This window comes from Podarcis liolepis (genome assembly GCF_965112155.1).
Source record: "Podarcis liolepis genome assembly, chromosome: 4".
Taxonomy (NCBI): Eukaryota; Metazoa; Chordata; class Lepidosauria; order Squamata; family Lacertidae; genus Podarcis; species Podarcis liolepis.
In genome coordinates this window covers 77,035,237-77,107,325 of record NC_139558.1, presented here as the reverse complement: position 1 = coordinate 77,107,325, position 72,089 = coordinate 77,035,237, and the positions used below count along the sequence as shown (strand labels likewise).

Below are 72,089 nucleotides of genomic sequence, written 5' to 3'. Positions count from 1 at the left end.
CTGCTTCCAAGGGTATTAAAGGAGCTTGCAGATGTAATCTCATAGCCTCTGTCTAGAATCTTTGATAATTCTTGGAGAACAAGTGAGGTCCCTTCAGATTGGAGGTGGGCAAATGTTGTCCCCACATTCAATAAGGCAACCACATAGCTATTAGTTATGAGTGGATCCTTTAATGTTCTTAACAAAGCACAAGATTTTGCTACAGCTGACTAAATTCTATGTTCACATTTTCCCTTACTTGCTGCTCCTCCCTCAGTGTTTAATTTACTAATATGTGACGTTTTGCCCCAGTGACATCTAGCCAATTTTGTCTGCTTATATAGGTGTGGGGTAGCTATGGCCCTCCAGATGTTAAGGAACTACAATTCCCATCATCCCTGACTACTGTCTAAACTGGCTGAGTGGCTGAGGCTGATGGGCGTTGGAGTCCAGCAACATCTGAAGAGATACAGGCTCCCCATGATTAATAGAAGCTAAAGAACAATAACTAGCTGCTTCCTGTCCTCCAAAACTGTTTCACAAGCTTATCTCAAGAGTCTGAGAATGCAGCTACATTGGCAAAGAAAAAGCACTTTATATGTGTTGTTTATGCATTCTAACACTGTGACACCAGATGACACTGTGGAGTTCTGTTTTTACCAACCCAATTTCTCATACAAAGTATAAAACATGTTTAAGTGAAGCGCTTCTTTGATGTGTCTAGATCCAGCTTGATTTTCAGCATTCTGTATCAAATGCATTTAGTTGGGGAAGTGGGTGCATTTGTGCAAATTCAGCATCTATGGAACAGAAAAATGACAAACTCAAGCACACACAGTTCCAGAAGGAGGCAGCACATGTATATGAAAATGCACAAAGATTATTTCCAGGACAACGATGGACAAGAGTGGTGGTATAGAAACAGCTAGGCAGTAAGGGATGAGCTAGAGATTGCCAAGCTCTTCCCCTGCTCCTTAGACATAGAATCACAGAGGACCAGGGCATAAGATGACAACCCCAATCGTACTGGAGAGCCAAAAGCACCTTCATAATTCCATATATTTGCTTGAGAATGAAATAGTTGAGGCTGCTGTCTCTTTTATTACTGCCACTAACAACCCCTCAGAAAACACCAGGGACCATTTTCACATATCTCAGTTCTGTGGTTTTAAGATAAATTGCTCTGCATTTCAAATGAGAATTTTAAAACCTTCCCTTGTATTTTTCCGCCCCATTCAGTGTGTCACTGAGATTCAGCTCTGTGCTTATATTTGAGTCCTCAAAACAATTGCCCCAGAGGGTCGCCACAAAACATTATTGTTATGTATTGTAATATGTGCTACATTCTTGAAACAGCTCGATCCAACATTCAATGGCTTGAAAATAACTAGTGTTCCATCATCATTGTTGATGGGCTGTCTAATGCTTTTAAGGGAATACATGAGCCCAGTCTGGAGACAAAACACTGGCAGATTGCCTTGCGTCATGAACATGTTCAACATAAATATGCACAACATTCTCGGTTTACTAACTTCTTGGGTTTGGAGTCGCCCAGGGACAATGTGAGATGCCAGCCATTTAAGGTGGTTTCCTGGCAGTTGCCATTTAAAATAAAATTAATAAATCCACTTAAATCTGGGTTTTGAGCTGTTTTTCAGACTGAAGGTTCATCCACATTTTCCACATGACCAATGTTTTGATCTTATCGTGTACCAATCAATTCCCATTGGTCTGAGAGCATTTTCCCCCTTCACCCCCTTCAGCTGTGCTTAGCACCCAGACTGATGAAGAGTTCTGGTGGACTCAGAAGCTTGCTCACTGTTGGGTGGTATTTTGAATGGTTTTAACAAGGGGGCTTTGGAATTTAAGTGGCAGCTAATGCATCCAACCCAAATCCTACTCTGCTTTGTTTATTTGCTGAGTTTCCTGTCTGAGAAACCATTATTTATTTGTCATGAAAAGGACTGGCAGCCAGTGACCTGGGAGATTATGTCATCACCATCCCTGCTGTGAAATAAGTGGCAGTGTGTTGTCTCTGCCTGTTACATCCATATATTAAATCATCTTGAGTGCTCCATGTTGGAGTGGGAAAGCAGGGTGAATTGACAGGCAGTGTGGCCTCTGGAGTACACCATGTGGGCAAGTTGTGACTCCGCTTACGTCTGTCCACACATCTAAATAAACAAGTCCTCAACTGGTGCCTCTCACATGCCCAGCATCTGCTCTCAGGCTTGCTGGCCATTGTCTCCCATTGATCTGGGAGTATGGATGAGATAGAAAAATCTGGAGACCCTCCTCACCCCCCAAATGCATTCAAGACAGCCGTGCCAAAGACAGCATAAGAAAGCACGGAAAGATTTCACATAATAAGATGGTTGGGCAATAAAATGGCAGTCAAAGTTCAGTGTGGATAAGTACAAATTAATGTGCACAGGAAAAATAATCTTGCTTGCACACAATGGGTGGGTTTCTAAATTAGCTGGTACTGCTCAGGAAAGAGAACCTTAAGTCATCATTGCCGAAAACACTGAAAGCAGCTTAATGCATTGCAGCTGTCAAACTCGAAGAAGGTAAACAGAATGCTAGGGACCATTAAGAAAAGGATAGAAAATAGCACAGGAGATATTAGGCTGGCACAATGTCATTCTATAGCACAAGTATGTTCATATCCTAAGTGTTTTGTCTCGTTTTGCTCGCTCCACTTCAAAAAATGTAAATAGCACAGCGGAAGGAGAAAATGAATACAGATTCCGAGCGGGACTAATGGAGAGCTTACTGCTAGAATTGTTGTGGTTCAGGGGAGCAGTAGGGGAAGCAGAACTGACTTGCCTTGCTTGCCAGGTTTCCTCCTTTTACCACCGTCATCAGTTTTGTGGTGGCAGCAGAAGCTGTCCTCCCAGTGGATGCTAACTGATGGACACCATTTTGTTGTTGTTTAGTCATTTAGTTGTGTCTGACTCTTCGTGACCCCATGGACCAGAGCACGCCAGGCACTTCTGTCTTCCACTGCCTCCTGCAGTTTAGTCAAACTCATGCTGGTAGCTTCGAGAACACTATCCAACCATCTCGTCCTCTGTCGCCCCCTTCTTCTTGTGCCCTCCATCTTTCCCAACATCAGGGTCTTTCCCAGGAAGACTTCTATTCTCATGAGGTGGCCAAAGTATTGGAGGACACCATTTAGAACCCCAGAATTCCCTTGGCAAGGATGGCATGTGATGATGTAGTGTCACTCGCTGGGGCATTCTGGGAAACAATTGGTTGTTAGCAGTAGTAGAAACGATCCCTGCTGATGCTGCCACCTGTAAATTCCTTCTTTCACCTCCTTTACCTTCAAAAATTGCTGAAATCACCTCCCTCATTTCCCCCCCCACCCAGGAATGGGACAATGAAAATGGAGTGTCCATTTCACCTTAATATGGAGTCACATACCAATAAGAAAGGAGCAGCTTTAAGAATTCAACCCATGTACCATAAGTAGAATTGAACATAGTACTAAGGTAAATGTTCCATCAGTGCAATGATTTTTCCTTCCCCCTCCTTCCTTTCCCTAAATCTATTTTAGGGGTTTCCCCAAAGTCACTGGAGTAGATTTGGGAAGAGCCTGGGTTATGCACAGTGGGGAGTAAGGGGTAAGCCCCCTCATGCAAGTGGAAATCCTTGACCTAATGGGACTTGTTAGAAAAATACCACCCTGTAGAATTTAGGGTTGGCATCAAGCCTACTAAATAATATTTGGCTGTCAGGGCCAAGTTGTCTGTTGAGGTTTCAGTGGTGCCAATGGCATTCAGTTTTCGAGGGTGAGATGTTTAGTTTTCATGGCTGATCACTTGAAGTCATCTTCCACTGGGAATCTTTTGAGACTTGCCTCACCTTATCTTCCTTATTTTCTCTCCTTCCCTCCTGCTGGGTTTCTTTTTCTCTTCTCTAGGTGGATTTGGATCACAAGAACGGGCAAGGATCTTTCAGATCTTCTTAAAGTCTTAGATGTTCTTAAATGTTTTAGAAGTTTTTTAAAGCATTTTTAGGTGTTCTTAATTGTTTTTAAATGCTATACAGGTGTTTTTTATTTTTATTTTTAATTGTATTGTTTTATTACCATAATTTTTGCTGACCTGTATTCCTTTGGAAGCAAATGTGAAAAAAAAGACTTTTGCTTTTATTTCCCTGCCCCAGGCAAAGCCAATGTTTTGTCTCTTTTCAGTGGCCAGGTAGCATTCACTTAACTTGATTCATGAGGAGGTCGACCTTTTTGGAAATCATACTATGGAAATGAACACTGCTTTTCTAGGAAAATTGGGCCCACAACAAAACAATTCAGCATGAAGTTCATGGTTCCAGCCAGCCAGCCACATTCCCTTCCAGGATACCCCATTCCATGTCCTGTTCCACACTTTCCCCCCATTTCTCCCTCAAATGTTTGCTAGCATTCTTTGCCCACCTAGCCTTTTCAGTTGTCCCTGAGTTTATTTGGGGAGTATTCCCATTACTTGGTTTTTAAATGTAAACTTCTACAAACCTGCAAGTATTTTGAAACCTGCTTCTTGTGTATCAATGGATGTTTCGCTATGTAAATATCTACACTCACTAAATGAGTTCCCTATTTGCAGGAGAAGCCAACATGATGCCCTCCAGATGTTGTGGACTACAGCGTCCACCGCCCCTAATGACTGGTGCTGATGGGAGTTGTCATCCAAAACACACAGAGAGAGCACCGTGCTTGCTATCATTGGGATACTGGACCCTCTCTATATCTGAGCCCACTGGAGCTTAGGGCATGTTACTCTAGGATGCCCCTCTCTGCCAACTAAGAGAGAGCAAGGAATAATCTAGGTAACCTTAACCTACTGAGTCTGAATGGCTTGTTCCAGGAATAGATGTGTGTGACATAGAAGCAATGGTGGTTCTTGTGCTGAAGCATGGCTGTGTCTCATGCAGATGGTGCTGGCAAGGTGTATATCAAAAAGACATTAATGCACAGTCAGCCCATCAAGCTTCCCTGTGCTAAATCAAATGCCAAAGCCATATGGCAATGACAGTCCTTGCTGACACACATCCCGGATGCTACACCTCTGTATTTCTGGTGAATGCCATTCTGGTGCAGCTGAATGCAAAAGAATGCTTATTGACTTGTTCGTTCCCTGGTAGCAATTCCAGTGGGGCATGTTCTGTTAAGCTAGGCAAACATGCTGTTTTTTTCTTCTGCTGCTACAGCAGATTACATGCCCCAGGAAACCGAGGCAATTCCGGATCTCCGGTGGAGGCCTGTTGCAGATCTTAGGAAAATAAAATGAAAAGAGAATGAATTATCTGGAACATAAATTACTCCCACGTGTTCACATGCCACAGGATTTTCTGAACGCACAGGGAACAATACAAGGCTCCTTAAATTTTGAGAGCTGCCGATGTGCATTCTGAATGGAAATTGAAGGCGCACACCCCTCTTGGCAACTGAAAAAGGCTTACATTTGAAACATTTAAGTGTAAAAATGATCTGCCACCAGAGGAGCTCACCCTGTTTGCTTCAGTGTGAGTCACTGAAGTGACTGTGACTTCCTTCTGCCACCTCCAGATATCCCCTGATTTATAGAATGAAACTGAAATATTCCAGAATGTCAACCCTAATCACATGAAAATATTATGGTGAGGTGTTCTGAGTCCCTGGCTCATCTGTCTTGGTGTTCTTTCCTACAACTGGGCATGTTCTCTACTTGAGATCCAAAATGATGTGGACAGCGATTGAATCCATATGGAGTGAGCAAGAGTGATTTCACCACCTTTTCTCACTCTAGTTGCTTCTGGTATCATTTCTTTCATTGTGCATTTAAAAACCCTACAGACAGTTGATTTGTTATCTATCCATCCATTATTATTATGAACATTCATTACTCACATCTGTATTCTTTTGTGTGTTTGTCCCTGTCTCACTTTGGCCCTCCCTCCTGGCACTGCCTTCCATGTAGCAGAGTCAGCACCAGACTTCAGTCAGTCTGGCCCCTGTCCAGCACTGCTGGCAATCCCTCTGTCCCTATTGGGCAGCCGACTCTTCTGTTGCTTCTGCTGTTGTGGTGTACTGCTCCCCTTCTCACCCTGGACAAGTCCACCTGATGGTGGTGGTGATGTTGGAATGGGAGCTGCGTTAACACTGAGCTAGTCTATGGCCGTTATCAGCCACTTTAGATTGCCCCAAATGCAATGCCAGACATCAATGTTGAACACTGCATTTTAGACCATCTTAGATGGTAGCTGGCCAACGTAGATCAAAGCTGAGCACAGGATCTGCTCCTGTCCCAAAGCACCATAACCACCCCCTGAGAATATAGTCAAGAAAGGAGGAGACATGACTAGTGGGGGCAAAAGGGTGCAGCAACAATGGTATGGAGGAGCCCCAGGGTGGGTGGAAAGGGTGGCAGAGGGCCATTTGGGTGCCCCACCATACCAAGTCCTGATACCAACCCTAACCCTTACTGATAGCAGCAAAGCTCATTTCAGCAGCTTTAAGGATTCAAACCAGATGCCATGGGTAGTATTCAATGTGGTGCTAATGCAAACTTTCCATCATTATAAGGCTTTCTCCTTGTGCAACAGAACATTCTCCCCCTCTCCTCCTCCTCCTAAACCTACTTTAGGAGGGGGGGATGATTGCACCACACAGGCACAACCTCCTTAGACCACATCATTCTGTCCTAGCCTGATTCTTTGTAAATCAAAATTGCTGCCTAATTGATCACATCTCACTGTTCTCTTAACCAGAATCAGAAAGAGGGTGTTTCTTTCAGCAGCCAAGCAATCGGGAGACGGGACAGAGAAAGGTGATCTGATTAATCTGTAGGATGAGCGGAAATTAGTTATTTTCATCCTTAATCGCCCATGGGATAGGCCAATTATGAAGCTGTTAGAGACCGATTAGGTATTAGGGAAGTCACCCTTCCTCCTTACCTCACTCCTGTAACCCGGCATGAAATTACTGAAGTCACTCAATTTCACTCTGATTGAAATCCATGAAGGGAGATCTCACCACTGGGCATGGGGAGGCTGCAGATGCTTCATTTTCATTGCCAGCAGAGAACCAGCTTCCAGAAATCGACTTTACTGATTTTGCTGCAAATGGAGTCTTCAACGTTGCAAGCGTACTATCCAAACACCTCACTTACTGACTCATTTCTTCCTCCTCTCGCTCTCCATGTACCTGCCCATCCAAGGCTGTATGTACTCTTTAGGTGTTGCATTGTATTCTAACTCTGCTATTTCTTGCCATATTCTGGTTATTATTGCCAACGTATAAGTGGTCATCCTGAGACATATGTTGCATCTTTCATTTTCCTGATAGGGTTCCATGCAATTAATGAATAGGGTTGCGTGCAATTTAAAGGTGATCAGATCATGGGGCTTCTGATGCTTCCTAGGAGGGATTGAGACAGTTGGCAAATTTCTTTAGCAGTATGTTTCCCCCCCATAAATAGGATCAAATCAAAGGTATTTGATTAAACATGGGACAGGTGTTTTTGTTTGTTTTTTAAACCGAAGTTACTAAAGTAAATGTTAGTAACTGCTTCAATGTCAATAGCAGCATCAGAGAATGTTGCCAGATTCCAGTCTGGCTTGTGTGTCTGTCGCTGGGTCTGCGCCAGGGTGATTTTGTACGCTTTTACAGTTGCCAAGGGCATCAGTGCCAACAGTTAACCCACTAGATAAGCCTCAAGTAGTTCCTAGGCAGAGACAGCAAAAGACATCTTCTCATTATTAGAGCATAAGAAAAACAACCAGATGCTTCTGAGAAGAAACAACCTTACCGGGGGGGGGGGGGGCTGTCCCCTTTTGTCACCTGAGGCAAAACGGGAAGCTGCTGCCCCTGTCACTACCCCACAAAAAAGGCTTGGTTATGTACAGGGATGCACAGCTGGAGCTTCTGGGTTCTGGCAAGATCTCTCAAGAGGTCTATGAGATCTCACTAGAGCATGGAAGCCACAGACACTTCTTTGTGCTTGTCCAGCAGCAGTGTGTTGGGAGGTGGTCCCCACCAGGGGAAAAGTGAGGAAAAGAGGTGGCAGTGGTGAGATCTCATGCGAATCTCCCCTCTCCTCAGGCACATACCTCAGTAGACCTCTTTTGCAGCCTCTTTGGATGTTTTTGCTTGGTTTGAACTCTCATAATTTATTTTGCTTGCTTCCCTGGAGGAAAGATAAAGAGGTGTGTGTGTAGACACTAGCCTGCTGTACATAGGCAACATTTGCATGTGTTGCTCCACCCACTTTTTGCTTCTGGCCCCTCCCACCACTGGTTATGCAACCCCCCAGAAAGGGGCCCAGAACAGAATGTGAACCTCAGTCTGAAACCTCTATAGCAATGGCTCTGTAACAACCTCTCGTGTCTCTTGCACTACCAGCAATGAAATTTTCCTCCTAATTTCTAGGCACCAAAGATACAAGACCTGCTCCTGGAATGCACTCATTACTTAAACGGTGACAAGAAGGAAGTTCAGCTTTCAGTCCTGGATAGTCCTCTGTCCTTTCCTCCTGGTTAAAGTAAAATAGAGTTCCGCTCGGTGGCTTCCTGGTCCCAGCAGAGAATGAGCTCTTCCTTTGCCGCTTGAGCAGCTTCTAATATTTTACCTATCTCTTGCCATTTTATTTTATATATACTTCTTTCATTCATTCATTCAGTCAGTCAGTCAGGAAATAAAATAAAGTGTGATGGAATGAAATGGTGAAGGAAGAGCATGCGAGTCCCCATCCCTCTCCAAATCCAAAGCAGTTGATTTCTCTTCACAATCAAACCTCTCCTGAGTTGGTCCAGATTAACACTTTTGCTGAAGCAGGAACATAGGAAAATACCTTACAATGATGCAGCCCATCGGCCCAGCTAGCTCAGAGCTGTCACTACACCGACTGTAGCTCTCCAGGGTTTCAGACTGTTGTCCCTCCCAGCTTTACCTGGAGATGCTGGGGAGAGAACCTGGGAGCTGTTGCATGTCAAGCAGATGCTCTAGCACTGACTTTCAGCCATTCCTGCTGACCGGGTTGATTTGGAATTCAGCTTCTAGCTCTGCATTCCTGGCTTCGGATGGAATGGGGTGATGTGAGATAGATAAACTTTATTTGCATTAGCCAATGGCCGTAGCAACATAAAACAAGCAATATATACAATTAAAAAACAACAACAATGGATAAAAAGGACCATCAAATGACCAAGACCATCGTTCAAATAGTGGCCCTTAATCTCATTGCACCCTCAATAAACCTAGCAACCTTTGCTGTTGTCTGATCATTCTGATCTGACAACAGGAAGAACAATGTGGCCTCAGATGGGCGGCCTGGGATGGTAAGTAGGAGTGGGGTGATGATCTCATTCCTCAGGTCTTTATAAAGGGGGCAAGACAAGAGAACATGAGCCACTGTTTCCAGATTGGAATGGGGTGGTGGTGGTGGGAACGCAAGGGGTTGGTCTGAAAATTACAGACCAAATCCTACTTGACCTTTCACAGGACACTTTAGTGTGGTTATATATTTTGTTTCTTTCTTTATTAGTTTATGGAATAGCATGGAGCTTTAAAAAAGGGTCATGGCTGCACTTTTGACCTCGGTTTGCAAATTTAAGGGTGCCAAATTGGGTGCTTGAGTCTGCGTACATACTATACATTTAAAGCGCAAACTCAGCAAGATAGCATGAGGCTCTTAATCTCAGGGTTATGGGTTCGAGTCCCATGTTGGGCAAAAGATTCCTGCATTACAGGGGGTTGGAATAGATGACCCTCATGGTCTCTTCCAAATCTAAATTCCATGATTCTGCCAAATCACGGAAGCTGTAAGTTTGTGAAGGTTGCTGGGAAATGTAGCTTTCTGAGGTGTAAATATCGGTTCCCAGGATTCTTCTATGCAGCCTTAAACTGGGATGAAGATTTTTGAAAAGGTGTGCAAACCATTTGAGTATCATGCTTCGCTGCTTCCTTTATCCTTCCTTCCTTCCTTCCTTCCTTCCTTCCTTCCTTCCTTCCTTCCTTCCTTCCTTCCTTCCTTCCTTTGGAAAGCATGGACATTAGAGGATTGCAGTGGCTGGTGGCCATTAGTCTTCCCCGGGAACATTGCTGCACCGAGATGGTTTAAATCAGTTTGTTGGATTCACTCCTCCATCTCTCCCCCACCTCCACAAACATGGAGTGGCAAATTTGAGGGAGATTTTGCTACAGCCCCTCCCTAAGTAACCAGCAGATACTTGACATGATTCCTGAGTATTGGAGTTGATCCTCATGATTACACAGTGGGGAAAAACACTAAGAGCATGTTATTCATTCATTTATGCACCCATCATTCTTTCAACTTATATATTGCTTTTTTATACAAGAATTCCAGAGTGGTTGACATAATAAAACTTTAAAATACAAAAAGAATTCAGCATAACAGATAAAACTAAATCTCTACAGAATATGCAACATACAGAAAACAGCTGAATCCAGCAGGTGCTTTTCTATACCATACAACAAGCCAACAATACTAATAAAGTGCAGAACTTTTGGGGGGCATTGAATTTTAGGGAAACTAAAATGGCAGCCACAACTCCAGCCACCAGAGGCCTACCGGTCACATTCCTGTTGGGACCTTCAGCCCTGGAGCTGACAGATCTCTTTCTGGGTTCAGTGGAGTTCTCTTGCCATCATATCTGCCTTCGCCAAGGAGTGAATATCATTTGAGGTGGGCATAATGAAAGGTGACTGTGTCCACCTCAAATAGGGATCAGCATAATTAGAATGGAGGGTTTGTTTGTTAAAGCACCTTCAAACTAGTGCCCCATCCTTACTATAGTTGCTATGAAATACAGAAGCTCGATTGCTGACTGGGACCAGGTATACATCACCTATGTACCTTACTAACTTTGAAGCCATCTATATTGGCTTTGGGATCAATTCTGAACACAACTCAAAGAGCTGGTGGCAATCTTGAAGCCCTGAACTCCTTGGAACACAGATACCCCTTCAACCACATCGACTTGCATTAGGAATATGCCTCAGCAGTAAGACAGGTGGGGACCAGAGAGAGATGATCTGTTTGTTGGTGAGATCCTAACTTTTGTCAGTATCTGGTGCAGGGGTGCCAACTGAAATAAAATATGGGGGGGGGGGAGTAATGAAGGCCCATCCCACATAATTCATCATCATTTGAATTGCAATGTCCATCAACTTTAGGGGATGTGGACCCCTTAAATATGTTATTGGGGGCCGAAGGAACTTCAGTCCCTAGGAGTTGGCTCCTATGATCTGGTGAAATAATTTTGTTCCGGCTGCACAACAGAACCTATCCTTCCTCTCCTCTCTCTGTGCCCCCCACCCCCTATATCTGTTCTGAGGGGGTTCTCCCAACTCTCCAGAGCCTACTTTTTTGGGGGGGGGGGGTTGAATAGGTGCATGTGAGAAGAGAGGTAGGATAAATTTGACAGCACAGGTGGAAATTATCTCATTGAATACCATCTTCTGGAATTATCTCCCGAAGGAAGTTCATCTATCATTGCAAGACCCCTTTTACCTCTTTCTCCATATTGATGCCTGGGACACTCATGCACAAAACACCTACTTTACAAATAGGGGGAAGCTGTTCGAGTATGAATTAGCATCATTAAGTTTCCATTACTTTGTTTTATTTTATTTTTGGTTTAACTCCAAGCTTGCTGTGCTATGTTATCCGCTGCGTACCTGATGATGCCCTGTTAAATCGGCCCCTGTGCTGAGCGGGTGAGCCAGAGTAGCTTCAAATCACTGCCCTGAGATGTATGGTGCTGGGTTGCAACCTTAACAGGAACGGATGGCTCTTTAGCTGACTGGGTGACATTCAGTGGAGCCAATTGCCTTTAATCAGCCAGGCTGCCTTTCTGCTTGCTTTCCTTTGGCTGCTAAGGAAATTAGGCAGGTTGTGAAGAATCTGTGCACAATTAGTGTGGCAAATTGGAGCTTCCCACGAGGATACACAGCATCACACACACCAGGAACAAGAACGGAGCTCTCCTGTACAAAGGAAGCCCATTTAATGCATTAAATATTTAATTCATCAACTAAAGCTTTAATGAGGTGAAGACATTACACAGAGGAAAATGCCAAAGGGGTTACTGGGGCAGGACAAGCCTCTCTGGGAGATAATATATTGTCTTCCTCTTAGATATATTGTGTTTCTCTTGTATTTTGTATTTTTTTGTACCACAAAAATCAGTGCCTTGGGAAATGGACTCATGATACTTTCCCTATATCTGAATATATGTTACAGCCTCGCCACCTGCTTAAGGTACGTTGATTGAAGGAAACAGGGCTGGAGTAGCAGCTTTGTTGTCTATCTATATAAAGAATCACTCCAAAAATTACTGTGGCGTTTTAAGAGAATGGCACAATCACTGCCACTCAAGGTGGAATCAGGCAACCCTGTGGCAGCTCTTTATTATTTGTTTGTTCATTACATTTATATCCACCTTTCCTACAAGGAGCTCAAGGCAACATACATAGTTCCACTCCTTCCAATTTTATCCTCACAACACCCTGTGATAGGTTAGGCTGAGAGTGAATGGCTGGCCCAAGGTCACCCAGTAAGTTTCATGGCTGAGTGGGGAGTTGAACCCTGGTCTTCCAGGTCCTAGTCCAACACTCTAACCACTACACCACACTGGTTGCCATGTGGAGATGTGACTGCAGCTAGTGACCTGAAGTCTCTCACAATGCAACACAGTCCTACATTCACTCTGATGTTTGAATAAAGCCCTATTCAGATGCCAGCGCATATGGTGATTCTTGGGCTTGCATGCATGCCCCCGCTCACTTCCGACTTTTAGCCCACATGCTTTTAGGCGAATGCCTGAAAAGGGCTTAACACCCTCTGGTGTTCTTGACTGCTTCCTCTTCGAAGAATGTTCCCAGGAAGAAAACATCTGGAGCCTCCTGTCCACATGGACAGCTGAATACAACATGCAAAGAGATCATCTAAATTCTTCCACCCGCTTCAGTTGCTGCTCCATGTGTGCTTGGCAGCCATGAAAGTGCCACACCTTAATCAGCTGGACATCTCTCCTGGGGTTGCTCTCCATGACATAATGTGTGGGCAGAAGGTTCTAGATGTCTTCTACCTGTGAGATCAGCCACCAATAAGAGAGTCTGCAGAGAGGGTCTAATTGTCATAGTGGTTTAACAATCAAACCCTCCTCACAGGGAACACTGGGAATTGTAGCTTTCTGAGAGGGAACAGGGGCTTCCTAACAACTCCCAGCACCTTAACAAACTACAGCTCCCAGAATTCTTTGGGTTAAGCCATGACTGCCCAAATGGCATCACGATGCTTTAAATGTATGGTGTGATTGTGGCCTTACTCAGCATATACCATGCAATAAACTTGCAAGGAAGGGTGTGTGGGATTAGTATGGTTAAATCAGCTGCGGTAACCAATAGGATTGTGCAGCATTATTCCCTTTCTCACTGGGAATCCCATAAGTCTGAAGTACCTCTAGCTTCACAGCCAGGAAAAAAATACAAGGCAGTGGCAATGGCCAATTATTAAAGGACACATTTGCCTCAAGAGCTCTTCCTGGTTCATCGCACAGGGTGAATTGTATTATCTGCCTTTTTTGAACTTTTGAATATGTAAGTAGTCCTTTAAGTCCTTATCAGCATGAGTCTCAGGTTGGGTGTGAGGGAGGAATGCAAAGATATGTGGTGTTGGGAGTTTTGGGTTCCATCTTGTCCCTGCCAGAGGCATTGTAGGCTATGCTGTACTTGTGTTCTGTTGAGTATTAGTATGTGTGAGGGGGGAAAATGAGGGAGTCAGTTCTAAAATGATTCCAGCAGTTGCTTCTGTATTAGAATTGCTTCAGATAATCAAGCACACGCACAGGGTTAGGGGAATCTTGGGATTTGGAGAGGAATAATAAAGGATTAATCAAGAAACTCCTGAATGAATTCAATATTTAAAAAATGACATACGGAGCATGCAGCTTGATGTTTTTATGATTAGGCTGGCGGATAATTGGAAAGAGCAGATTCTGCCCCACGCTTGGCCAGGCCCAGTCTCTTGGAGTTCTCTCTGGTTAAGCACTCCTTCCTCAGGAAGCCGCAAAGCCAAGTGTTTTGTAGCCTGTATCGGAAGCTACTTAAAGAACAGCCTCAAATTCATTTTGAAAACACACATTTACATTTTGAAAACCTTCCATGCCACAGATCTTGGTTTGTATATCGCAGAGCCTGTTAAGAGCGTTCCTTGCCTTTTACTTCTACCCCTGCCTAGCAATTTGAGGCAATCTAGGGACATTCTGCTTGCCCATTCTCTGTCCCATTTCCTTAGCTCTGTTTTACACATTAAGCTAAAGGAAATGTATGTGCTTCAGTTGCTTTCTGCACTAGAGGGACAAAACCATGCGTAAATCTGCCATTACTGCACCTTGATTCCTGTATCCTTTATTACACAGTTGCAATGTATATTGCTGCATCTGTGAAAGCTTCTGCAGCCAATCAGAAGCCCCGTTGGATGTTTGGGTTCCAAAGAATGTTTGCAAACTGGAACACTCACTTCTGGGTTTGCGACGTTTGGGAGCAAGAACGTTTGAAATGCAAGGCGTTTGGGATTCAAGGTACAGCTGTAATGAAATGCCTATGCATAAACTCACTCTCATTCAGGAAGAGCTCTTGGGTTGGTTCAGAACTCCCCTAACCACCCTGTTTGTAGATTTATATGCAAAAATTATATGCCTGTTTTACCAAGAGTAGATGTTCTTGGAGGATGCAGTTCAGCAGTATTATCCCTGTGCCAGTAATCTAATCCTGAACCGCTCAAAGGTTTGGCACCATATCTCATTCTTCAGTTGCATCACCATTAACCTCTGAGCACAGAGACAAGAAATTTGGATTGATCCCTGGGGCAGCTCAGGCATATGGCCAAATATCTATCCAAGTCATGCTTTGAACAAATATACCTCTGATCATTCTAGTTGCCACTTGAGGAAAATGAGTTTTCTAAGTCTTCTTTATTGGCAAAGCAATGTTACTGTTGCTTTGCTGGAAATGGGCAATAGAGTGTTTCTTCACATCTTGTGGACTTATCACATGCCCTGAATTATATGGGGACCTCTTCAGCATCTTGACAATAAGATTATTTGTATTAGATATGAAGAAGAAGAAGAAGAAGAAGAAGAAGAAGAAGAAGAAGAAGAAGAAGAAGAAGAGTAGTAGTAGTAGTAGTAGTAGTAGTAGTAGTAGTTTGGATTTGATACCCTGCTTTATCACTACCTGAAGGAGTCTCAAAGTGGCTAACATTCTCCTTTCCCTTCCTCCCCCACAACAAACACTCTGTGAGGTGAGTGAGGCTGAGAGACTTCAGAGAAGTGTGACTGGCCCAAGGTCACCCAGCAGCTGCATGTGGAGGAGCGGAGACGCGAACCCAGTTCCCCAGATTACAAGTCTATCGCTCTTCACCCCTACACCACACTGGTGAACTGTGCATGCTGCCTAACTGATGTCTGTTGAATCAACTATTAGTTTCCCTGATTTCTTCTGTTTTCCACACTGTTCCCATTGAAAAAACAACAACCCTGCTTATTTGTGAACAGATCTAGAACCTCAGCAAGTCCCCATCTCTTTATTCCCTCCACCCACTTTGCTTTTCTACAGAGATGCACCCAAGGCAGGTCACCTCCACTAGTGCCCATGTCTTACTGCAACCCTTCCCCATGCTAATGCGCTTTACATGTTTTGAACTATCACTTTCATCATCCCTGACCATTAGCTAGGCTGTCTGGGGCTGATAGGAGCTGTAGTTTGAAATATTTGGAGGGTACCAGGTTGAGAACAGCTGCCCTACTATAACTCAGCCTGTAACTAAGCCCTAAGCACATGCAATGGAAACAATACCATATAACTTCCCAAACTGCCCCCACTTCTCTGTCTTTGATTGTTTTCCCCACATTGATTTTTAGATTGTAAGCTCCTTGGCACAAGGGTATGTCCTCTTATACTCTGTAAGGTGCTATATAAACAATAAAAATAGTAAACCAGGCATGACAGCAACTTATTGGTGCTACAGTGGTGGTCTTCTGCTGAACTCCTGACAAGGGACAGAATGGGGCTGAGTTGCAATATGACCCAGTCAAGTCCCCTGGTTTTTTTGAAAGTTGGGACTCTGTGACTGAAAGTAATTGCCCTCGGGGGAGGGGTCAGAAATGGGCTGGATCCAGAATAAGTTAGTAGAACTTGGTTCTTATTGAAATCATAGAATCATATAATCTTAGAGCTGGAAAGGAACCAAGAGTCATCTAGTTTGCTTTTGCCATTGATTTCATTGGGACTCAGATTCAACTAACTTTGGCTGGATTCAATCATATATATTATGGGAAAGCGTGAGGCAGGGAGAGGCATCAGCTCCATGCTCAAAACCACCCATAGTATGTTTTAAGACATTATCTTCATCCTGCTTTATAGGGAACTAGAAGATTTGTCCTCAGTGCAGTTTTGAAATTAGTGGTCAAAAACAGTGCAGTTTTGAAGAGTCCAGTCCACCACCTTGACTCAAAATGGCATCCGATTGTACCCTGACATAGACGAAAACCTGCTCCTTGATCTCAGGAAACATCATGCAAAATTTGGTTACAATGTTGTTAATAGTATCCAAATGCATAACAGGCAGATTTCCAAAATGTTTAGTAGATGGATCAGCAAGATTTGGTTGGTACCACACTTCCATCATGTCTTCCAGTTGCATCCTCATCCTCAGACCCAGACGCTGTTAATACCCATAATTTTGGGAAGTTAAATGTACTTGAATGAGGTTATAGAATTCTCTCTGTATTATTATTATTGTTGTTGTTGTTGTTGTTGTTATTATTATTATTATTATTATTATTATTATTATTATTATTATTATTTCCCCACCCATCTGGCTGGGTTTCCCCAGCCACTCTGGGAGGCTCTCAACAGAATATTAAAAGCACGATAAAACGTCGAACATTAAAAACTTCCCTAAACATGTTTGCCTTCAAATGTTAAGGATGCCTGCTCTGTTGAACTACAAAAGTGTCTTGCTATCCGAACACAATGAGTTCTCAGGAAATCATTTGTTAGGCAAGCATTTGCATGTTGTTTTTCATTGATTCCTATGGGGAAAGTTCTAATGCATTCCCAACCATGGAATCTTGACACCAAAATGATAAGAAAACCCAGGAAAAACCCCTGAAACCTTGCAAAAGAGGAAATGGTCACTTGTTTGTACAATCTCTCCTCACATTTGGATATTTTCATATAACGAGCATTTGGATAATGGGAGCCACACATGTAGCAGACCACTGGGAACTCTTTGCAAAGCACCTTGAGCCTTCTCATAGGCAGATCATAATTTAAGGATAATAAATAAATATGCATTTTAAAATGACTTAAGTTTCAAAGCAGTTTGATTAACAGGAAATGTTATTCATTCCTAACAACAATCTATCACTTAAAAGTGCTTTTCAAAATGAAAATACACTATCCAATACACTATAGATTTAAAACTGTGGATCCAAGCTGACGGCACATTACAGCTAAAAATAAAACCTCAGATTGAATTGTCATTCTGGTTGCTTTGTCATCTTGCCAAGGTAGCTATTTCTGCAAGGCAAATGGTGACCTCCGTATTTAACCTCCCCAAATAAATTCAATAATGTATTTTTTTTCTACAAAAAATAGAATGAAGAAGAGAAACTATGGGAAAGCAGAAGAAGAGCCTTAATGGGCCGGATCTAAGGTGTAATGAGTCCAGTTATCCTCTTTCTCACAGGGGCCAACCAGGTGTCGCTGGGGAACTCATCAAGAGGAAAGAAAGCCAATACTCACCTCCCAACACCACAAAGGAGTGGTGGCAAGAAGGAGCAGCACTCCAGACGTAGCTTCCTTGGCCTTGCGACCTCACTGCCCCACCGTCCTGGTATTTGAAAGTGCTGCTGCTGCTGAAAGCCAGGTCCATGGCGGCACCCCTCCCCGCCAGCCCCCCTGCACCTACAGTTACTCTTGAGGAAATGGTATTGCTTAAAGGTTCCATGTAGGCATGGGCTTTGCCTTAGAAGCACTTTTCTAAGTACAGTGGAACCTCCTCCTTACAAACGTTTCAGGTAATGAGCTCTGCCAACCCAGGAATAGATGCTCCTGGTTGCGAACTTTGCCCCGGGATGCAAGCGGAAGTCGTGTGCTGGTGGCGCGGCAGCCCCATTAGCGAAAGCGCACCTCATGTTAAGAACGGTTTCGGGTTAAGAATGGACCTCCAGAACGAATTAAGGTACCACTGTACAGTCGTACCTTGGTTTTCAAACAGCTTAGTTCTCAGATGTTTTGGCTCCAGAACGCCACAAATCCAGAAGTGACTGTTCCAGTGTGCGACTATTTTTGGAAGCCGAATGTCCGACAGGGCTTCTGCGGCTTCCGATTGGCTGCAGGAGCTTCCTTGGTTTCCGATCCGTTTTGGACTTCCAGAACGGATTCCGTTCGACTTCCAAGGTATGACTGTAGCTTTAGAGTGTGCACATGCTGTGTACAACCACCATTTTGGAGTGCTGCATGCACAACACCATCCCTATGTCGTCCCTGTGCCACACTATTTCATACCTCCAGCATGTTGAGTCCCCAATCCAGAATCTATGTCTTCCTGCCTGTGCTCTTGCACAAGTCATGTGACACGCGTGAGATCACATAACCCAAAAGATCTGCTTTTTTCGGGGCCATGCTCTCACGGTGCCCAAAAACATGTGTTTGGGGTGCTGCGTGAGATCACACCCTGCCAAAAAAGGGCTTGCTTTGTTGCGAGATCTCAGAGCAAAATCACGTGATCCAGTGGCTTCTGTGTTCTTGTGTGAAAAAGCGGGATGACCCTTTTTTTCTGGGACACTTGTGGGGTATGCTATTTGTCCACCTCAAGTGCCTTCTGCTGGAACAGTGGTGATCTGCTTTGTGCCAATAATGAACTTCTCCAACACTTGCTGCATTCACACACAGAGAGAGCTTTATCGGGTCACCTCCTTTTGGGGCAGACCTATCGGCAGAGCTGTGCCACACACCCCTCACCATGTTTAACTTGTCTATGAATGAAATAGGCAAAATTGGTAACTTAGCTGCCTCTGTATCCTACTATACATCAGTACGTCGACACACCAGTTTCCAGCCCCTCTTCTTTGAAAGTCTGTGATAAATATAGACAATGAAAACACTAATTGAAGGGAGAGGAATAGAAAACACCATTGCGCACTAGTTTGAAAACATGCCCGCCCATGTGTACAGACAGCACAGATAGTAGCTGCCACTTCAGATGATGCTCTTACCTGAATGTGTGTACAATTGCAATCCACTTTGTGAAAAAGCACATTGTGCAAAAGCGGGCCCTGTGCATTTCAAAGGCTACATGTCGCACTCAGACTTCTTATGCCTGTGATGAGTGCAAACTCCCAGCCATATTCTTCCTATTTCTGCATTTGGAGGGCCCCTGCCTTTCTCCTCTTCCCCTGTCATGAAGCCTGTGTTCAGCTATATTTAAATAGCAGGAGCTTTAGCTGTTCCCCAAGGGCCATATTCATCCTTCAAGTAAGGTGAGTGGCAGGGCTGCAGCTCTGGAGGAAGCGTCAAGTGTTGAGCAAGTCCTTAAACCAATAAGAATGTATGTAGAGAAAAGTACATTGATGGAACAAAATCCAATCTTTTGAATCCTAAATTAAGTTGAATGGATTCGCTGGGCTACGAAGGGCTTCCAGTAATTGTTTCTAATCAATAAATAAACACAAAGGCAAAGAGGTTCCAAACTGGAGGTTTGCTTGATGGTAGAGTCCAAGATTTAACTAAGGAGTCCCACTAGGGGAAGCCATTGAAATGTCTTCTGCTAGGGCAGTGGGGCTTTTTGCCCCTCTCTTCCCCCATGTGCTCCCCACAACCCCCAAATTGATTATGGGGGTGTTGGGAGGACCCCAGAACAGCATGCAGGAGCAGAAGAGGGGAGATCATTCCATCTGGCAAGCTGAAATGCTGATGGACTGATCTCCTTAGCACTATGTTGAATGCTTCCCCATAACTCTTCAGAAATGGGATGTCCTATTCTGGCCTGACTCTACATCCCACAGGAGAGGCCTGGTCCATGCAGAAGAAAAGGGCAGTAGAAGGCCATGTGGTGGAGTGGAACTGCAGGGCTATCATCCTGATCAGCATCACTGCCATTTACATGGACAGGTCTGGGAAGGGATGGGATATTGTGAGATCTGGTTGTGCAGGTATAGCAGCAGAGCCAATCCAGCATTCCTTCTGGGGCATCCATGCAACCTTAACCTCACTGTCACCTTGTCATGCCCTAATCCTGCACTCCTGCAACACCAGTGCTGGCGTTGGGGCAGCTCTGCCCCACTGCATAAACAAGGGCTTGGCAGCAGATTTCTGAACGGACATGGTAGACTCAATTTTTTAAGAAGGCTGAAGCTTGGAAGTGCTACTTTGACTGCTCCCCCATCAAGTAAAATAGGGTGGTCACAGTCTCACCCCCACAAAGACAATGTATTTCCAAAAAAGTCACATATTTCCATTTGGTAACTCATATGTACAGCTGAAAAATATTTTAAATAGTTACCATTTAAATAAAAATTAGATGCATCTCACCATGAAGAATGATAAGCTGACCCGTGTGACTGATAGGCAATTCCAAAGCTTCTATTCTGTATCTTCAAATGAGGCCCCATCTGTGTTCTACATTGAAAGCAGTATGATACCACTTTAAACAGTCATGGCTCCCCCCAAAGAATCCTGGGAAATGTAATTTAAGGCTGCTGAGAGTTGTGAGAACACACCAGCTCCCCTCACAAAGCTACAGTTCCCAGAGTCCTCTGGGAAGAGGGATTGACAGTTACACCATTCTGTGAGAGAAATAGGGGCCTGCTAACAACTCAGCACTTCCCATGATTCTCTGGGGGAAGCCATGGCAGTTAAAGTGGTATGAAACTGTTTTAAATGTATGGTGCAGATAGAACGCTAGAACTTGACAGGCTTTCAAACAGAGGGCTCCTTCAAATTGAGGATTGTCTTCTGACAGCCCCCTTGAAGTAGGACAGATGACCGTTTATATCACAGCAATGGCAAGAAACCTGAACAAGTCTTAGAGAAAGGCTTTAATCCAGCCTGTTCCCCACTGTACTAGTTTTCAACTTGTTATGCATACATATACAGTAGTGGATTTAAAAATCGATTCCCTCACCTGAAGTGATTTCAACCCATTATACTGCTTTATTCATACAAACAAAGGAAGGGGCCTCCTATTTGGTGAGAACTGTCTATCTAGCCCAGTATTATCCATTCTGAGTGCCTGTGTTTTTCAGAGACTCAGGCAGCCCCCTCCCCATCATTCAGTCCTTTCAACCAGAGTTGCCAGGGATCTTTTGCATTCAAAGCTCTACCACTGAGCAACAGCCCCTCCTACCTCATGTGTGTGCATACAAGGGCATACTCTTCCTTTGAGGATGGCACAACTCAGTGTGCATTATAAATATGACTACATTGAGCCTGCGATTAGAATGCACCTGCTTAAATCTCTGAAGTTCATGGATTAGGATGATACAGAGCTCTGATTCATTTTGTCAGTTTTGTGCTATGTACACAGCATGTAGAGGAATTTGGATCTAATGTTTGCCTTCATTATAATTAGACACTATCTTTTAGCATATAATGACGGTGACAGTCTCAGAAACCCCATCCTTTGAATCTGCATGTTTCTCACACACTTGGCTGCCGAGATCTCCTGGATAGATAGTTTCTAATTAATTGGTTGGTTTGTTAGGACAATTTATTGGATCAGTTCCAGAACCTGCTATTATTCCACAGGCATTTGCTGAGTTACTCCAAAGAAGGATTGAATGAACCTGGAGACTTGCCCCACACCACCCCCAAGCACATCATTTCATTGTAATAGTCCAATGAACATGAAGATGGGCCCATCAGACTGGCACATGCTGAGAACTCAGTATGTTCTCATTGGCTGAAAGGAAGAATGGCAGCAGAAATAAGAGAAAGGATCAGATAAAGGAAATAAGAAAAGAGAAGGAAGTTGAGCTTCCAGTATCTCTCTCTATACCTGTATAATATGAGTGATTTTTACGCAAGTGAATCAAAAGCAGTACAGGTATGCTATACATTAATTTTGAATATGGGTGTGCATTAGCTCTCTGCATACCCAAACAACAAGGATAAATTGGAAGTGTTTCAGATCATGATCTCACATTCCTAAGTTGGATCACACTGTTAGCAAGCAAGGTGCCTTAAGGCATATTTGGGTCACTTGGTAGTCAAGGTCTGAGTTTATTTTTGGACTTGGTTTTTCCAAAATGTTAGATACACAAATTTCCCTCCTCTTCTTTTCTGAGAAACAAAACCAAGCTGACTGGGGAAATGCCCAGAGGGCTGGCGAGAAGAGGGGTGTTTTTTTAAAATCATACATCTCTAAAAAAATTTCATCACAGAAAACAAAAAAAGTGCACAGAAACCCATTGATGAATCTGCCTGAAATTTATGTGGAAAAAAACTTTTATACTCGTTTATACTCAATGGAAGCAAAACAGTCCTTCAGATTTACCAGGTCAGATTCAGACACAAAAAATGAATTGAATTGGAACAACACAGAGAAAATCTGAATTTCAAATGCCACAGATACAAGGTGAATCTTGTGTTTGCTGCACACATTTAATATAAATAAAAACTGGGGATTTGTTGTTGTTGTTTAGTCGTGTCCGACTTTTCCATAAACAACCACCCCACCCTGTGATTACTGAACACTCCTTTGTAAATGAGTGCAGAATTGTTCAAATGAGGTGAAGAGGGAACATGTTACCATAATCTCTGATCCAGATCCAATCATGCATATCTAGGTAACTGGGACACAATGTTGATCTGGTTGTGCTTTGGGGTATACAATGCACAAAACCATCCTGCTATCCTTTCAACTTTAGCACTATTGTTACAGCTACAGTGTTAATGGTTCAAAAATGGCAGTGGTGGTGATTTTTAGACAGTGCCCAGAGACTGTAAGGGTTGCAGCTGCATGTCTGCAGCCCAATCTCTGAAAGAAGCAGAGAGATGGAACATTACCCAGCAATTGTCAATGTGGAAACCACATTGGCTGCCAATTATCTTCAGAACTAAATTCAAGCTGCTAGTGTGAAGAGATCATTGTATTTGGTGCTGGTAACTGGCTTAATAGCTATTGACACAGACTCTTCATGCAATTCCTGATCTGCCCATACAACCCATTCAGTGTAACTAACAAGAAAGCTTTTTCTCATTGAAAGGGCAAATGAAATCACCACTTCTTACTGGTAGGGGAAGATACCTGCAAGTTACTGCACTTGAAATAGTTTTTGTGCTTGAAACTAGGGAGAAGTTGGAGATCTGTTATTCAAGCTGGAATGGAAATTGATTAATGTTGTTGTTGTTTTTATTGCTGTTAACATTAATCACCTGCCCTCCACCCTAACATCCCTGGGAGGGTTCCAACATTAAAATACAACACAAAAATATATATTAAAGCGATTTATATTATGCAACTGATTTTGGGGGGATAAGAACCATGTGTGAATGTATTGTCAGCAACTCCCTTGCAGACTCCAATTTCTCTTGCTGAAAGCAGTTTGATGTCTCACCCCAAACCGTAATGGAAACCATCCCTCTTATTGACCACCAGAATTGTGCAAAGCACAGTGGTTACATGTATAGCCGCTAGAGGGCACCACATTGGCTAATGGTTGCTATGGAATGCATTTTTCAGGATCTGGACCTGCAATGTCCTGAAGGAACCTGCCTCAGGGGGCACCATGACCACGAGGAGAGATTAAAGAAGTTGTGTTTCTGACTCATCTAGCAATACTTTTAAAAAAGCATTAGCTCTGTCTTAGGCAGCATCTGGATTCTGCTGTAGGCAGCAAAATGTCCTGGAGATGATTTATTTATGTTTTCTGTTCCCACCCCTTCTCTCCATCTTGCCACCCATCATTTCCCCTAGTACTCTTGTTTCCCTTCAATTTGCTTTGAAATGTTTAAGTGTAAGATCTATCTATCTATCTGCCTGTCTTCACATGGCATGGTGATTTGAGCATGCTCTGTAACCGGCTGCATGCGTGTGTATTGAGGCAGGACATGCCTATGCTCATTTATGCGCTATGACATGGTAAGCCTAACCTTCGCTAAGTACCACTCGGAAAGTGTGCCAGCATCTTCATAACAGCTGGCACAGCTGAAAAACTTGCCTGCCTTATTAACACTCGACTTATCTGGAATATGCTCACAGAGCAGAAACGGCTTCATAAATCCTTGTGCAATTTGCATTCTTCTTCACAGTTGCTCATTACGACTGACCTCCCTCCTTCTGCCAGAGCTGATCAGCCTCCCGCTCCCCTGAATTTGAAATGCCTCTCCACTACCACAGCTTATTAGTAGTGGTGGTGGTGATGCTGGTGGAAATGGCAGATGCAGCTCCTCTGCTAACTTGCCTGTGCTGAGTTAGGAAAGTTGCACAGCCCCCAGGCCTCTCTTATCATATTTATGTTTGTCATTTCACTGGTTGGTTCAAGACTGGCTTACTACAATGCACACTATGTGGGGCTTCTGCTTGACCTGGAAGCCGCACACCATGCTGCAGGAGTGAGAACCTGTCAGCAAGTATCACACCACGATTGAGGGGAGCCTGGGGCCACGTGACATCAATGGAACTTTGGGGTGGGGGCGGTCCTTTCATTGGAAATTTCCAAAGCTTGTTGTTTGGACCTATAAATCTTTCCTCAGAATCCAATTGATGGAGTAACTATCCTCATTTGAGGAGATTTTGGGAACTGCATGTGGCCCCTGGTGAGGTAGAATTACCTTTGGCTAGCCTGGAGTTAATAAGCAGCTGAGACAATGCTGAATAACATGTGGAATAATTTGTAGTGGCTGAGGCCCATATTCCATATGTCACTCAGTTATATACCATATTTTTCCGTGTATAAGTCGCCCCCATGTATAAGATGTCCCCTACTTTTGGGGACGCCAAATTTAGAAAATGGGCATATGCACTATCCGTGTATAAGACACCCCCAGATTTTTAACCTTCTTTTAAAGTAAAAAAAAAAACACCTAGTCTTATACACGGAAAAGTATGGTATATATTTGTACTATATTTCATTGTTAAAAACCTAAAACATACACTTGCCATCTGGAGCAGAAGACAAGGGTAGGGGAGAGGAGCAAAAGGCAGTATTGGTGGCAGAGTTCGAGAGGCAGAAAACACTCGATGCCAAAGGGTTAAGAATCCTCTCCCCTCTCCCCTGGATACTGCCTCTATATTTTAAGTTAGAAGAAAAAGAATGAAAACGCTGGAGAGACAGAAAAAAATTACACATATAGTTTATGTCTCATGGATCTTGGGGATATTTTGACAGCTCCTCCTTTCAAAAAATCTGTCTTCTGAAATGCAGTGAGCTCTTTTTAATTGCATCTCATCCATCTATCATTCCAGGTAGAGTCCAGCTGTGATTTTTCCATTTCCCCAATATCCTTCTTTTAATAAGGTGACCAGCACGGGGTAAGTATCATTTCCTTATTATTAATTATTACTATTTCAGCTGTACAGCCATGTGTTCAAGCTGTCTAACTATAGTCCCTAAGAACATGCCCTGATCAGCATTTTATCTTCCCAACAGCACTTCTTGATTGGGGTTTCACTCATTCTGCAATCGGCTGACTGGTGCTTATTCTTCCGTGAACATCCTCTCAGCTGCCTTTATGTTTATCAATTGCATTTCAAATTTTGTGCTTTTTCTTTTCTTTGCTACTCCCATGGAGCCTCAGACTCTCCCAAAACACACTTAGGACATGGACTTCTACATCATATTGCATCATATGTCATATATTGGCTAGCCATGACCAAAATCTTTCTCTTTGCACATGAACCTTTCAGTTGTCTGTGACTACCATGATAATCTAGGTGACAAGGACCACAACCCTTGAAGATAGCCTAGTCCAGGCTTCCTCAACCTCAGTCCTCCAGATGTTTTTGGCCTACAACTCCCATGATCCCTAGCTAGCAGGACCAGTGGTCAGGGATGATGGGAACTGTAGTCTCAAAACATCTGGAGGGCCGAGGTTGAGGAAGCCTGGCCTAGTCAAAGATGCCATAGGTTTGGACAAATCAATGCATCTCCTCTGCTCCAGACCCACCAAGATCACTCCAGGAGCAGAGGCAGTGGCATGTCCACTGCTAGCAGGAGGTCAATCATCTCAGAGTCTGACATGTGTCCAGCATGCTCTGGATCAAGGCCCTGGTGACAGTCAAGAAATGGCTAGAAAACAGCCTTGATACAGAGTCAAGACCTTGCTACTGAGGTGTTCCTTGCTGGAGGTGGGCTTCCTTGTTATCCTGATCAACCTGATCTCTGACTTGTTGGTTCTCCAGAGCTCTTAGTACTGAAGGATTTTGAGCCACATGGTAGAGGTGGCAGTAACAAGGCAGTAATGTGGATTGTACTAGATGCTTCCAGGTTCATCCCTTGAAAAATGCTGTTGATGCATCACAATCTATTCAGAACACTGGTCATGCTAGTAGTCGCAGGTCCGTTTCTGAATCCTGTTCCCCCTAAGCCATACCCTGCTACTTTGCATTGCTGCCACACACCTTATTTTCTGCACTTTGATAGGTTTAAGACATACCTGGGATTCTTGATGAATTCCCCAGTCCTGAACTGTGCCCCACATGCAACCTTTGCTCTGAGCTCTTTCACTCCCAAGTCATGTCCTCAATTTGTAATAATGTAAACCCAAGCTACTTACTGACATTTGAAGCCTACTTCCGCAATCCTCAAATTTAAACTGAACTTTTCCTAGCAAATGTTAAAAAGTAAACATGTTTGCATTCCAAAGCAGATCATATTGCAATTTTTGTTGCTATTCAGAAACAGTAATAGCAGAGGGCTGCATATCACAGGGAAACAATTGCATAGGAAATCCAATTGTCCTTGGAAGAATTATCAGACTAAATTTAGAAATGTCAGTCAGTCATTAAATTACAAAACAGAGGGATTTTAATCCTACTGTAGGTGAAAACTCATTGTAGCCTTAAGTATGGATTTACACATTTATAATAAGACGAAAAATAAGAAGGAAGAAAATCACAGGGTTTTTTTTGTTTTTGTTTTTTAAAGCTGCAAGTCTAAGACACAGAATGGAATGCAGTCAGAAATACAGCAACACTGATAGTAGCAATTTGGCTAACTTAAAATTGTCCAACTTGAGTTCCACCAGCACAGATATCACAGGCCCCTGACCAAACTTAGCAGAATGCCACAATGTGCTAAGCAATTAATAATATACAGGTAATCATATGCAGGTGACCAAAGTAAGAAATATGTTTATACACACTGCAGTTTCCTAGCAGTAAGTGATTTCAAGGATGCCAGCACATACCTCAGGTTTGGTTCCCTTGGAAAGAAGGTCACTGCATACATTGGCTTCTTCATGATTTTATGTACACATGTATATTTGGGAATGTTAAGGATAGTAAGAAAGGATATATTGAATAAGTATTATACTTCCTTCACCCAGGCTAGTAAGTGATGTAGCAGAGCAGATTTCCCTCAATATAGCTGGAAGATAGTTTGCAGATTCGTTTGACTCTCTTAGTTAAGTTTATTCCTGGTATCCTCTTTAGATCCCTCTTAAAAGAATAAAGACACAAGAGTCTTTCTGAGTAAAGTAACAAAAAGTTTACTCACATTTCATTTCACGATTTGATCCCTGAAAGGCAGGCTTTACTTAGTGGCTACATAATAAACTGTGAGTTCATCTCATAGGGAGACTGAACTCATGTGCTGCTGGCTGAGAGCCAGCAGAAAGGAAAATTACATTAAGATAACAAAATGGCTACAGGAGAGCAGCATGGCAGCAAAAGATAGAACACGACAAGACTGCAAGACTAAAATAGCTGGAGAAAATAGCTGTATGACTCGGCTCTTTCATGGAGTGAGCCAGAACCACACCCATCTCGCAGGTCACATGCAGGGGAGGATGATTCAATCAGTGGAACAGGAAGTTACACTGACTGGATGTCCTCCTGCCTGTGCCCACTCTAGGGAAATAAGGAATTTTGCATTTGACTGTACCAGTGGATTACATCCCACAGTGTACAGGTTCAGGATAAGATAGAAGGGTTACAGCACAACACTCCAGCAGATCTTGCTCCTGCATTGGGTTTCTAGGAGTCTTCTTCAAAAGCCATAGCCATGGACTCACCACCAGAGAATTCTGGCTCTTGTCCATTTTTTCTTCTTATACTCCATTGACATCACCTCCAGCCAGGGGAAGAGGGAATAATAGAACTGTAGAGCTGGAAATGATCCAAATCTTTTTTTTTATAATAATATTTATTGCTTTTACAACAATTTAAACACTTGCAAAAGAAAAAACAATACATTATAATACAAAAACACTACATAAAAATTAACAAAACAAAACAAAAACAATTTAGAAACGCATCAAAAGAAAGAAGGGGAAAAAAGAAAGAAAAAGAAAAAAGAAAAAACTTCCAATATCTTATCTTTCTTTCCCATATTTCCATGGCCTCCTCACACCTCCCTTTTTGTATTCCACTTCTATTAATTATTTCAGCAATTCCTTACCATCTTCCCCTGTTTTCTATCCTATAATTATCTTAACACCTTTTAACCTTATTTTCCTTTAATACTCTATTAATTTATTTATGCTTAATTCCTTATAACATTTCTACTGAAGCCATATAATTTCATTCTAACATTCTTCTAACATTCATTAATTTTACAATATTTCTATAAATAGTCTTTAAACTCTTCCCAGTCTTCTTCCACTGACTCTTCTCCCTGGTCTCGGATCTTGCCAGTTTTTTTCCGCCAATTCCATCTAGTCCATCAACTTCATCTGCCATTATCCAACACTTCAGTGCTTTTAAGAGACAGCCATTCTCTCAGCCAGCAAAAAGCAGATGATTCACAACAAAGTTTAGGTGTCTGGCAGGGCAGGTCCACCTCCTTCTTTAGCATCCGTCAATATCTTAAGTTTTACTCGAGGCTTCCTGCCCTGCCAAACCAATCCAGGAACATCCCTCTGCCACCTCCTGAAACAATCCCTCCCATCCAAAACTTGCACTTTTTGACACAAAAGCAACATCCCCGGCAACACAGCAACCCTCATCCCCACCACAACAGCTCGGCCCAACCATAACAACTTCAGATTTGTCCATATTTCCCAATCCCCCTTCTCTTCAATCCAACATCCTTCACAGTTACGCTTAAGTAAATTCACATTTTTGGCGGTCCTACTGACCCCCCAAAATCTCTCTTTCTCAGCCGATGTTGATTCTGTCTCCTCCTGAAGCTCTGTCAAACTTTCCTTTCCCAGTTCTGGTGGGGTTCTGATCCTCAAATTCATCTGTTTTTCTTTAAGCTCCATCATAACAAATGTCAGCTTATGTTCGTCAAGTTGCTTTTGAATGTACGGGGCTCTCTCACACTCCAATTGTGTTGTTTTACATTCAGCAGCAAAGGTTTTCTCCCTGACTTCATCCGCAGTTTGCCGTATTAAAGTAGATTCCTGTGTCAATTTCTGGGTGGTTTCTGTGTTGGTGTTCACCTTTTGTCCCAGATTATTTAAACTTTCTACAATTAAATCAATTTTATTATTTGCAGCGTCTGCTTTCACATTCATCACTTCTGTTTTCTTGTGAAGCTGTTCCAGCGAGTCATTTATTTTCAATAATGCGACCACTAAGGCCTCTTCTGTTGACATTTCATCTGTTCTTTCCTTTCCATTTGCCATAACACTTGAGAGATTCAAGGTCAATCTCAGAGTCACACAGTTTTTATCTTGCAGCTAGAAACTCCCCTAGCCCAGCTCTTATAAAGTAACCAATTTCAGAAACTTCCACTAGGGGGAAACAGTTTCTATTTATAATAATCAAGAATGTCACCTTTAAGCGCAACTCATACAATCCAAAGTTAGTTTCAGTTTTCAGTTACTTTATTACTCCTTTTTAGAAGCAGCCGGAAACAGTAGAAACAATATATCTCTCTTATTTTGCTAGCTGTCAAGGAACTTTCTAAGTGCTGTCAATGGACATTCCAAAACGTCAGTCCTACTAGCAGCCCGTTTCCAGGGTCAGAGCGGCAGTATTTTAACTCTCTTTACTCTCTCCTGCAGGTATACTCAGTCCACAAATCCCCCCCCCCCTGCCTCCAAGGGGAATTTTATACTCTTTGCCGATGGAAATTTAATCTTTTACAAAAGGCTTTCCAAGACTTCAGTTTACAGACTCCTTGCCTCAGTCTATTTACAAATAGGAAAGGTGGACTTCCTGTTTTGAACCTCCCCATTTCGATGCCCAATTAAACGTTTAAAATCCGATTCTCCCGTATCAGCTCTACTCACGGGTAATTACTTTGGAGTCAAATTGTCCACAGGAAAAAGTCAGTGCTCTCCGGCAACAGCTATGCAGCTTTGCTCCGTGGAAGAAGCAGACGATTCGAAGCACCGCGCCACTCACCCCACGTCACTTCGGGTCCTCAAAATCGGGTTCCCCCACGAGTAGGGGAGGCGCAAAAGGTGCCCGCCGAATCCCACGTTCACAGGCTTCTCCCGCCTGTGATTTTTACGGGTCTCCACCTTCGCCACGGCGGTATAGACCCAAATTCCCATGGGGCAAGTTCCTCCCGATCAGAGGAACTCCACCATTGCCGGAGGCAGTGGCGTAGCGTGGGGGGTGCAGGGGGGCCGGCCACACCGGGCGCAACATCTGGGGGTTAGGGTTAGGGGGCGCAAATCCACGGGTTAGGGGGTGCAAATCCACGGGTTAGGGGGCGCAAATTACTTGCCTTGCCCCGGGTGCTGACAACCCACGCTACGCCACTGGCCGGAGGCACCAACCCGGAAGTCTGGAAATGATCCAAATCACCTGCAATGCCTGCCCTCTTCTAGAAGCATCACTCACTAGTATTTTCTGTTGTGATTGGTCACCTGGACTCCTTAGTCAAGTAAAGAGAAACATAACAGACTAGGGTCATCAACTTATCAAAGAGACCCACTTCAACAGTTCCTTCTACATCAGAATCCCACCTTACAGACATAAAACCACAGGCACAGACACCCAAATAGGGGGATTATTTGCCTTCCTTCTGTTCAGTGCTACTAGGTATGGGAAGTAGTGACTTGTCCAGTTCTTCCTAGACATATGGCTGCTGGTGGCACTATGGTCTAAACCACTGATCCTCTTGGGCTTGCCGATCAGAAGGTCGGTGGCTTGCCAATTGGAAGGTCGGTGGTTTGAATCCCTATGACAGGGTGAGCTCCCATTGCTCTGTCCCAGCTCCTGCCAACCTAGCAGTTCGAAAGCACACCAGTGCAAGTAGATACCAAATAGGTACCACTGCTGCGGGAAGGTAAACTGCTTTTCTGTACACTCTGGTTTCCGTCACAGTGTTCCGTTGCACCAGAAGCGGTTTAGTCACGCTGGCCACATGACCCGGAAGGATGCCTGTGGCCAAATGCTGGCTCCCTCGGCCTGAAAGCGCCGCAACCCCATAGTTGCCTTTGACTGGACTTAACCGTCCAGGGGTCCTTTACCTTTTTTCCTAGACATGTCATTGGATGCATAAACTGCAAAGAACAAAAGAACAGAGTTCCTGGGCTCTGAGCTAGTGGAGATTCACAAATAAGCCAAAGGAAAACAGCACCCACCACCTCATCCCAACCATGTGACCAGCTGCAACAGAAGACTGGGGTGAATCAGTTAATAAACCATGATACTGATGTTATTACATTTATATCCCAACTTTCTTCCATCACAGAACCAAGGCAGCAAACAAGTGGTTGTTCCCAAGGAACTGAATAGACCCAGACATCGAATTGCTTAGCTTCAGCTAGAGCATGACCCTCATGGGTTTTCAGACCATAGAGGAAAGTTTTGCTGGTGAGAAATGTATTGTAGCCTTATGTATGGATTTACACAAAACAACCAGTGCTACACTTTGGAGTAACTACTGAATGGTGTGCAATCTTCTGCAATTTTCATCATTCCATCTATTTCCCCTCCACCCAAAAGGGATAGAGGCAGTGTTATCCAGATAGTGTGCTCAGGTACTCTTGGCTGCATGGCAACAGCAACCAGGGAATGATTTAACATGACCTTCATTTGGCATCCATAATGTATAGAGCAGTCCCTTGAGATTTCTATTTTTTTTATTGTTCAGAGAAAGAGTCTGGATGTGATAATCCATATTATTGATTGCTTTAAATTCATTAGTAGTTGGCATGTTCAGTGACAAATTTGAAAAATATCCTCAAGTATGCTGATATATTACAGGGAAAATTAGAATGAAGACTTCTATCTCCTTGGGGTATTTCTACCTCTGAGGATAGTACTTAGAGAGTGGAGAGAGAGAGAGAGGTATGTAGGATCCAACACAGCATATGCATCCTATAAAATAAATGTTAATTTAATTGCTGAAAGAGGCCGCTGGTCAGTCCCGTTTGGAGAATGGCTATTTAAACAAGTGTATGAATATTGATTATGTGGAGCTGAAGGAAATGTTTATCATTCTTAATTGCAATACAATCGTTACTCTGGAGTTAAACATTTGAGCAGAATACTCAATGTACAATGCAAATACAGCCATTAATTTGCCTTGACAAAATCAACAGCAATATGTATATCATCAAAGTATGCCCAGAGACATATTGCAGTTGTAGGAATGAGAGGCCTCTGGAGGAGGCACCAGTATTGTGCTTGGATAAATGGTGGCTCGGTGGCATATCAGAACCCTGTTCAACCCAACTTGAGACAGCAATGCTTCCATATACACCTACTCTCAACTGATGAAAGGGCTTTTTAAAAAAATGCTCCATTCCACCCTCTGCCACAATCCCACCACTTAGAAAAAGCAAGACCATCTTAACATGCACGCACACACACCAGTATTTGTGACTATAGCCCACTATGTGGAATGAAAATGCACACACCCTTATTCCTAGCTCACAAATTCACTGAGCCGGTGATCTGATTCATGTGCTAGAAGGACATGTTGGAATTGAGCACCCACATCATCGCCATCATTCTTTCCAACAGGTCCCTGAAATGTTTATCATGTAAAATTCAACACAGAGGAAATCCTAGAACTGCCCTATGAAGGGCAGTATGGTACATATTGTACATAATAAGTAAGGATAAAGATGGGCAGGAAAGTGGGGGTTGGGTGAACGGCAGTAGTGGTGTGGCAGAGACATCTTCCTGGCACGGCCCACCTGAATGTGGCTGCAGCAGACAAGGTGACAACGAGGGTGGGAGGCACTGATGCACTGGAGGAATGCCATATCATTTCTGCCAGTGTGGCTGCACAGCCCCAGCCATTCATGCCCAAGTGCTCTTTTTTTGCCCTGGAGCAATTCATACAATTAGCATTAGCTGTGTAATGCAACTCCCCCATCCTCTCCTCTCCTCTCCTCGTTCCTCCCTGCATCCTCCAAATCTTCTCCAGAGGGTTGAGGATGTGCTGGGTCATTTGCATGGAAAGCAGATGCTCTGTAACTGAGCTGCATCCCTTCCCCTACATTCTTAAATGATAGATAGAGAGGTTTTAGCATCATGCCACATACGACTTTTCGGGTGGGGGAACGCAGTATGGGGGTCAATATTGCATAGGGCTTAGTAACTCTTGCAACCCTAAGAATAGACACCTGTGCTTTTGTAAACCTTCTGTTCACTTAAACAGAACATGTGTAGGAGATTCTCCTCTCTGGTGTGTTTCCCTCAACCCAACACAGAGCAGAAGAGTAACAGATTCTCTTGCAGGAATTCATGTTCTAGACCAAGACTGGAGAACCCCAAGGCATCCAGATGTTGTTGGGCTGCATCTACCACCGTCCCTGGCTATGGGCCATGCTGGCTGGGGGTGATAGGTCAAACAGTACTTGGAAGACCACAGCACTCCTCCTTCCCTAAGTCTAAACCAACGTTTGATTGAACACTGTATAATGTAGAGTTGAGGACATTATTATTCACAAAAAAGCACCCTGGAAAGCTTCAAAGCAAGACAGGAAAACTTCAGGTTTTAATACTAATTAGAAGCTCCTGTCTCCTAGGTGTGAGGTGTTTATCTGTGGAAAGCAGGAGATAGCGCTGCAAAGAAGAAACGTGTACGCCGGGGAATTGAAGATCCAGCAAATGGCTGACTGGATTAAAAAACAACAACCCGCACATGCCATAAAAAAACAGAACAACAACCAACGCTCCCCACCCCCACCAACAGCAGATGAATTAAGATGTTGTGCAGCACATGACGGCTTCAACGAAACAGCTCATGGTTTCCCCCTGCTAATTCAGAAATACCTGAGGATGACACACCTGCAGCAATAAAATGAAGCCTTTCTCTGCATTATTCTGCAATTCTGTTCTGTATTTATTTTTCTTTTTTGTAAACTGAGCTAATCTCTTGTCCAGATAGGATGTTATAGCAACTGGAATAGTTTAGCATTTGTCACCCGACATAACCCATATATCTTCCACGTTGGTGATACCCATGGACCAAACACAGGTGTGCCGTCCAGATAATTCACCCCAAAGAGCTAGTCATTCTTTTTTTTCTTCGTGGTTGTCATTTTATAACAGCTATAGAAATTAACTCAATCAGGACATTAAAGTTAATGAGGAGATTACAAGGCAGCGTTTATGAAATAGCTTGAAAGGTTTTTAAACATCCCCTCACTATGAGGTAGGCGCTGTGCCACACAAAGGTGTGTGTGTTGCTATTTGAATTACAATCCCAATAGGGCAGCTGGCCAGCTAACATGCATGAAGACAAGAAGATCAGAGCTTTCACGGGAGACAGAAGGGACACCAGAAGTACTAGACCTGTGCATTATTATTTTTAAAAAAACTTTGTAGAACACACACACAGAGAGACACACACACACACACACAATCTTTGTGCTGTAGCAGCCAATGGAAACAGAGGAGAGGCAGGAGTCTTGAAGTTTTGCCTGCCATTTGCTCATGTTCACAGGGAAGCAAACTGCTACCAGAAACCAGGTGGGTCAGAATTAAGTGGCTAATAACAAAGTCTTCATTAGGGTGTTGGAAGTCTGAGGACATAATGTAATATAAGTCTGCTTGATCAGGCCAATGGTCCCTCTAGCTCAGCATCCTTTCTCCCAGTGACCAAGGAGATGCCTGTGGGGAACTGGCAAGCAGGACAAGAGGGCAAGAGCACTCTGCCTACCCATGATTCCCAGCAGCTGGTATTCCGAGGCAGATGACCCCTGACCATTGTCATTATGGCTAGCAGACATTGATAGCCTTGCTCTCCAACATATGTGCCAGCTCCTAGGGGGTGAGGCAGTTTTAGCCACCCCGGTGGTATTTTTGAGGGTGCCAGGCCCCCTCAATGCTCAGAAGGCATTCGGCTCTGCCCCTGGCACCTCACGATACTGCGTTGGGCCCCCTCTATCAACTTGAGAAGATGGTAACTGATCTTTTAAAGCCTTTAAGCCTCTTTTAAAGCCATCCAAGTTGGTGGCCATTGCTGCCTCCTGTGGGAGGTAGTTCCCAAGTTTAACCATGTGCTGCCTGAAGAAGTAGCTTTTTTTTATTTGTCCTGAATCTTTCAACATTCCCCTTCATTGGATATTGATGAAGTGTTATGAGGGATGGAGAAAAGCCTTTCTCTATCTGCTTTCTTCATACCATGCATTAACTTCCATCATGTCACCTCTGACTTGCTTTTTCTCTAACCTAAAACGTCCCTTTTCCACATAGGGATGTTGATCTATCCCCTTGGCCATTTTGGTTGCCCTCTTCTGGATCTTTTCCAACTCTACAATATGCTCTTTGACCAGAACCGTCTGTGCTGTTCTAAATGCAAATCCTTGGCAGTGGTGTCACTGTTGCTTACTGGGAGGGAGAGGGGAAAGGGTCAGGTGATGGGGAGGTAGTGGCTGCCTAGTCTAAATGTTGGGAGCACTGAATTGGATCCACTGGTGCACCTGCTGTTAGGATGCTGTTGGTGGCTCCCGGCTGGTTGCCCAGGAAAGTATAAGACGAGGAAAAGTTTCTTACAGTCCTTTTCTATATCAGTCTTTACAGAGAGAGGCTATAGAACCCAGCCTCTTGGATAATGGCAGTGTCCCAATTGAATTTCCACCCCCCACCCGTCTCTCCCACTTCCTCATTTGTCATTCTCATCATCTCTCCCACAGGTACTGCTAAGCGTTCTCTGTTTTGAGCTCTTTGCTCTCCTACTTTTAAGGCTCACCGGGTTCTGGGAGATGGAGGGTCTGGAATACTTTCTAATGACAACGTGTCAGCCAGGTGTTGCTTTGGCTCTCCCATGATTTCCCAACTTTCCCCCTCATCTGCCTCTGAGCTGTGACTTCCCTCAAACCACTGTTGTAAATCTATATGGTCTTCCTCTTTCTCCTTCCTGGAAGGGTCAGGAAGGGGAGGCGGTCTCCACCATTCCTCCTGTGCTCAGTCCCTGATACCTGCACAGTTCTGAGCTCCCTGCTACCATGGTCCTCACCCTCTCCCTTCTGGTAAACGGCATTGATGCTGCTGCTGAGGACTTAATATTATGGCTGTGTCTCAAGTGGCTCCTGTCTGAAAGTCAATGAGCGTGTACAGAGTGCCTGTCTCAGACAACTCAATAACCACAATGTATTGCATACAAACTAGGGAGCAGAGTTTCAAAGTTGGAGCTGGGAGTCTTCCAGGCTGCAGGGTCATTAGTTAAACTTATGGAACTCTTCAATGCAAGGTAAAGCCAAATGTGGAGGCCAAATACTTATCACAACTTTAAGAAATTCTGGACAGTTGTGTGGCACTTCTGAACATTCATTAAGCGGGTTTAAAAATGTATAAACTATAGCAGCCCGTGTGTCTGAGAGCATAAATCTAAGCGCTGACTGACTGAAGTTGGATAGAAACTTCCACTGCAAGCTTATTAGCACATAATTGTCTGTTATGGGTGTTTTATGTCTTCCACTGATGCATCTGCTAGACGCTACTGTCAGAGATGGGTTATTGCTCTAGATAGATTATTGCTTTGATCCAGTATGTAAATTACTATATTCTATGGCAATCTCATGCTCTTCCTCCTATTTCTGCCTCCGCTGCTGACCTTCCTGTCGTGATGCATAACAGTAGGATGACAACATGGCTATTTCCCACTTCATTTTTGCCCTTAATGCTTAATCTAATCTATCAGGAATTGCTCAGAAACAGTCAGTAGTGATTTTGCCCTCCTTCCGTTCTGAACTGAAAGAAGCTCAGTGTATTATTTCTGCTATACTTTGGGAGGCTCATTCAAATAACCCAAGTACCTATGTCTGGCCACAAGTTGCAATGGAAATAGTTGAAAACACACTAGGACAAGGGCTCCCCATTCTGTGGTTCCTGGAAGAATACAACTTATTTGTGGATTTCTGGCTGAAGATGAGAGACGGCATATCAATCACATTCACTATCTAGCATTCACTCTGCTGGAAACCCAGCCAGATGGACAGGGTATAAATAAAATTATTATTATTATTATTATTATTATTATTATTATTATTATTATTATTGCTTTTTTATTTCTTAGATTGATTTTTAATGTAATAGAATTTGGGTTTCAAATTGTAATACAAATATAAGAAATAAAAGAAGCAATATAAAGGCAGTTAAAAGTCATATAGCATCTATGCTACAATCAGGAAAACAACAACAGTAAGTGGTCCACCAAGACTACAGTTGTCATTGTCAAGTGGTCCATGAGGGAAAACAGTTGGGAACCAGTGCATTAGATGAAGGAGGGAGGAGGAAGTCAATCACCAGCTCCGCAACTTGGCTTCCTGGAGGCATCTGGTCCTTAACCTCAGATCATTCAGATGCCACAACCTGGCCTAGTCCCAGGATGCAGAAGCTGTTGCCCCCAGTTGTTGCTGGAGTACAACTTCCATCATCCCTGACCTTTGGCCATGCTGACCAAGATCAATAAACCAATATAAACTGCAATAAACACTGGTTGGTAAAAAGAATCCACATTTCAAAGCCTCTTTTGAATACTACAGTTTTGAAAATAGGTCTAAGAGGAGGCAGGGGTGATTCCTGCTGGATCTCTCCCAGCTAGGAGTTCCATAGGGCAGGGTCTGCCGTCCTGAAGGCACAGTCCCTGGTAATGACCAACCAAACCTCAGGGGCACGGGGGACCCATCAGACGATCCGCATGATCAAGGTGAAGCCTAAGGAACTACCGGTATGTAGTCCTTAAGATACTTGGGACCCCATTTGCTTAGAGTTTTGTGAACTAACCTTTAGCAATCTGGCAGCTAGAGCACCTGTGTCAGCAGAGGGATAGCATGTTGCCAGCATCCTGCTCTAGCAAGCAGTAGGGCTGCTGCATTCTGCTGCTTACTCCTGAATTATAAGGCGAGAAATCCCTTCTCTTTGACGTACTTAAAGTATTGGGCTATTGGGCTGCATATTTTTAACATTCTTATCTTCCTTGCAGCTTTTATTCAATCTTATGCCTGCTGTTTCTTTCCACCCTTCAGGTTCCGTTCATTGTGCTACACTTGAGGTGAGGCATGCAATGAATGGTAAATATAGCACTTAACTGCTGTTTGCAAGTTATTCATTTACAATGCCGCTATTTAACTGTTACGGTGGTAGAGCACATGCGCTGCATGCAAAAAAGTCCCTGGTTCAATCACCAACTAGACCTAGGAAAGACTGAACCGATGCCCAACAGCCTGTTCAAGGCGGCTTCAAGGCAGACAAAAGCAGAGAAGGAGGATGTGGAGCAGGGACGCTGTGGGGAGATGCCTGGAAATAAGTGGTGTTCCTTGGAGCAGGGATATTGGCTGGGTTCAGCCCAGAGAAGCCCTGGGCCTGAGATTCCTCACCACTTGGATGAGACAGTGGTAAACAAAGCTTTTATTCTTGATTAGCATATCCTCCAACTGTCCTGATTTTCCAAGGATGGTCCTGGAATGACAAAAGCTGCCCCAGCTTTTGTGATTTGATCCCTATTTCCGCCACCAAGGCCGGGGAGGAGGATAAGCCAGTGCTTGTCCCGAGAGGTGGAAGTGAAGGAGAATCCCATGACCTTTCCATGGCTGCTGCTGCTGGCCTCCTCACCCTCGGACAGCTTGTGGTGTAGTGGTTAAGAGCAGTAGACTCGTAATCTGCTGAACCGGGTTCGATTCCCCATTCCTCCACATGCAGCTGCTGGGTGACCTTGGGCCAGTCACACTTCTTTGAAGTCTCTCAGCCCCACTCACCTCACAGAGTGTTTGTTGTGGGGGAGGAAGGGAAAGGAGAATGTTAGCCACTTTGAGACTCCTTAGGGTAGTTTTAAAGCGGGATATCAAATCCAAACTCTTCTTCTTTTGGTGAGGAGGAAGAGAGGCTGCTGCCACCGAGGCCCAAATCCACTTGATGTGCTGGCTCTGAGAGAAGGCAGGGCTGCCATGGGTGGGAAGAAAGGGGGAGTGGAGCGCAAGGAGTCTTGTTTTTTTCTAATAATAATAATAATAATAATAATAATAATAATAATAATGCTTTGTTCACCCATGTGTAATCTTGCCCCTTTCTGAAATTTATTGTTGTGTGTTTTTCTTTTCTGTATATTTAACCAAAGAATGAAATAAAATAAAATAAGGATTAAGGGGTTTTCTCAAGACAGTGGAGGGCATGTGTACTGTGTCTCATTGGTGCAGTGGTGGGGGATCTGTGGGGGGCTCAAGGAGGGCCAGTTGGGTGGGTGGGGGGAGTGAGAAATACCCCCATTTTCACTGGAGGAATGTTGGAGGGTAAGGATTAGGCCTGGATTAGGCACAGCATATTCACAAACTTCTCCAACCAAGCCACCCATCTGAATCAGGTCTCTAGGAGCTGGCCTCCTGGGTCATAGCTGTTTCTCTTATAGGGGCTGTATGGCTGATCCTTAGTTGATGATGCATATATTACACCTCTGGCATTGACAATCCTTAGCTAGAAGGAGCAATATGATGACTCAATACAAGGCAATCCTCTGGCCTCTCACCCCTGCTCAGTTGCCTAAGATTGATTCATTAGGTGTCTCAGGGTGATTCACAGATGCTTGTTCATCGGATCAGAGCTGCAATATCCAATGATGACTTGCCAGAGTCAAAAAGCCATTACTGGAGAGACACTACAAACAGAGGTATCAAATGGCTTCTCATCAGTTCAAACACAGTCCTTTCCAGTGGAGGTAATTCACACACCCAGTTGTAAATCATCAAGTGGCAGTTTTAAGTTGATGAGACATTGAGTGATATATGCATGTGCGAATCAGCTCTGACAAATGTCGGATATATACTTGGTTCTCTCTCTCTCTCTCTCTCTCTCTCTCTCTCTCTCTCTCTCTCTCTCTCTCTCTCCAGCTCATTATTTAAAAATCTTCTTTCTCTTTCTTGACTTGGGCCTACTATGCCAAATTTGAAAATGCCTGGATGCTAAATGCTCCTTTGAATCATGATTATTGGCTATTCAAAGTTCCTGCTGTAAAATTGGTCACCAAAGTGGCTCCGTGTTCAAACTGCTGCCTGAATGAGTAAGCCTTTGTTAATTACTTCTGCCAGGCACTAATTTAGTTTCATAATAAATGGTTCTCAGCTGTTGGCCTGAAATTTACTTTCCATTAACTTTGTTTGTATTGCAAGTGTTTGAAGTGCTAAAACTTTTTTTTTTCTATTTAGGCCACTATATATTGGAAGTGACTAAACTATTTACACCGGCATATAACCTTGTTCTTTGCTTAGCTGTAATTCAGTAGCTTTTCATGCTGTGATGAAGAGTTCAGCATAACTCCAAAGCCTGCACTCATTTGCAGTAATAGAGCATCAGGAAGAATTATCACCGACATTTGATTCCCTAATCTAATCAGTAATGTAATCCTAATAGCAACAATACTTAGTTCATAGTGTGTTCCCCTCTCTCCCAAAGCATTTGGTTTACATCAGTTCAATTATCCTTGCAAGGTAGGATAATATTATTATCCTCATCTTATATGGGGAGAGATGAGGCTGAGGATTACATTAGGCAGCAATGCAAGAGATGTATAGATAGTCCTCCAACACTTAAAAAAAAGGCATCAATGACTTCCAGATTCTGTTGAGGAGTATCAGCAAAGGCTCACAATGCTTGAGGAATTAGTTCTTTGCAAATCTAGAATGAACTGTCCAGATCTGCATATTCTGAATGTAAGTGTGATTAGAGTATGCATCCTTATCATTCCAATTTTCCATGTCTATTCTCTGATATACTTCATTTTGTAATGTATGTGTTTAGGAACGCATGCTTTATGAGGTAATACTTCAAGGGAAGCGTAGTCAGAACAAACAGAGACCAAAAATAGACTGCTATATCTATCCCAAGGAGAGAGCAGTTGGTTGACTGTTCTTCTTGATGCCTTTTGCCTGTTCAAATTTGCCTTACCCGAGCTGCTTTACTCCCTGTAGGCATGTGGCTCTCGTACCTTTTTGCCCTTCCCCAAATTCATTTCTATGGATGGAGGGCATAGCCTTGCTTCTAGACCCCCACATTTCTCCCCCCAGTTCACTGGAGTCCCTAATGTAGGGGCTGGCTAAGCCGTTTCCCTATTTTTATGAATGGACTGCAGAGATGAATGTTCCGCTTCATGACTTTATCCTCAGATCTACAGTATGTTCATGAGCTAGTTAAAATTAAACTTAGCTATCAAAATGCTAAACCTGATAGCTCATTTATCTTTCTGTCTCCCAACTCCATGTTGCAATACAGCTGTGATTGATCTTGCGTCTTCAAGGTACTATATGGTATAAAAACTAAGAGAAGATTAATTAAAAGCCGTCGCATTCAGACAGGTTTTTAAATAAGTTTTAGATTTAAACAATATATCAGCTGAAGCAGAAAGACTCTAAGCCCCAGAGCCTATGACGCCAAAGTATATATATTTCTCTCTGTTTTGGGACATCTGGATATTCTTGCTCACAACTGGGCTAACTTCAAAGATATACAGAGTCAAATGTTCTGGACTAATGCAGGGAAATGTATATATTGACATTTAAAAATAATCTTCAGAGCAGGGGTGCCTCTAGAAGTGACTGGACTTGCCAACAGCCTCTGAGGGCTTCTTTCTATTTCAGCTTACCATATATCAAGCCTGCCTAGTGGTAGGATCACAGGGCGCATGAAATCATCTCAAAAATTATCCTCAACATTCCCCCCTCCCCATTAATGCTGCTGTCATATATACTCTGGATTTGTTAATTTTTTTTCTTGAGTGCCATGAGGGGAAAAGAAATAGCAACAGGATGGCAGTGGATTTCAGAAAGACTCGGATTTGCTTAAGGCATTTATTGGATGGGCCAATAAATGGGGGAGAAATTAATTCAGCTCACAGAGCACTTCTCCTCAGACCAATACATGAACCAAACCAAGCACTGTGATGCGGAGCTCCACCCCAAAAATGGATTGAAAACCATATATCTGACAAATGTGCATATCAGTGATAACAGCATGCAAAGATGTCTTATGCTGAGGTAGATTGCTTGGGGAAATGTGTATATTAGGAGAAATGCATGCAAAATGCATATGAATTCTCATGCAGATTTTTATTTTATTTTATTTCCCCCCCAAACTGATCTTAACACTAGAAAAATGAGAAAGCAATAAGGATTTGCTGAATTTAATATCTGAACTGGAATACAAAATGGGAGGTGTGAGGAGGTCAAGAAATTAGTGAAGAAGAAAATATAAGATTTGAAAATATTAATTCATTTTTAGTTTTGTTTTGTGGCTCTTTCTCTTCTTACTCTCCGTCTTTTACCTTTTTCTTTCTTTCTACCTTTCTTTTATCAACTGTTTTTCTACTGTGCATTTTTATTTGTCTTGTTTTTGTACTTTAATTGTTTAAACGTTTAAATGTTGGATTTTGTTTTTATTGTTTGTGAAATATTAATAAATATCATTTAAAAAAAAGAAAAGAAAAATGAGAAAGCAAGAGAAAATGAAACTGGTGGGTTTTGTCCCTCTCTAGAGTATTTGCATGTTGTGTTTGTATGGTTGGTATGCAGGTGGCAAACTCCATCACATATGGAGTCATACAAGTGATGTCAAGTGTGGCAATGGGTCTTCTTGTGGACACCCAACTGCTCAGATCTATAATTCTCATGACTTTCAATTCTTCTCACTCAGATAAAAAATGCAGATCACTACAGTTGGCCCAAGATATTTTGCTGCTTGAAATGAGGGGTGGTCCTCTCCTCCCATTCCAAGTGCAAAGGTCAGGTGAAACTCACGCTAGCAGTGGTGACAGGACAGCATCCTGGATTGCAAGTGGGGCAGGAGGCTAGCTTAGGGAACACATGGCAGGTGTCATGACACACATGGCTCTGTTGTCCAATACATTGCAGCCACCCACTGTGGGCTTTCCTTAGCAGCAGGGCCACCACAGCATCTGCAGATGTGCTAATCATTGTGTTGATACAGGAAGATGGGGGACAGGATGTTTGTGCCTGATCTGGACCTGATGCTGTCACTTGACAGAAATGAGACTGGCTCATGCCCCTTCTCTGCCTTTGGAACATCCAATTTTGGCACTTCCCATGGGCAGGGATTCCACCAGTGGCCTTCCTTCACCCCACACATCTGATGGCCTGCAGGAGGCTGTTTTAGCTAGAAGCTGGGTGGTGGGACACCTTCCCTCATTCCAACTCGGTGTGAGGGTGGTGGTGGATTGCTGTTAAAAATCCAAAGACTTAAAACTAAGATGAATGCTGTGGGCATTCAATAAATATTATTTTACTTCCCTCCTCAAATCCATGAGAGAAGTACACAGGATGTGGTCCCAGAAGAAAGTTTGTCCCATATTCCCATCAACCAAACGTTTTTGGCTGATGATGCACGAAGTCTCATGGTAGAGCTTGCTTTGAATGTGTGTTGGAGAGCCTCTGTATGGTCTTCCAGTGTTGCACATGATATTCATCAGTATGGCTTTTCCACACATGACTATCCTTGCTGGCCCACTTAAGATTTCAATTGGGCAACAGATGCATGTCTGCAAGTCTGCAGAAATCTAGGACTGTTTGGTACACGTAGAAAATAAGGAGTTAAAAACAAACTATCTTACAACCATGACTATATAGCACAGTAATTTTTTTGTTTCAATAGTTATACAGGAAAAAGTAATCTGATTGGTGTAACAGCAGTGTGATGGGAACATTTCCCCCTTTTATATTGTTATTAGAGGCACAGAGGCTGAATCTTATATTGAATCTTGCTAACAATAACTGGGGGGGGGGACCACTGTCTATGAATACTCCTGACTATGTCTGCTGAGCACATTTCAAACACAAGGAGTTGAAAAATAAAAATAAAATTGCAGGATTGTACAGGGTCTAACAAAATTCATTTCACTGAAAACTGTAGGGACAGTTCTGCCCTCAGCCTGATCAGATTCTGCACAGCTGTATAAATGTGCAAGTTTTCTAGAAAAATCAAAATTTGTCAATTTTGTCAAATTAGACACTTTTCATGCTGTGTGATCTATTTCCTGACACCAGTAATTAACTCTTTATATTAGCTCACCAAGTTGCTTTTGTTCAGCACTTATCCTGACTCCCTAGTCTTGCCTCTAAACTAAAGGTTATCTGCCTGGGATATGTCAGGCACTGGTTGCTGATGATGTTTTGCCACATTGTAAATGGGATGTTCTCAGAACTAATTTGAATTTCAATCATACGGCAAAAAGGACATCTCCTTTCTGCCCTATTGTCACTTGACTCTACACAGGTGAATTAATGCCAGACTCATTTAATTTTCCTTGGCTGGGTTCCGATAACTCAAGGCACCCACACTGAGTAATCTCCCATGGCAGAAAAAAAGCAATCAGTGACTAAGGTTTTGGTGTTTTTTTTAGTGTCGTCCCTTAACCTTCAGTAAGCTGATGAGAGAGAGGAGTCCACCCCCTCGTGACAGAGTGAGTCATCACAGGACAACACATAGAGTTTCAACTGTACCTGGATCAGAAATACCATTAGCACACCAATAAGAACACCAAGGGTCCTACGTACATGAAATAAAAATAAAATAATGTTTTAGGCAGGAGAGTCAGGCATTCAGTGATTTTTGGCAAGTGGCGCTGTGGGTTAAACCACAGAGCCTAGGACTTGCTGATCAGAAGGTCGGCGGTTCGAATCCCCGCGACGGGGTGAGCTCCCATTGCTCGGTCCCAGCTCCTGTCCACCTAGCAGTTTGAAAGCACGTCAAAGTACAAGTAGATAAATAGGTACCGCTCCAGTGGGAAGGTAAACAGCGTTTCCGTGCGCTGCTAGCCACATGACCCGGAAGCTGTACGCCGGCTCCCTCGGCCAATAAAGCGAGATGAGTGCCCCAACCCCAGAGTTGGTCACGACTGGACCAAATGGTCAGGGGTCCCTTTACCTTTACCTTTAAGTCAGATGTAAATGCACACCACGTTTTGGTGTTCTCCCTAGAGTAGGGTAGGAGTTAAGACAGGGGTCAGCAAATGTTTTCAGCAGGGGGCCAGTCCACTGTCCCTCAGACCTTGTGGGGGGGGGGGGCTGGACTATATATTCTGGGGGGGAATGAACGAATTCCTATGTCCCACAAATAACCCAGAGATGCATTTTAAATAAAAGCACACATTCTACTCATGTAAAAACATGCTGATTCCAGGACTGTCCGCAGGCCAGATTTAGAAGGAGATTGGGCCATGAGATTTAGAAGGAGATTGCCTACCCATGAGTTAGGAGATGCTGAAGCATAGCAACTTTTGATGACCAGTCAACATGGTTTGCTATACCTGGACCAGAAAGAGAGCTAATACCGCAGGGCTGCTGATCATGACATGAAGCATTCATTCTGACCGGCACATTTACACATGGTATCTAGTTTTGCACAAATGGAGAAGGAGTTAGTGGTTCAGTTAGGAGATAGCGGGGCATATCTGTTGTTCGCAAGCTGTGGACATATTTGCTAAATGTAGTCTTCAGAGGGAGGTAGCGTTCCAGGTAAAAGATACTGATATGGAACTAATTTCATCTACCAGCCCTCCTGGCAAAAGTATACCTTATCTAGTTCTTTGGACTGGGGGATGAACAAATGGTACACTTATGAGACCATGAAGTGTAGCAATTTTTAACAACCAGTTGACATTTTGCTACACCTGCCTCAGAGAGAAAAATAATGTTCAGATGAGAAAAAACTGGCATGGATTCAAATTAGACCAGCACAAATGCACCCAATGTATTATTTACTGCTCTCCCGGAAAGGAGTGGTTCTGATAAACTATCCCAACATGCAGCTATTTTAACTATTTATTTTCATAGAATCATAGAATTGTAGAGTTGGAAGGGATCCCACTTCCTGCAGTGCAGGAATCCTGCCCACAGCCATCCCTGGGTGGGCTAGAACTGCCAACATTCTGGTTAACAGCCAGACACACTGACCCATCATACCTCTTTTATACACAATAGACCATGGGTAGGCAAACTAAGGCCCAGGGGTTGGATCTGGCCCAATCACTTTCTAAAACCGGCCCGCAGATGGTCCGGGAATCAGACTGTAGAATGTGTGCTTTTATTTAAAATGCATCTCTGGGTTATTTGTGGGGCATAGGAATTTGTTCACCCCCCAAAATAATAATAATAATAATCCGGCCCACCGCTAAGTCTGAGGGACAGTGGACTAACCCCCTGCTGAAAAAGTTTGCTGACCCCTGCAACAGACAGCCAGACAGCATAATGTTTTGGGTTCAACATACGTAGAAATTTCTGAAAAACCAGACTTGTAGAAGTGGTCTCTGCTCAATGGAAACCAGGATGAATGTGTCGTTTATGTAGGAACTTCCCAAAGTGTGCAACAAATATTCTGCTGCTTCTATACAAGAGGAGACATAGTGTTCAAAGATGAGTTTGATTACAGCCAGTGCTTCTTTTTCTTCAGGGGTACTCAAGGGTACGCAGTACCGGCACCTCTCTTTTTGTTGTTGTTAAAAAGTGTGACACTTACTGTAACAATTTCTTGGTGAGTACTGGCACTTATTTTTCTAGGGGGGGGGACACTGATTACAGCTTTTGAATGGTCTCCAACGCCAATCCTATTGTAGAGTTCATTACAGTAGTCATTCCTTGAGGAGATCTCAAATAGTTGCTAGGATATAGGAAGCATGGATTCCTCCCTGACCCTTCTAATTTAATCTTTTTTATATGTGGATTAGTCTGGGCTCTGTGTGGCTCTTATTGTCACCAATTTGACTGATGGTGCTGTGGTCCAATGAGGCACCTCAAGGTTTTTCACTGGATTTCACTTCCTTCTGCCCTTCCCTCATGCACATTAATGTTTGAATAATCCTCTTTTTCTTCGTACTGTCATCAGATCTGGGCTGAGGGCTGGCACTGCCATGTAAGCTTCTGATACTTGTTTAATGCTAGCAAGGCTTATCAATTTATTTATTTATTTTTTATAATGTAGGGATGTTCATTATGATAATGGCAGTGGCGGAGGAAGGGGAGTGTGGGATGTGTTGTCCGCCCCGGGTATCATCACTGAGGGGGTGACAAAATGAAAAAAAAATGAGTTATTTTTATAATAAAAATGGGCTCACGAAACTTTTTAGTTCAGTGGCTGGCACTGGGCACTGTTAGAATTTATGATCTATGATTGCAGTCATTTGATTTTTGTCTATCGCATGACAGTGTATGTTTTGACTCCACAGAGTGGGAAGTGACGGAGACAGGATGTTTGTGTTACTGTGTTCCATGAAGTGGGACTATTGTCCTTTGTTCTTTTTCCTCTTTGCTGTCTGATGCTAGAGAGAGAGGGAGCCATGTTGCAGTGTTCCATGTGTGTTTATATGTAAATAAAGTAGATTAGCCAAAATGCTGAGTTGCTGAGGTCTGTCACGCAGGGTGCGCAAACTCTGTGGATCCCTAAGTGTGCCAGTGTCGGTTGGCATCGGTTGCTGTGATGTTTGGGCTGAAGAAAGTTTTTGAAGCTCCCAAACGATCAATCAGGAGGGAGGGAACATGCCAGTCGGGCATGTGTCTCTGCTAAGGTCCTACTTGAGTGTAGGCTGAACTCCTGACAGGCAACACACCATGGGGGCTGGCACTTACCATGGGGCCTGCAGTGTGCTCGAGCCACGCATCTCTCCTGAGAGTGATGTGGTGGCTTGGGCGCCTGCAGGCTCTGTGCTGCCTGAAACAGCAGCATGGGACTTGCGTCTGCCCTCTGCCTCTCCCTCAGCTGCCCTAAAGCTGAGGGGAAAGCAGCAGAGAGGCTCCATGCAGCCCACCCCCCACCCCCATGGGCAGTGCTCTCCACCCCCAGCTGCAGGACGTGCGCACCACACCCAGCACCCGAGTGGCTAGCTACGCCACTGCATACATTTAAAGCACATTTAAAGCACATGACTTCCATCCCAAAGAATCCTGGAAACTGTAGGTTATCTATCACAGAGCTACAATTCCCTACACCATTGACAAACTACAGTTCCCAGGATTCTTTGAGGGAAGCCATGTGCTTTAAATGTATGTTGTATATGCAGCCACCATGTGGTTCACACGAGGGAGGGGAAAAGCCCGAAGACCAAGACCAAGAACAATTAATTTATTTCTGATGAAAGCACGGGGGAAGGAGACCAGCCTTAGGGGGACAGCAGGCCATAAGGAGAAGAGTAAACAACAGATATGCATGTTAATATTTTGTGCTTTTCATCTATAAATCTCAAAAGCAATGTTTGAAGATGGATAGCTCTCATTTTCCCCACGTTCCCAAGCAAGAGAGAAAGGCACAGAGATCTCAATCATTTTTTCCATGTCAATGAGTAGCACAGTGGAGTAGAAATCCTAGCATTTCCCGAGGTTGTGTCTTACACCACCTTTTGGCTTCACAGACCTTAGGCGCCCAAGTATAAAATATATATAAGCATTGTGTCTGTTTTGATCAGGACATGCATGTGCACATCCCTATGATCCCCCTTAAAATACATGGAATTCGATACCTGACTTTTCCTCGCTGCTACCTGCATCAATATGTGTATCTATTGTGACAAATGCTGTCCTCAAGTATTTGGAACCTTGCCCAAATACGAAATGTACTGTGAGAAGCCACTCTTAGAGCTAGTCTATTTCACATATCACATCACACAAGGACCACCACGTCAAGTGATGGCTTACAAGCATACAGTGATGCTATCAGAAATCCGCCAGCACCAAGTATCATCAGATGCAGTACCTTTTCAGTTCAGTAAATTTTGCATTCAGCTCCCAGTCATCATCAACATCATCACCACTGTGCAATCACTGTGCATGGCATGTTACCAAAAGACCATGTAGAAAAGGAGGAGAGTTGGTTAAGAGGGCAGAAGACCTATGGTCAGCTGAGGTGGATAGAGTGTAGGAATTGGGGTCATGGGTGGGGTCATGAGTCTGGCAGGGTTGTTGGGTTGGGGCTAGAATCAGCAGGCTCTGCTGAAAGAGGTGGAAGAAACAGAGTGGGGCCTAAACGGTGGGAACCTGGGTTGGAGGAAGAGGATCTCCTCTTTCCACCCCAACACCAGATACTTCAGGAAGAGGAGGAGGGATGCCAGCTCTCCCTCCTGACTTTCTTGTGGAGCGAAGAGCCTAGTGGAGGCTGCAGAGGGCTTAAAGCAGATGAGCAGGGAGGTGAAACCAGAGGCAGGAGCAACTGTACAGAAGACCTGACTGGAACCAGTAGCCACCTTCACAGATGGGACAGACCCACCTACCCAGGAAGAGTGTTTGTTTGCAACCCCAACATTCCAGCAAGTCTGCTCTACATCTCATATTTAAAACTTGGCGACTGGGGCATGGACACTTGTTGGGACATCTTCATTGCTTCTGTCTAGTTCTGGACTTCTTGACCAGCTTTTGAACTCCTGAACCATAACTCTTGAACCTAGTGCCTGTGTACCATTATTTGCCTGAATATAGGTCTCTTTCTTATTTACCAGTAAGAGCGTCTGCTTGTATGTTTGGGGGCAGGAGCCAGGATTGGTGGGGATATAATAAGCATAAGAATAAGCACTGAAAGATCCTTACTAGCCTTGTAAGGATAGTTACCAAGGGTTGGAGAAGCAAGTGTGAACTTACAGTTATTTTGTGTTGGGGTTTGGCTTGTAAAGTGGTTGCTTTTTGGCTTTAAAGGCTCTCCCACATAGAAGGGTCAAAGCTTCACAGTAAGGTTAAAAGTACAAGGGGCAATTTTGCCTAGCAGGGTTAAAGTTCTTCCAAGGAACCTGGCAATTAAGGGGAAACATTAACTCCACTTACACTCTGCTCTCCTCCTGATTGGCTAAAAGGCTGATAAGGGGAGAGGAAATATTGTGTAAGTTAAGCTAGAAAATAGCTGAGTTAGTCAGCTGTGAAGTCAAAAATTTAAAGAGCTGGAATGGGAGAGCAGCAAGAGAGAGGAAGGGCCACAACACTGGAAAGTGTTAAAGAGCACATTTTGTATTTAACTCTGATTATTATTATTTATTTATTTTTTTAAATAGTTTTTATCGAATTTTACAAATTTTATATTCATCACAATCAATGTTATCAACAAAATAGTATGTCAATCCCTCCCCCTCCCCCGACTTCCCCCAACTTCCTCTTCTGGTTCATTAAGTATTTACGGTACTTCTCCTGCCCATTTTCTGGTAGTTTCCTTTTATAATCTTTCAATTAAATATTGTTATAATCATTTCAATTTTGATTCAGTTCATCTTTCCCATATTACATCCTACCCTTCGTTATTTCCCCATTATTACATCAAAAGTTTTTTTGTTTGTTTTCTTAATTGTAAGTGTTTACTCAGACCCTGCTAGTGAGTCCACTTCTTTACAATAGTTCTTTAAATACAACATAAACAGTCCCCAATCTTTCTTAAAACCTCTATTGTCCTTATCGAACTCTGATTATTTTTGATCTGCTCTTCTGAGCAACTATTCAGATTAAAATTAGTTTGCTTTTCTGAATTTATTTTCTCAAAGACTGTTTAACTTGTTGGTGAAAGTATTGTTTGTTTGGGAGGGACAATGGCATGAACCCTTGTGATTTAACCCATAGCTGTGCCTTGTCACTCTATCCACTGTAGGGAGTAGGCTGGGCCAAGTAAAGTCCATAAACCAAAAGGGTTCATACATGGAGACAGCCAGAGAGGGGGAAAACAAAGATATGCACTTGGTGGCTGTAGTGAAGCAGCAGAGGTTGGTTTGGGTTGCTTGTAGCCATTTCCTCTCACAGCCTAGGCTACAGCCTGTGCAATCGCTGCAAGTGATGTGTATGATATCTTCATAACTACGGCCTGTCCACCAGATCACACACATTTTTATGCTATGTGAAGTTTTATTATACAATGTATTTTTTTTTAAGTATTGTAGCAAGTATTGCACTGCTACTCAAAAGATGGGGCATGAATAATTTTAAAAGGAAGCTTATTTTCAAAGTATGAATGAGCATAAAACATATATTTAGTTCTGTTTTATTTTTACGGCCTCATATCCTGGAATTATGAGAAGCCCCCCCCCCCCCCAAAATCAGTACAGTTGTGAAAATCAGGGCAGTTTTTAAAGGTTTGGCCTACCCCCATGATTCAAAATGGCAACCAATTGTATCGAAACATAGTGGAAATCCTGCTCCTTGATCGAAGGAACCATCATGTAAAATTTGGCTATGATAGGTGTCCATACGCATAGTGAACAGACTACTTTCCAGCATATGTAGTATACTGGCCATAATCCATCACATAAGCTCATCTGAGGAAGGAACTTTTCAGACGAGAACTCCAGTCTCTGGAAAGAACCTTCATTGGTCCTCAGTTGCTTGAGAAGGTGGACAGCTCTTAGTTGTGTTTCAGTTTTGGTGAAGACTCACACTTTTAGTATGGCTCCTCCCCACTCTAACTTGTAAACATGTGTTTTTGGTAATTCACAGGGTTCAGTGCTGAGGCGACCCTGCCACTTTCTTCTGACATTATTCATCTGACAGTTGTGGCAATATATAGGGAATTCTTAGATTTATAGTCCATCTGTCTTCCATCATGGAACCCAAGGAACCTATGGTTCATGGGTGGTCACCCATCTAGGCATTGACCAGACACAGACATGTTTTACCTTAAGCAAAGTGATTGTCTCATGAACCTTCAGGTGCCTCTGGGTGGCATCTCATAGGAACATAAAGAGTCAAAGCCTCAACTAGTCCAGCACCATGTACTCACAATGGCCAACCAGACACCCATGAGAAGCCTGCAAACAGGACATGAGTGCAACAACACTCTCCCCACTTGTGATTCCCAGCATCTGGTAGCTTAGTGGAGGCAGATCATAGTCATTATGGCTACAGGCTACTACCCATTGGCAACCTTATTCTCCATGAATGTGTCTAAGTGTGTGCTAAAGTCATCTAGGTTGGTATCCCTCAGTACCTCTTGGGGGACCAAATCCCCATCTCCAAGCTCATTACTCTGTCTGTAACTTCAGCTACATCCAAAGTATGTTTGGGGCTTTGCCTTAAATACCAACAAAAGCATTCTATATTTTCCTCAACACTTCTTTCCAGCAGGTTTCGGTTGTGCTCAGAAATCAGCATATCATTGTCAATTCGTATGCAGAACAACAACAAAAAAGAACATAAACTATGTTTCAAATTTTGATGTGTGTCCCCCCCCCCCCCCAGCATAAATTTTAAGATTTTGGTGTTGTTGGTTTTTTTTTTTTTAAAAAAAAAACCTTTTGCAAAAAAGCCAGAGATGGCAGCATGTGGGAATGGCTGCAGGAAAAGCTACAGTCACAGGAAATTACCTTAATAGAGTGAAAATTAAGAAAGGACCGACAACACAGCCTGTCTCCAGGATACGGTCGGTATTTTCACGCCTTGCCAATTATTTTGTTTGCATCAATTTAGGATTTTTTTTTAAAGTTTCCTTTTAAGAGATAGGAAGCTAAATACAAAATCGGCTAAAAGGCATTGGGGGAAAAACCACCTTTTTGTTTCAGTAAAAGAATAATTATTCTCTCCATTCAGCAAGCACGAAAGGAGCCACATAATGCTTTTCTGACTTGAAAAGTGATGGTGCCAGTTAACTAGGTTACTTTCATGTGGCAAGAAAAGGGAGGAATGAGGGGAAGGTGGGGAGGGGGTTAATTTCCTCCCCCTTTGTTTCCGTTCACGCTGGTGAGAGAGATGCTCTCATTTTAGCAAGCCCAAATGCAGGGAGCACTGTCTGCGGTAAGGAGGTTAATGGAACAGGCGGCTTTACAGACCCAATTCGCATGATCACTTTTTTATGCATGGTAGCTGTCACTCAGCATGTGCAGAGGTGCTTTTGTTGTTCGATGGCTCTAGTATGCTCAGAAACTGGAAATTCCCCTTCTTTTATGTTCCCATTGAAATGCAGGTGATTTAGCTCAGGCACAGGGGGCAAATACCCCCTCTCTGACCCCTGAGACTCTGCCCAGGCCATGCCTCACCTGGTCCACGCCTTCCTCAAATGCTTCTCCCTGTTTGGAATGTGTCATTGAAAGGTGATAATGCCTCTTACTTGGTTGGTGGAGAGGTGTGTCGGTGCCAGTGGCATAGTGTGGGTTGCCAGTGCCTGGCCGCACAGGGAGGTAGGTGCGTGAGAGGGAATAGGACAGAGTACGCTTGTACATCCACGTCACCCAGGAGATCGCAACCACAGAGATAAGGGCCATTCCATTGTCTGGAGAGCCCACTTCCTGGTTCGCACTGAGGAGCCATTTTCAATGGAGCCCAGCAACAGAAGTGCACAGTGGTATATCTCTGGTCTCTGACTGTGCAAAGATACACATCATATCCTCTCCACCCAGTTTTGCCTCTGGCTGCACTCACTGCTTGCAATCGTCCCCCAGAAGGCCATGAGAGAATGTGGCCTCTAGGCTGAAGAGGGTTCCCCAGGTCTGGTTTGTTGTTGATGTTTAGTCGTTTAGTCGTGTCCGACTCTTTGTGACCCCACGGACCAGAGCACACCAAGTACTCCTGTCTTCCACTGCCTCCCACAGTTTGGTCAAACTCATGCTGGTAGCTTCAAGAACACTGTCCAACCTTCTTGTCCTCTGTCATCCCCTTCTCCTTGTGCCCTCCATCTTTCCCAACATCAGGGTCTTTCCCAGGGAGTCTTCTCTTCTCATGAGGTGGCCAAAATATTGGAGCCTTAGCTTCAGGATCTGTCCTTCCAGTGAGCACTCAGGGCTGATTTCCTTCAGAATGGATAGGTTTGATCTTCTTGCAGTCCATGGGACTCTCAAGAGTCTCCTCCAGCACCATAATTCAAAAGCATCAATTCTTCGGCGACCAGCCTTCTTTATGGTCCAGCTCTCACAGGTCTGGTTTAGGATGTATCTATTATTTCATTACAAATTTCCCATCATGCCCCAGAGTGATGCTATGATAGGAGGACTGAGACAAATGGTGGATAGTGCACAGCTACCTGTGAACGTTCACAGGGCTTCTTCTATCCGCTCGTGTCCTTCCTTCCTGTAACAAAGCGTCCTGCCTCTGGGTGCCTGCAAATGAACATGTCCTTCTCTCTGGCTGCCTTGTGGTTAGTTAACTTGTCCTGTGTAGACTAGCAGGAAGGTGATGTGGCTGTGCGAGAGGGAGCAAGCAAGCAGAGGGAAAACTAATGGCTTTGTATGCTCATCTGTCAGTTAGGTTGTGAAGGGTGAGCACTCAGTGTCATGAATGTGCTGCAAGGCTTCTTTATATATTACAGCTGCCTTCTCCCGCAGTCTGATGCATTTCTGCTACATATACATAGTATTCCAGGGGTGGCCAAAACAAATGTCTCCAGCTCCTGTCAGCTCCAGCCAGCGTGGATGCGAGTGATGATGCGAGTTGAAGTCCGACAACATCTGGAGGGGTTCACACTTGCTACCTGTGTATTATTAGTCCAAATTTATAACCAACCCCTCTTCCCCGAGGTGGAAGTCCAAGGCAGCTCACAGCATTCAAACTATGGAAAACAACTCAAAACATCGTAATAATCTAAATTGAATTAATTGGATGCCAATCAATTTCAAACATGAACCCACAGCTACAAAAATTAGGCTTCTGAAACACAGCTGAAGCATCTGTCATGGAGATTATTGCATTGCAGGGGTCTCTTCCAACACTACAACTCTATGATTCTTTAATTCATAGATTTCTCTGATTGGAACATCTCATACTGATTTCCCCGCACTTTCAGAGTTGCCAGCAAATTCACTATTTTGTTGAGAGAACTGAACCTCAAATCCATTGTGGAGAATAATGTGTGATCATCAGGGGAATGGGTTCTGCATATACACACAGTGGAGGAGGGAGGGAAGCAGAGACTGATTAATTGAGAATGACTTTGGGTCTTATTTTGCCCTAGCATCTAACCAGCCCTCCCTCCCTTGCATTCCTAGCAGAAGCCTCTCTGAATAACAGTGACATCATTCTTCGTGGACCATTTGTGCAAATCATCTTTATAGTGCTTGCAATGATGGCTCCCTCTAGTGGGGGCCCTGAACAATGATAAGTGTCTGTCAGAACTTCCTACCTAAGGGTATTTGGAGTTCAAGCCCAAGTGGTAGCAGGTGGTGCTGTCAATGCAATTACAGCTTCAATATCCACTAGTTGAAAGCGTAAGCAGATGTCATTTGTTACCCTTGTATATTACCAGTTCAGAATGTGGAGTTTCATGCCCTATTGAAAAGTGTGAATGATTAAAAGCAATGGGGAATTAAACTCATCATCTTTGGGGTGTTTTTCAGTCCTGATAGATATTATGTGTAGAAATCACAGGGATAGTCTCCCCCCCTTTTTTTCAATAGCTTAAGTGGTTTGTGCCTGCTGCTCCTTGCTGGGGACCATCTTTTCAATTACAATTCAGTGGCATGAGATTAGAGCACTTTTAATTCTTCTTCTTCGACTCCCTGGCTTTCCCCTACAAGTGATTTTCATTTCACAAGCTCTGTAGGACTGGGATGTGCAACACAATACTTTCTCAGTCCTTTTTCAGTTCACCTCTGTCGGGCCCAGCTGCCATTTCTCTTCCGTGCCCTGAAGCCAGTGCACGGGGGACCGGCACTCCGGTGTGTCTCGAATCCTTTCCAAATTGTCAGCAAGCTGGGAAGCCTATTGGGTGCCGATCAAGCTTTTGGTTCCCCCATCCAGAACAAATGTTTCTAATTGTATGTTTCTGCAGGGAAACGCCTCGCTCAGCGGGGCAATATGAAATGCCTTTGGTGGAGAACAGAGGTCGCTTTCTTCACAGTGTATTTTCTACCCACTGAGGGGAAGCGGTGGGGGGGGGGGGAGTGGAAACATTCCTTCATTTCCCCTATCTCCAACCACACAATTATATTGAGCTAGGAGTAGCCAGACAGATGTTTTGGGACAGAGGTAGGGAACCTCAGGCCTCAGCCCTGCAGTCTTCACTATCTGGTTCTCAGGACTCTCCCGCCACACCTCTTTCCCAGTGTTCTCAACCGCAGGCCCGAAGGAAGGCTTGTGGGAGTGGTTCAAAGAGATATCAAAGAAGGATGTCAAAAACACCCAAATGACATACCTGCCACACACCCTGTTTTAAGTGGGATGGCCCTGTTTACTTTGAAGGAGTCCCTGGCTTGGCCTTCATTCTGGGGCATCCAAGTTTGCTTGATGGGTGAGTGAAAGAGTACAGAGATTGGGCAGGTGGGTTGGAGATCAGGTGGGTGGGTGGGTGGGAGAAGGGAGTGCAGAGATCGGGTGGGTGAGATGGTGGGGGATGCATGTGTCCCTCCCAAAAGGCTGGAGGGTATGGAATGCTCAGTTCTAGTGCTTTATTAAAGAAAGGTATGGATTGACAGCTAATCAGCCTTTACAGACACGGGACAGACACCGCAGCAAAGAGATAGCTTGTCTGTGCCCAAACAAACATTCTTTATACACATAGCATACATCATTTGGACCAGGACTTCCCATCACTCCACCTGACCTGTTGAAGGCATAAGGCATCTGAAGGCAACCTTGTTTAGGGAAGTTTTAATGCCTGATGTTTTATCGTGTTTTTAATATTCCGTTGGGAGCTGCTCAGAGTGGCTGGGGAAACCCAGCCAGATGGGAGGGTATAAATAAATAAATTATTATTATTATTATTAGTGGCAAATACCCAAATCTTACAAATCGTTCCCCTTTCTGGGCTCAAAGCCCAACACCCCAAGCCCACAGATAAGCAAGCCAAATGGCTTATATCAAAGCAAGTGAATATAAACATACATGAGCAGATTGCTACAACAATTACCAATTAATTGTAGGGTTATCTTGACTACCGAGAGGCAGAGGAACAGGGGTGCATAGGGAGTAGACCGCCCCCGGCACCACTATTCCGGTAGGGTGCCATCGCAGCGCCCTGCTGACACGCGCTGCGCATCCCCGCACATCCCCGATGCCATGCCGCCACAGGTGGTGCACCCCACCCCACCCCCAGGGGGCACCACACACCTGCGGGTGGCATGCCACACCCTCGCAGGCAGTGTACCATGCCCCTGGGATGCACGCCACACCCCTGCCTGCTCTCTGCTCCTGGCTGCGGAGCATGCAGCTTTGCCACTGCCGAGATGGCACTTGAAGTTCACCTTTAGTTCAACACACCCAGTCACCTCCTTTCTCCAGGCCTGCTTCAAGCCCACCTTGATTATTTTTGCCTGGCTGGAATGCCTCCCTGAGCTCTAAGGATGCCTCTTGCTTGCCTGCATGGGGGATAGAGAGGTGTACGTAGGTGCCTTTCCATTGCTCCACCCACTTTTGCCTCTGGCTCCCCTGCCATCACCACTGCCATGAAGGGTTGCTCAAAAGGGAGTGTGGTCTGTGGGCTGAGAAAGATTCCTATTTGTTGGGCTACAAATCACTCACATCTGTAGAAACATAGGCATCCTTCACTGGGATGCCAAACATATAGCTCCCAAGGAGGGGCATGATATGTTGTTATTGCAGGCTGGGCTAATGGCAGAACTGTGCTTCCCGCCTTTACATCATCATCATCATTTCAATTTATATCCCACCCTTCCTCCTGAAGGAGCCCAGGGCAGCAAACACATCAATAATAAAGCGGTTTTAAAAGAGCATTCTAAAAACAGTTGAAAACATTCTCTCCGCCTGTGATCTTGGGGCTGTCAGAATGTTCCTTTGAGAATCTCTTTCACATGTTCACTGCACACATAGAGGAGGGAACCTGACTCGTGCCCCCTTTCTGCAGGCCTAAGGCCATGCATTCAGCTGAAGCCTCAACATGTAGACATCTAGGGTCTTTCAAAATGACCAGAAGCCCTCCAAAAGGCAACCATCTACCGTATTTTTCGCTCCATAAGACGCACCAGACCATAAGATGCACCTAGTTTTTGGAGGAGGAAAACAAGAAAAAATAATATTCTGAATCTCAGAAGCCAGAACAGCAAGAGGGATCGCTGCGCAGCGAAAGCAGCAATCCCTCTTGCTGTTCTGGCTTCTGGGATAGCTGCGCAGCCTGTATTCGCTCCATAAGATGCACACACACTTCCCCTTACTTTTTGGGAGGGGAAAAGTGATTCTTATAGAGCAAAAAATACGGTATGTACTGTCTATGCATGCCCATAGGCTGAGCTCAGACCTTTAGCTCCACTCTCAGGTGTCAAGGATGAAGACAGGAGACCTAATCCCACATCTGTTCTGCATATTTAGTTTACATGCAATTGTCGTTTGAAGAGGGTTGCATGCCTAGATGGTTATTGCTCCTACGGCCAGCACCAAATTGTAGCCACGATTTGGAGAGAGTTCAGACTCCCTCAAAGGCTTGTACTCATCAGATGGGATTTTGTAACCTTTCTTCATTTGAAGTCGCCCCACTCTACCCCTCCATGGCAAATAATGAATTGCTTTTGTGATTCTCCATGATTTCAGAAGACTTTTGCCCTGCAGCATGATTGGGGTCGAGTGGAGGGCTATCGTTGGAGAGAGATGAGTCCCAAACACTGTCAGGAACAGAGAACTAGTTGAGTGATTCCTTGGCACCAGGCCAATAAGTATGACCCATCCACTCTTTCAAATTGTAGAATAGTCCTACATTGCTGCAGATCTGTAAGCTGTGGAGACCTTGTATGCTTTCCTGACTTAGGAACATCGTTTACTTTTCATAAATTATTGCACTAGCCCTTTGGAAAGAAAAACGGTCTCCCTTTAATTTTATCCGCGGCATATTTATAACCATGCTTAAATGCTTCCCATTTTCTAGGCACAAATTCTTACCAATTACTGATCAGCCTACCTTAGCTGTCTTGGAGCCCAGCACGCAGGCTGAGCCCTCTGGACTTCTCTAGTGCTCAAGGCTCGAGTACTTGGCTATGGCTTCATTGTTAAGCTGGCATGGTCCAAAGATGGGAGATATGTCCAGAAGCTTCATAAATGTGGGTCAACTATTGCTATTCCAAGACCTCATGAGTAACTTCAAAGCTGTTATAACCCATGCCTAGTTCTTTCTGGCTCTTTTGGACCTTATTACCTACCACTGGTAATATTTTCTACAAAGATGAAAACTATGACTTCTCTGGCGATATCACAACATTAGTTATTTCAACAATTTTTATGCTGCTTAATTACAATAGTATCCAAGTGGTTTACAAAAATACAATGCAAAGAATAAAAATAAAACTACAAAACTTCAGTTAAAATGCTTGTAATAATAATAATAAGAATAAGAATAAGAAGAAGAAGAAGAAGAAGAAGTCTTCCGTGCACACCAGAAGTTCAGTAGGGAAGGGCCTGTCTGACCTCTGCTGGAAGGGAGTTCCATGAAATTTGGTACATAATACTGAACACATGGCTGCTGGTAGATATGAGCCATGCATCAGAGCTTGGGAGGAGCACTAACAGTTATTTCCCCCAGAAACCTCAGTAAATGAGCTGGGCTATAAAGGATTGGCTCCTAGGATCATTCTGGAGAAGGTGCCTGAGAAGAACATCAAGGAGGAGTTGTTCTGCATGCTTCAAAACTTAGCAATTAGGGACATGGAAAATGCAAGGTGCTTCGCTTTCATAGGACTGGTGTGCAAGTTCTGTTATGTAAAATGGAATTTTAGGGAAAACACAACTTTAGGTACTCTGAAAGAAGATACTGAAGCACTCAAAATCATTTGACTATGTAAGGGCACAGAACATAATAGAATCTAGCTGAAAGGCAACACATAGAGATCTCTCATTGCAATGCACTCCTAGCTGCCCAAGCAAGCACACAAAGGCAGTGAAATAACTGAGACAAGACACCAGGTATTGGGTGAAAATCAGGCCAGATCTTTATTGGCTATCAGCAGGCAAGCAGGGTTAGCATGGCAGTAGGGCAAGGATCAGTTCCTCATTCCACTCAGCCCTTGCTGATGGAATGGCATTCTGTCAGAGTTGGAAAGCCCCCAAACCCCTCCATGGAAGTTGCTCAGTGTTGAAGGTAAAAACAGTAAAGTCCATGCACTTTACTAGGCGACTATGGGGTTGCGGCATTCATCTCGCTTTCATGCCGAAGGAGACAGCATTTCTCCACAGACAGCTTTCCGGGTCATGTGGCCAGCATGACTAAACCGCTTCTGGTGCAATGGAACACTGTGACGGAAACCAGAGCAGTACACAGAAATGCTGTCTACCTTCCCACCACAGTGGTACCTATTTATCTACTTTCACTGGCATGCTTTCAAACTGCTAGGTTGGCAGGAGTTGGGACAGAACAATGGGAGCTCACCCCATCATGGGGATTCGAACTGCCGGCCTTCTGATCGGCAAGCCCAGAAGGCTCAGTGCTTGAACCCTCACATGATGCAAGGTCTCGCTGGGTGAGAGAATCCAGCCAGGCAGAGGCCTTAACTTGAGCTTAGGGCATGCCCAGCAGTGAGATGAAACTCTACCCGCTGCCTTTGGGGCACTGAATTACTAGATAAAGCTGCTGTGCCTTCAGCCACAAATAGATTGAGGCTTATTTCTATTATATAATCTTGGAAGGTTGTATAATCTCAAAAGTAACTGTGGCTTTTGTTACGATATGGATGCAATGCGGCAGCGAGCTGCAGCTAGCTGGAAAGCAAAACATGATGGGAATGTTGGGACTGTTCCGTGGGAACAGAGGGACAGTCTATTCACAGTGCTGAGCACCGGATTTAGCTCAGAGTGTAATTTGAGCTGTACAGGAAGTACAGGAGGTGGAGTTTGTCTCTCTGCTGTTGGAGTTTGAAGAGAGCAGACGTGTTTCTCTGTAACGCTGCAAAGACAGAAATAAAAGCATGTAAATACGTTTCTGTCTATCTCTTTCCCCTGCCTGGGGGCAGGGAAGAGTGGTGTGTTCTTCTCACGCTTGAGGAGGATCGCCGATCGTGACCTAGCCTGGATCCTGCTCGGGAATGCAGACAGGGAGGTCAACAGGAGATCAAGCCGGGTGCCTGGAGAGTGGCCAGTTTCTCCTGAGAGGCAAGAGTTCCTGACATCTTTGCCTATCATGAAAGGATGCTGCACTTTGCCACTACACTACAGAACAGGACAGGACAAAGGAGTATCTACCTTATGCCTCCACAGAACTCTGGATATACAAAACACCCTGTTTCCTTTTCCCCTCCCACCTCTCTCCAGAGAGGAGTTTTAGCTAGCTCTGTCATTGCTCCCCATTATGAGGCTAGCAAAAAATGGCTGGGCCATTCCTACCTCAAGGAAGAAGAAGTGGCAGTCCATCTGGCCTCTCTGGTTTGGTTTCATATTTATGAAATAGCTTAAATGTCAGCTGGAGTGAAAAATGACACTTTCCTGGTTGCTTATATAAATGCCCATGGCTATCGCCAGTTTCTTTAGAAAGGCTGCTCATGGTTTTCCCTCTTATTCTCTCCAAAAGCTGAAAGGAGAGATGAATCGGACTGATAGATGAGGCTGTGAGTGCTGATAAACTGCTCCGTTAGTGGGAGAGTGTGTGAGGTGAACACTTTTACCTCAGGGGAAGAGGGGAGATGAGAAAGTGAGCAACTGCCTAGGTTGGAGCTGGTGGGAGGGTGCTGTCCAGGGTGCTGCTCCATGGGAAGAATGTAAAGCAGGAGAACCAACACTAGCAGGGGCCAGAGCCAATGACAGGCAGAGTCATGCCCTGGCTGCAGGGCCATCTTAAGCATATCTGGAGCCATGGTGCAAAGCTCCCGCTGCCCCCCCCATTTCCCAGAATTTTTTTTAGGGAGGACGGCACTGCCAGCGGGGCTGAAGGAGGTGGGCAGTGGCTGGAGGACGGCTTTTTCAGCTGGAAGAGGCAGAGGCTGGCCGCGGTGCCTCCCAGCCCAGCTGGCCGCTTCGTGCCACAGTGGCCATGGCACACAGAGGCTCCGAGCATGGCGCTGCTTTGGCGCGGCATGGCGGAGGTGGGCAAGGGTGGCGAGCTGATGCTGGGAGGCGCCGTGTCAGCCATGGCCTCTTCCCTGGTGCCCTCCAGAACTTGGCGCCCCGCGCCACTAGCCTCTATGGGTAAGATGCCCCTGCCTGGCTGGTAGCAAGTAAGAAAGTAGACCAGTGGGGGCTGGCTGAGGGCCGGCTGAGGTTGGTGGCAGTGTCCCATTTGCCCTAATCCAGCGGTATATGCTGGTGTTTTCTGGATATCACAATCAAGGAGGGAGAGAGGGGACTGGCATGGATGTAAGATGCCTTGGCACTGCTGTCCTTCTTACAGTGGCCTGCAGGAGAATGAATGAACAAACCAGCCAACCTTGTGATCTTATTTGCTGAGATGTTTTAACCACATCTTTCCACTCGATGAAGGAGTGTTCCAAGTGGCTAATTATTACAATTAAAAGAACAAAGAAAGCTTTTTTTTTTAAAAAAAAGACAAAACACAGAGAGGTAGCAGCATGTTTTTAAAAACTCTAGATAGAACAAAAAAAGGGGGGAGGAGTTAAAGGGGAACGCCTTGCAGTTCGGTACCAAGGCAGACCCTTTCCACGTATTTATTTAAATGCATTTCTACATCATATAAATTTAAAGCAAGTGGTGCACAGTCTAAAAAGCAAAAAACGTATCATTAAAACATTAAAACAGAAACACAACCTAAAACCAGGGAAACAGCAATTAAGAAAACACATAAAAGCATATAAAAGCAAATAAAACAGAAATTCTGAGGAATGAATTTTCTAGGTTGAGGAATGCCTAGGCAAAAAGATACATCTTTACATGACTTTAGATTTAGATTTTTAGCCCTCATCATTAGGTACTTGGTTTCCACAATTACAATGAGCCATAACCGATCAGGTGTTTGGTCCTCAGAAGCCTGGTGGCTGTCATCTGTGGACAATAATGCAGCATCAAAATCCCAAAATCAAAAGTTTGGAAGGAATTCTGTCAATCTTCTGGTCCAAACTTCTGTTCCAAGCTCACAAATTTGACAATATGTCTGGTTAGCTCTGTTCCATTCCTGAACACCTCTTGTGGTGTGCTTTTTTAATGCCTCTTCTTAATATTTAATTCAAATCTTATTAACTCTAATTTACAGTTAAAACCAGTTCTTCTGTCCTCTTCTATTCTCTATGCCTGACAATTCTGCCTTTCCCTCTCTTTCCCCTAGGCTTAATGCACCCATATTTTTTTCCAGTTCCCTTCCAGAAGTTGGATTCTGGAATGGTTTTCATGTTTGATGGCACTCTCACAGTGGAGTAATGCCCAGTTGCTGAAGTTCTCCCTACCAAAGCCACTGAAGGCATCAATGTATCCTTCAGAAGAGAACTAGGGTAGAATTGGTAGCCACTGCTGGCAAAACAGTCCTAGATCTCTGCTCAAGGAGGACTTTAGGAGGAGAAAAGGAATTAAGTTTCATTTTATGATTATTTCAACCTTTAATCTCTTGAACTTTGCGTTTCTGGAATCCCTGAGAACATTCCAGCTTTGGGTTTTCCCCATGGTCTGAATGCACTCATTCATCAAAATTGATTGCCACAGTTCCCCTCCAAATATCCATGCCGCTTTAGGTCTTGCTGGCTTTTTGCCTTTCTCAGTGGCAGGTGGCAAGCTTGGGCACAAAGCACTACATAATTGAAGCTGCCATGGTGGAGTATGGGTGACCCAGATAAGAGTAGTTGCCTCGCAGGAGAAAGGAAATGTAAAAAACAATGCCTAAAATGGCCCTGTTAGCATTTTTATCAACAGCAGAACAAAACAACGGAAATGGTGACATAAAGGCAGTTTTTGATTGTTTGTTTATATTTGGGTATTGTAATTATGTAGAAGCACTGCATATCAAAATAGTAAAAAGTAAATTATTTGGTTGTCCCTTTCCATTGTTTTGTTTTGCTATTGACACACATTGCAACAGGGCCATTGGAAGTTTTGCTTTTAGGTTTCATTACTCTCGTTTGCACAAATGATTTGCATTGCAGTTTTACATTATTTCTGTTTATAGTGCCCCCCCCCCCGAGGAACTCAATTCAAAAGGCACCGAGTTCAATAATAACGATAAAAAGTCATTGTGAACCTGGATAACTCATTCCTTACTTTTCCCTTTAAAAGGGAATTAGAAGAAATGGAAAGTACATAGAAAATAGCTATCAGTCCTGCCTCAATTTTTTTGAAATTCCTTCCAATTATATAATTTTACAATTTTCAGTGCTTTATTATAGAATTTCCTACAATATAACAAATGCTGTAATCATAAGCATACTTCCTTCAGTGGAAAAATCCCTTAAATCAATGCACCAAAGTCCATTGTTGTGTGTGTAAACTTTAGGGAATATGAAGAAATTTGATTCAGTTTTGCTTTAATGATGAACCTACCTAATTAGAACTTGGTGAAAAAAATACATGAACCAAAACATAGTTATGCTTCAAAATTCACAGTTCTCCAAATTTTGCAATGCAGTCCCCCAGCCAAGCAGCATGCACAAATTACTTTGCAAAAACATGTAAGAGAAATTTGCTCTAAAATGCTGATTAATTCTCATGAGGAACTTTCCTTTTAATAGCAAACTGATGTGGAAATAAGGAGAACCGAACTCAAAACTGGAAAAATGAGAAACTGAGAGTAGACAGATTGTCAGGTTTGCCCAACCCACCCAAATAGCTTCACCAGAACCCAACTGTGAAGGTAAGCATCATTTTATTTAATTAAAAGAAGGTCCTTTTGTGTGTTCACTTTACTCAGGTGGGAGAGTAAGAGCATACCTGCAAGACCCTCCCTCCCAAAAAATACATGTCACCTTTGCCAGTCTTCACAGTACTCTTAAAGTTCAGTCTTCTGATGTGGTCAATTAAGCATTCCATACCCTTAGGGTTCAGAAGACTGCTTTCCACCTTGAGGAAGGCCACAGAGATTGACAAAGGTATTGCACTAGAGAGGGTGGGGCTTAGTAGTGCATTCTGTCTGTCCCTCACATGATTGCAACCACACAAAGGAAGTGAACACCTGAAACAAACAGGAAAACAAGAAGTGAAACTGCAGAGTAGGGTAAAATGAAAGCAAGGGTGGCTAACTTGTGGCCCTCCGAATGTCATTGCACTTGAAATCCAGTCCCAAATGGAAGGGCCAATGACCAAGGATGATGGAAGATGGAATGCTGCAAAATCTGGAGTCACTCTTGATGTAAAGGAGCAGGGCATCACATACATGTTACAAATTGCACCATGTCGAAAAGAATAACCATTTGCTCTCCAACTGCATCCATAATAGGTTTTATCCTGGTGAATGGAGTTTGAATTCCTATGAGTACCACCTCTAAGAGATAGCCGATGTAGGCAGGGAAAATGCTCTGTGCCTACCAAAGCCATAATGGTGATGCACAGTGCTACAACAGAACATTATTCAAGGGAACTGCTCTAGGTAGGTCAAAACTATTTTCTCCATGAGTTGGATGTGATATATATTTTAGTTAATTCATATTTCTAAGCACATGTCTTCTGAGGCTCGGCTCATTTTTTTGCTTCCTTTTTTTCTGTCTTGTCTGTGCTAAGTCATCACACACAACTTACATTGGCGTCCATCTTACATTTGAAATGTGCTTCTGTTGCTTACTTACAAGAGAACATGTTCAAGATTTGGAGTCTATCATCACAGTAGAATATCACATTTCTCCAGGAAGGATAAGAGCAGGCATAGGCAAACTCCGGCTCTCCAGATGTTTGGGAGTACAATTCCCATCATCCCTAGCTAACAGGACCAGTGATCAGGGATGATGGGGATTGTAGTCCCAAACATCTGGAGGGCTGGAGTTTGCCTATGTCTGGATAAGAGTGTTTGAAAAGGAAGGCTGATGTTTGTTAGGCGGTTTGGATTGTACCTGCCTTGAAAGTTGGTGAAAATGAGTGAACACTGTCCTGTCCTGCAATCTGTTTGCTTTGCTGCCCAGATGTATATTGTCAATGGTGAAAAGGAGCAACCCCTGTCCTGCAAGCCATTTCCCTTGCAGTTTAGATTTATATTGTCAATTCTCGTGCAAGGGGACCACTTACTCAACCTGTCCTTGCCGGGAATTTAGGAAGGTAGCCAAATTGTGAGGCTGCTGCCTCCAGATGGAGCCTTAGCTCCAGGACGAGACATGTCAGCTCCCATGTGAACTGCTTACTGAAGCGGAGCAAACCTGGTGATGAATCGCCATATATTCAATAACAATTAAACCACTAACACTAATTGTTATTAAGCCTACCCAGTCAGGATATGGCCAGTGTCTTTCAAATGGGGCCCTTGGGCTGTTTAGCCCTCTTAGTCTGGCTTCAGTTGTACAGAATTTAATTGAAGTGACCCAGTTTACAACTTCAAAGGCAGAGATGAAAAACAACCTCTCCCCTACCAGTCCCAACCATGTCCATGAAACTGGACATTGCAAATGGTCTTTCTGTGCTTGGCAGAGAACTAGCAGATGGTTGATCCTTCAATACGTGGCTCAAGGAACACAGTTCTTTAAAACCCTGTTTTTGTTCAGAGGATTTTGGAGTATTCATGCCTAAACTTTCTTTAAAAAATAATTTTTATTAAGTTTTCCATTTAACAATCCAATCATATCACATTAATTATTCCCAATTATACCAATGCATATCATAAAGTCCAAATATTTTGCCAAATTATAAATTTTTTTGGGGGGTTCCCATGCTTCGAGTTCTGTAAGGGTCCAGTCATCTCATATTTCTGCTGCTTTTAGTAGTCATCAATCCCATCTTTCCATCTTCTTGTTGTTATCCTTTTTCTTCTTAATAGCCTCTGAGTTGTTTCCACAGGCGAGTTAAAGTAAACATTATTATGGAGTATTCATGCCTAAACTTAGCCATGTAGTTGCTTCTGATTTTCTTCTTCCTTATTTTTTTATGCTGTTACTGTTATGAGAATGCTCTTCTGGGGATGTTTGCCTGGCACCTTCATTATAACTTTAGGCACCAGGCTAAAACGTTCCTTTTTAACCAGGCCTTTGGTTGATCTGATTTACATACTATGCCCTTTTAAAATGTGTGGGGGTTTTTTTTGGGGGGGGGAGGCTATTGGGTTGTTGTTTTATTTTTATTAGATTATTTTGTGGTTTTATAAAGAAGAATCAGAATCAGAAGAAGAATCAGAAGAAGAAGAATCTTTATTATGCATTTCTTCTTATTACAGTTGTATTTACGTAATTGTTTCGATCCTTTATTGTATGGATATTATGTGGTGTATTGACATGTGTGGTCTATAATGAAAACCACCTAGTGGCCTTTTGATGAAGTATATAAATCTTAACGAATTGGTGATGGTAATAGTAATAATAATTGCCCAGGGCGGAACACATGCTTGTTCAACCCCTGACATGTCTAGGTAGAAAATATCCCCTCCCCACCACATACATTGCAATTAGGCTTCAACCTGCTATTAGCTGCAATAGAAGGCTCCATTCAAGCCTCATTTCAATGACAGGGGCAGGACCCATCTGGGAAGGCTTCTACAGAAACATGGGAGTCCATGAGTGCCATGTTTGCAGCCTACGGGAACCTAATTTGCTAATATGTGGATTGAAATATAATTACACTCTGGATTCTGAAGGATATTACCTTGTGATTAGATATAGATAGATATATAAATAAAATTAAAAATATTTAGATACAAATATAAAAAGAGTGTATAGATACCGCAGAAACAGGACACTGACATGGGCCATCTCTCGTCTCCTTTCTCTTCTCAATTAATTTGATGTAAAAGATGCCTGCTTCTTGGGAGAAAAGCAATGACAAACCTAGACAGCATCTTAAAAAGCAGAGACATCACCTTGCCGACAAAGGTCCATATAGTTAAAGCTATGGTTTTCCCAGTAGTGATGTATGGAAGTGAGAGCTGGACCATAAAGAAGGCTGATCGCCGAAGAATTGATGCTTTTGAATTATGGTGCTGGAGGAGACTCTTGAGAGTCCCATTGACTGCAAGAAGATCAAACCTCTCAATTCTTAAGGAAATCAGCCCTGAGTGCTCACTGGAAGGACAGATCGTGAAGCTGAGACTCCAAAACTTTGGCCACCTCATGAGAAGAGAAGACTCCCTGGAAAACATCCTGATGTTGGGAAAGATGGAGGGCACAAGGAGAAGGGGACGACAGAGGACGAGATGGTTGGACAGCGTTCTCAAAGCTACCAGCATGAGTTTGACCAAACTGTGGGAGGCAGTAGAAGACAGGAGTGCCTGGCATGCTCTGGTCCATGGGGTCACAAAGAGTCGGACTAAACAACTAAACAACAACAAATTGATGTCAATATTGCAGTTTTGGATTGCTGTGGTCCACCCTGAAGTCTCATGGTAAAACATCTAGATGATGAGGATGATTTTTGCTGCTGACAACACCCCTGGGACTAAGGAATAGGTAGCTCAAAGATTCAAAGATAGGATGTCAATATCAGGACTTCACTGCTGCCTTCTGGCATGGGGAACCTCTCAACATTTTAACCTTCAGGCTTCTATTCTGGCTACGTATTGGAGTTTATATACTTACATCTTGCCTCAGTTTAGATATTAATTTTGCCATGCCCAGCAATCATTAGGGAGAGCATAAACTACATATATATTTTTAATTTTAAATGGTTAATATTCATCAAATGTTTATGAAAATTCTTAGTCCATTATGATTACAAACAGTCCTCCTAATAAAAAGGGAAGTTAAGAATCTCTTCTAGAATATGTAATCAGAAGAGTAAAGAAAATTACATTAAAAAGACTTCATTATGCCATTAAGGATGTGAAATGGCTTTTTTCTACTCTATTTTAATTTTGGCATATTTCTCTTTTAAATATGCTCGACACTTTTATGAGACGGGAGCGTAAAAGAGGCTTTGGCTGCTGTAGCAAGAAGATTTCTGACTTTCCACATTCATCATCCCAATTTAAAATCTTTCATTTCATTTATCATTAAGGAAAATCAACACTTTATCTGACTGTACGTTATTGCCATCTTGTATCTTGTGATGAGGACAAGACAGATCCTTATAATCAGAACTAGAAGATTTTCAACATTTACTGTTTAAGTTTCAGCCTACAGATTTTCACACGTATCTCCCTGATTCAAAAACTTGACAATCTGATACCCTAAGGGCTGTATTCCCTTATGGACAACTTTCTGGGGCTATTTGTCACTGGTGGGTGGGTCTGGAGAAAAAAAAGTGGGCTTTCCAGTTAATGCAAATATGTAGGCTAGGTTAGTTATTATTTATTTATTTCATTAAAAAATTGTGTACTGCTTGATTGTAAAAACAAAACAGAACTCAAAGCAGTTTAAAAAGAGAGGAATCAGAAAAATTAAATTTAAAAAATCACAGCCATACCTTACAACACACAAAAGTTAAAATATTAAAACAGATTAACCTTCTAAATTAATCTGGCTAGGGCTATCTAAACAGGAATGTTTTCAAGTAAAGGTAAAGGGACCCCTGACCACTAGGTCCAGTTCTGACCGATTCTGGAGTTGCGGCGCTCACCTTGCTTTATTGGCTGAGGGAGCCGGCGTACAGCTTCTGGGTCATGTGGCCAGCATGACTAAGCCATTTCTGGCGAACCAGAACAGTGCACTTTGACGTGCGTTTACCTTCCCGCTACTTGCACTTTGACGTGCTTTTGAACTGCTAGGTGGGCAGGAGCAGGGACCGAGCAATGGGAGCTCACCCCGTCACGAGGATTCGAACCGCCGACCTTATGATTAGCAAGTTCTAGGCTCTGTGGTTTAACCCACAGCGCCACCTGCATCCCTGGAATGTTTTTAGCAGGCACCAAAAAGAGCACAGGGAAGATGCCTGCTTGATCTCAATAGATAAGGAGTTCCAAAGTTCAGGCACTGCCACACTAAATAATGGCGTTCTTACAGATGCAGAATGGGTATTATGTGGTACCTGTTGTTGTGCTAATTCCACTGAACGAAGTGGTCAAGTGGGCACATCTGTGGTAAGGTGATTTTGTATGCAAACTGGTCCCAAGTTTATAAGGGCTTTATATGCTGCTAGTAACACCTTGAACTTGGACTGTTAACAACTCGGCAACCATCGCAGATCTCTGAGCACAGGTGTTCTATGTGGGCAAGGCCTCCCTCCTGCCAGCAATTGCATTGCAGTGTTCTGCACTAACTGCCCCTTCCGGATCGAGTGCGAGGGAAGCCCCAGATAGATCTCAGTAATCCAGTCTCAAAGTAACCCACACATAAACTGTTTTACTGGTCCAGGAATGCCCAGAACTGTTGAGCCCATTGCAGTTGGTAAAAAGCACATCTAGCCATTGAGGCTACCTAAGCCTCAGTGACTCAGCTGGATCCAGATACATGCAAAGACTGTGAACCTGCTCCTTCAGGAGGAGTGCAACACCATTCAGGGCAGAAAACTGACCAATTTCTCAGACATGGGAATAATAATAATAATAATCTTATTATTTATACTCCGTCCATCTGGCTGGGCTGTGCCAGCCACTCTGGGAAGCTTCCAACACATATAAAAACATAATAAAGCTAAGAAAAATTGATGAACTATGCAGAGCTGGCTAAATTGACATACAAATTGCGGGACAAAGGACAACTGTTACTTTAAGGAAGAATGGGAGCTTTTTACAAATTATCTAAAAAGACAACAAAATGAACTGGACTCCTTGGCAGGTTTTGAATAAACATCCACAAATTTATTAGGTGAACATATAATAGAAAAAATAAAGATATGTACAATTTTATAATATGCAGAGAGCGATATGTGCTAAGAAATCAGAGAGGGGAGCTGAGGGAAGTCTTTGGTGGGAGGGAGAGGGAGGGATGGGGGAGAAGGGGGAAAATAATGTAATTGATTAAATGGATTGATAATTTGTCATGTTGAAATTGTTCAATTTTTTTTTTTAAAAAAAACATAATAAAGCTTACCTACAGGGTCGTCATTAGCATATGTGCCGCTGGGGTGCAAAGATCCGCCCAACGCCCCCAAATTTAGTTTAGCTGACCCAAAATTCTTTTATTGAGCTTTTTTGGGAGGGGGGAGTCACTCACCTGTATCAACGACGCGGGGGGGGGGGAGTGCTTTTGTTTCCTGGCTTGTCAGGAATATTTGACGCTACAGAGTAACAGAGCGACAGAGGAGGGGGGCGGGGACTTTCTCTCCATTGCTTTTCACTGCCGCCGATTGAGAGGGACTGATATACAGTAGGTATGCATTTGGCGCCCCCCAGAATTCGGCGTCCGGGTGCCCCGCACCCCTTGCACCCTCGGGTAAAGACGGCCCTGCTTACCGAGATTGCCTCCATCTTGTTTTTCCTTAGCCATTTCAGAAGCTGCATGCCTCTGGATACCAGTGGCTCCAAATGTCAGGTGGGGAGAACACCATTGAATTCACATTCTGCTAATGGTCTTCCCAGAGGCATGTGGCTGACCACAGCGAGAACAGAGTGCAGGAGTAGATGTTCCTTTGGCCCGAGACAGCAAGGATCTTCTTTGTTCTTAATGATGAGACCATATAATAGAGAGGAATAATGTAATTTAACTTTGAGAATGCAGCCCCTTGGGCTTCACAAAATGCCATTTCAGAGGGACTCCTATGAGATCTTTTCCTGCAGCACAGGGGCGCCCAGAATGCCCTTGGGCATGGATGAGAGGTCCCTTTCGCACCCTAC

General features: G+C 43.6%; 2 long non-coding RNA genes across 2 annotated transcripts; both read left to right on the top strand.

Annotated features, from left to right (window-relative positions):
• The first annotated feature begins 20,722 nt into the window (after positions 1-20,722).
• On the top strand, positions 20,723-32,413 carry LOC310704617. Its single transcript, XR_014524924.1, has 3 exons — positions 20,723-20,915; positions 25,461-25,526; positions 32,325-32,413. It is a non-coding gene; the product is annotated as an uncharacterized lncRNA (long non-coding RNA).
• Positions 32,414-34,948: 2,535 nt separating this feature from the next.
• Positions 34,949-45,095, top strand: LOC310704969. Its single transcript, XR_014525131.1, has 2 exons — positions 34,949-35,045; positions 44,917-45,095. It is a non-coding gene; the product is annotated as an uncharacterized lncRNA (long non-coding RNA).
• Positions 45,096-72,089: the final 26,994 nt, after the last annotated feature.